The sequence below is a fragment of the Triturus cristatus genome, chromosome 2_2 (assembly GCF_964204655.1).
Source record: "Triturus cristatus chromosome 2_2, aTriCri1.1, whole genome shotgun sequence".
NCBI classification, from domain to species: domain Eukaryota; kingdom Metazoa; phylum Chordata; class Amphibia; order Caudata; family Salamandridae; genus Triturus; species Triturus cristatus.
Genome location: NC_140582.1, coordinates 1070585287 through 1070657375, shown reverse-complemented (window position 1 = coordinate 1070657375; position 72089 = coordinate 1070585287).

The following is a 72089-nucleotide window of genomic DNA, read 5'->3' as shown; positions in this document are numbered from 1 at the left end:
GCAGCTGTCTGACACACCTGTAAACAGCCTCGGGTCACTTGTGCCTTGTGATTCCCACAACAGAGCTACCAAGCAACGGGGCACTCCCAGTACAAAAATACACCTGCAAATGTGCGCCGTATCCTGTCTTTTTCAAGTGCATTTGCAAGCCAGCCTCCGTGAGCCAACCTTGCAAGTTCTAAAAGGCAAATAAAAAAGTCACTACAATATACCTTTTAAGAGATGTATACCATCATGCTATCTTATACGTGCTGATTTGTTCTTCTTGTGAAAAAATATGATGAAGTGTACAAGTAAAGTACCTCTGTGGGGTATCTGAAACGTCCATATTACTTGTTTATATTATGATAGGAAAACACACAAGATGATGGACGGAATGTTGCAAATTGGCAAAACATTCACCCCCAGTCACAGATCTGGGTTTAATCCATCGTTATTTTGTTCACCACGTCACCCCAGTTCAGACATGGCCATATGCAAATCAGTCTTGACCCTGTGCCCCATGGGAACAGTCCAGCCCGAACTGCCAAGCCATGTCTTCCCTGGACCGGAATCAAGCATCCTAGGACCGGTTTCGGGGTTTCACCCCTCTTCAGCCAGGGGTTCAAACTGGAATGGCATGGTGAGCAAAAAAACGATGGATTTAGGCCCAGATCTCTCTACTGGGTTGAATGTATGACATTGTTCTGCATTCTGTCCATCAACTGTTGTTTTTAGATTATGATAGGGCCACTTGGGCCTTTAATTGTTATAATTACGATTGTGCCGGCGAGGGATGCAATATTTATCACTCCCACTAAAATCTGACAATATGCGGTTCAGAATTATTCCTAGTGGCTTTAAATATGACCTAAAAATACGACATAAAATGAGCACGCTGCTGGATTTTGCATCAAAATCTGCATGTTCCGGAATTTACTGGTACTTTTTTCCCATTAACGTTTAGCACATTTGATCTGCTAAATTGTATCCATCCAGGGATTGTAGACTGTACTGCAACAGGTGATTGATTACCAGGTGCAAGAAACTAATATGGACCCCCGTGCAAAGAGGTATTTGTTGACCATAACTTGCATTACCTTGGCATTAGAGGCATTAAAAATAGCAGAAGTCGATTTTTAAAATATTATATAAAATGAAGTTAGCATTATTATGAATTTATAAATGGTAAATGGACTTTTTTTAGCTACGCTACTGAAAAACACAGTTCTGAGCTGAGGGAAACCCACGTTCTAGACGTTTTTGAATCACCTGCATTTCTTTTGCGATTGTGCCCTTCTCATTAACAGGACAAACACACGCAGCCAAGACTAATGTGACGAGAGGCCTAGTTTCTTCTGAAGCCTGCCTGCCCTTTGAAGAATGCCTGCTTTGTCTTTGTAATTCAGGGATCGCATGTGAGATACCTCTGCAATGTGTGTGTGAGAGAGAGAGAGAGTGGGAGAGGCTTTCCAAGACACCCGAGGGCAGTAAATTAACACTGACAACACCCGCAGAGCACATGGCCTGTCCATTGTTGGAGCTGCGCCAGCAAGAGAGGTTGATTTCGCACGCTGCGTTCCTGCGCACAGACGTTCGACGTGAGGGGGGCGCGAGATGAGTGCCACGTCGTCCCTGAGAACTAAATCGGCGTGATAGAAAAAAGGGCTCCACGTGAATGACAATGAAAACTTGTTCTACCGACCCAGACCAGAAAATTGGTAAAGAACAAAAGAATCAGCGTGACCTTCGCTTCCCCTATGCAAATGTTATGGCGCTCCCATATTTAGAGAGGGATACAAATGATTTATCTAAGGAGATGAGCCCCAGACAACGATTCACATGACTAAATGGGATTAGATAGTCTTCATTAGACAGCAGGAAAGAAAAACAAGCATTGGTAATGCATCGTTTCGCCTGTGTTTATTAATAATGATTTACCAACAGTTCCTTGAAACGAATTCAAGTGCGATATGTTTCAGTATATAACATTTTTTAATAAACAAATAATGGCACAATGAGGGTGTAGTAATCAGAGTGGGAATGGATCACTTGTACCTGTAATTCCAGGGTCAGGTGTGGTAACCAACATTAAAACCCTCAATCATGTACAGGAGCGATAGTGAGCAGAAATAGGGTAGAAGAAGTGAGGTGAAAGAAGGTGAAAGTGAGATAAAATTGCTTCACTCTTTTTCCTAAACAAACTTTGGGGCATATTATCAAGCATGGCGTTTAAATTATCGCCGCTTTAGCGGCAGAAAACTGCAGCTAAAGCGGCGATAATGGGCTTGATAATATGCCGCAGAGAATTCCCATAGAAGCCCATGTTGACTCCTGAACATGGGCTTCTAAGGGAATTCTTAAGGGCGTATCATCAAGACCATTATCGCCGCTTTAGCAGTTTTTTGCCGCTAAAGCGGGGATCATTTTAACGCAGTTTCTTGATAATATGCCCCCTTATTTGGAAGGAGTGGAGTGGTGGCAAGGTTAAAAACAAGTTGGTGCTTCTATAGAAATATTAGTATTCTATAGCCCCGTGCTGTTCTAGTGAAGGTCAACGGTCGACATGTTTCAGCTCCGTATTTTTGTCCAGGAGGGGTCGGAGGGCTTTCTTCCGGACCTACGAGAGAATATTGGGTCGCAAATACTATAAGTACCCAGAAAGGGTGGTTTATTGACTCACCCTTCTTCTTGGTCACAGGTCAATGGTACCTGTAATTGACAAAAGTAAACAAAACATAGCATTTCAGATGCATTTTGTACCAAATACATTAGTTATGAGTAAAGTGGTATTGAGCCAGGTGGGAAAGGCCAAAGAAACTATCCTTGACAAAATCACATGGTCGTGATATAGCAAAAAAGGTAGAAGATGTGGTACCAGAACAGTTAACACTAAGTGAAAGAGTGGTAGGTTATACATTGCGATTGCGATTCATGGTGAGTATGGATATACAACAAGGTACATGAAAAATCACTGAAAAGCATGGGGACATCAACATGTTTATGATAACATTGAGGGTTAAGTGCGCCTCTGCTAATTAATTATTTTGTTCACATTTAGCGTAACGCGTGAAGAAACCCTGAAGCGTATGGTGGTAGTATTATTTCTACTGGCGATTTAGAAGTGAAGTGCGCGCTTCTCTGCTAATCAATTATTCAGCGGGATGCCTCTCGTAAATGCAGCTCGAGGACACTCATCTTGTGGTATTTATACATGTGCGGTAAATTGAGGTTCGGAGCTTCGCAAGAAAATAGATAAACACATAATAGTCAAGCCTATTAGCCCTGTATAGCTACCGACCAAAGTACCTTCCCTTCCACGTACCTTAATGTTTCCGAAGTACGGCTTCCTCAGGGGACCGGCGGGCAAAGAGTCCTACATGCCAGCATTAAGAGAGGAAATTTTGCAAGTGAAGTGGCTAAAGATGGAGAGGTCTCCCCTTCTACAGAGGGTCTAAATGCTCACCTTTAGTTGCAGGCCTTCCTTCTTGCCCGCTCCTATGACGTGGCCTCGGTGGCGCGTGCCCATCAAGGGATGGTCTTAAAGGCCATGAGTGCGCATAGTAGAGAGACTAAGCGTCAGGTATTCTGGGCTCTTTTGAGGGCTTATATTATACGAAACCAAAGAATAATATATTTTCAAATTACAGAGACTTCTAAATGTCAAATGGAACAGTGTTGACCACATCCCTAAAAATTAAAATAAATAAGCACAGGTGAGTAGCCAGCCATTTGTGTTGTTGAGTGAAGGCAGTATGGTAGAGAGACTCCCTACTCAATGTATTTCTACGGGCGAGAATTGCAACGAGGAAGGATTGCTTGCCTCTTATTAATTGTTTACAAACAATGCATTTGTCTGTACTATGGAGATGGGGTATATGTTGGTGTGCATGAATTACAGTTAATAGACGTTCCCCAGATGATTGTAGATTAGATAGGCATATACCAATATGTGTTTCTCCAGTTAATATAAAGGGGGTAGTACAGCTAAATCAGATGACTATTAGGTATCACATAGCGATGTGGGACTCTATCTGATCACATCGCACCACGGGCACAGATGGCAATCCAGGTTCTGGTTGTGTGGGGTGTCTCTAGTTATTATGGATGACAGATGAAAGATCTCACTGGGAGAATGAGTGCCAGGGAATATTGTCGTTCAGACCTGTTAGGTGTGTTTTAAGGTGGTGGACCCAGCGCTGTTCTTTTTCATACAAAACGCGTTCCACATTGTGATCCCTGATCAGTAGTGTTTCAAGGATGATCCATTGGAGCTCCTCAATTGTATGGTTTGCTTCGATGAAGTGTTGGCTCATTTTGGTTGTTACTTTCTTACACGTTATATTGCTCCTATGCTCGCAAATCCTTTGTTTGATTTCAATGTACCTCATGCCACAGGGGCAAGTTATAATGTAGATTACATGTGTCGTATTGCAGTTAGTGTGGTGCCAGATTGTCCAGGTCAGGTTTGGTGTTAATTGTAAGGTCTTGGTTGGTTGGGTCAGTTTGCACACCGAGCAGGAGCCACATGGAAAGTGGCCTGTTATGGGGGTCATGTTCCAGGCCGAAGTTACTGTTTCCCTTCTCGGTAGTGGTTTCTGTGGTCGGGTATGGACAAGATTATCTCTGATATTGCGGGTTCTCCTGTTCGCAAATCTGGGTTTATGCCAATTATAGTTTCCAGAAGTGAGAATCCTCTAATTCTTGTTCCCTATCTTTTTGACTGCGTTGGATGCTACACTGTATGTTGTAACACAGGTGAGGGTATCCGTGGGAGTCTTGGGTGTTGGTCCTAGTAGGGGCTCTCTAGGCTGGTTCCTTCCCCTTTTGTGACACTTGCGTATTGTTCTAAGAGGGTAGTCTCTATTTTTCAGTTGAAGGCAGAGATTAGTAGCTTGGACCTTGTAATCTTTCAGTCTGCTACAGCTCCTCCTAAAGCGTAGGAATTGACTGTAAGGCAGGTTGTCTCTGAGAGGTCGTGGGTGGAATCTCTTGTAGGATAGAAGGCTGTTCTTGGATGTTGGTTTGTAGTATCTTTTTGTGTTCAGGGTGTTGTCCTCTCCAAAGATTGTGATGTCTAGGAAGTCTAGTTTGCGGTTGTCAGCTGTGTAAGTGAACTTCAGAAACTCGTCCCTGGAGTTGATCCATGCTTGGAGTTCCGGTAGGCTCTCTTCAGTGTCATTCCATATCCTGATGATATCATCTATGTAGTATATGAATACAAAGGTATGCAGTTCCTCAAAGAGAGCTAGTAGAGAGATGTATGAGTCCACACAGTCATCTTGTGCCCCCCCTCCTTTTTTGTGCTTACAGGACACTGTACTATTCGGTGTCTCCTTCCAGCGCCACCTCGTTGAAATTCGCAGCCTTGCTCTGCAGGGTGAGTTGATTATTCCAATTAACCTTTTGATCCCTTAGTTTTGTTATGATTATTCCCCGTAGTAGGCAAATTGTAGTTTCTACAAGAGCACTCATCACACTATGGGCACGATTAAGTCACTATTAAAGTTGTTCTAACATATCGCTACCACACAGTTGGCCACCACTGTAATATGAATACTCCATGACACCCACTGGTTGCAGTTTTTTTAAAGGCGATTTCTGCGATACCTATGTTATCAAGTTGATTGTTTGATATGTATGTTTGTCCCCCTGTATTTCCTTTGCAGGCGTTTTATCTCCCCTCCATAAGTAACCACTTATTTGGGTGATGTACCAGTGGTAAGTGCCCCACTAGTCGCTACCACTACCAATAAGTGTGTGAAGTACTTGGTCCTGAAGAATTGCGGTTACATTTAACCAATTGCAAGAAACATGTTGACCACACATCACTATAGCGTAAAACAGACATCACAACTGTAGTATTACGCACGTTATTGTTTTTAATTAGGAGTGGGACCCCCTCTATTAAATAAACTTTGTTACTTAGGATTCCCACTACTTACTTTTAACACACTTTTTTCACCACACACTTTTTTCACCTTAGGGCCCTCACCTGCACTCACCTACCGGCAACTAAAAGGAATAAAGATCTCCACTAAAAGGCGCCACTAAGGTCGCCGATCGGGGATTGCAGCGCCGCCCCGATTCGGAGCAGACCTAATGATGAAACTTGACATCTGGGCCACGTGCTGACGATATATGACAGCCAGTCTGCCGGATGTGTGAGGGTCTTTTTCCTAAAAGGAGGATTCTCCTCCTGACTGTGTGGACTCATACATCTCTCTACTAGCTCTCTTTGAGGAACTGCATACCTTTGTATTAATATACTTTCACTTGGGCTTTGTATGCTGGACCTCTTATAAATAGCCCTTGTTCCTTCCTTCTTTGGTTCATATTCAGCACGGGGTTGCCTCGTAGGAACTAGATAGGATACCAAGGACTTTTCACAATTGTGAAGCCTTGGACCATATATACCATATAAGGCGTGAAACTCCACTTGCCTTAGCTATTCTTGGTATTTTCACTTTCTTTCTCCATTTTTGTTTGGATAGATCAACTGCTCCTATCCGCACATTGACCCAATACTCAACCATGGACGACTGTCAAGGTTTGAGTTTTGGTGATGATATCGCCGCAGAAATCCTACGAACACCATCTCTTTTGGGGCCAGATAACAGCTCTGCTTCTGGAGCCCAATCAGACGACTTAATGACTCTTACCGCCCTTAAGTGGGAATGGCTTAGAATCACATTACACGGGGCCATGATGACAGAATATTTGAGGGCTAATATCGCCCCCAATGGGCTAATTGTAAAAAAATGTCCCCACCTTTTTCTTGAAGACATGATCTTCAAAAAGGAATGGTCCATGGTGTCTTGGAAATGCACCAGGGACTGGTTAATACTCATTATTAACACAGCCAAGAGACTAGCCGATGCACTCTTGATTAGAATTCAGTGCTGAGAGGGCTGTTAAAGTCTCTCTCACTACCGCAATTTTTAAAACCAAATTGTCTGAAATCAACAATGAAATAGCGGAGAACAAGGAATTCCTAATGAAACAGAAAATAACGAAGTTGCAAAAAGATATAAGGAAGTTCAATAAGGAGAAGGTGTACCCCTACCTAAAGGCGGATTACACATCAACACTTAACAGCTATTCCTCAGATGAGGAGTCTAATGGCTCCAGACGCAATTCTATTACAAGTAGCGACTCCAGTGGGAGTAGTTTCTCTAATAGTCGGAAGAGACAAGGACAACAGAACTATCCCTTCTACCCAATGGCTCCCTTACAGGGACAATATCAACCGACCCCACCATTCTGGCATTTTCCAAACTTCCAATCTGGTCCCCCTCCACCCCCCTTCTTTCAGCAAGGCCCCCCTTTTTTAGGCAGAGGCTGGGCCAGAGGAAGAGGGCGGAGAAGAGAAGACGACAAGAGAGTACACTGGCAGGAGCAACCCTCAACATCCATGGAGACCAGGAGCCAAACCAAGAACAAGAGACGCTAATTGTTAACCTCTCTCCTCGCACCCTTGGCGATGCAGAGAGACGAGTACTCCAAAAAGGTTTAGGCTTTGTACCCACACCAAAGGTTGATTCCTTTAGAGAAATGTGTGAAATCCAGGCCTTTTTTCGTAAAGTACGTCTCAAGGCATATTTTCATGACGAACTAGGGGCTCAGTGTGAAGACTCTGGCCTCCATAAACCATCTACTTTTACTCCACATAGCGGGATGGTCCCCAATGAGGTGTTAACTTTCGAACAGGCAGTTCTTAAGGATTGGAAACAGATCAGACCCACCTCTGTCTTCCATAATATCTCCAATGAGGAAGAAGCAGCACTACGGTCACTAAACAATGACCCCCTCATCACCATTAAACAAGCAGACAAGGGGGGCGCTACGGTAATCATGTCAACCAGTGATTATCGCACTGAATGTGAACGCCAACTCAGTGATAGGAAATACTACACTCCTATCCAAGAGGACCCCACCAATCGGCTCAAGACACTGATCACGACTATGGTCTTCCATGCAGAAACCCAGGGCTGGATCACGGAAAAAGAGGCTACTTTTTTAGTCACTGATGAACCAAGAATCCCTTACTTCTACTGCCTGCCCAAAATACATAAGGGAACCAATCCGGTTCCAGGGAGACCGATCGTCTCCGGAATTGGATCCCTGCTGGAACCTCTTTCCCAATTCGTTGATCACTTCCTCAAACCACTGGTCCAGGATACTCCCTCATTTCTGAGAGACACTACTGATGTACTCAGGCTTCTAGAGGGTACTCAACACCAGGGAGAAGTTTACTTTCTCATCTCCCTGGATGTTGAGGCCCTTTATACAAACATTCCACAAAGGGCAACTCTTGATGTCATAGAGGATGTGCTGAGCGGGCTAGATTAGGTATCACCCACCCCCCGCCCTTTTATCATTGAGTGTTCATCTCTAGCTCTCACTGAATTTTTTTTCGAGTTTGAGGACCAATTATTCCATCAGATACAGGGCACCTCGATGGGGAGCACCTTTGCCCTGAGTGTGGCCTGTCTCTATTAGGCAGCCTTTGAGGAACGAGCCATTCTCAAAGAATCGAACCCTTATAGAGCCAATATCCTACTATGGAAGAGATTCATTGACGACATCCTGATCATCTGGAAGGGTGACCGGGCCCATTGTGACGAATTTTGCAAATGGATTAACACCTTGAATCCATACCTAAGATTCACAAGCACTATTTCCGACCAACAACTTCCCTTTCTGGACCTCCTGATCCGATTAGATGATCACAAAATGAATACCACACTCCATCGGAAGTCCACTGATAAAAATAGCCTATTACGTTTCGATAGCTATCACCCCCTGGCCCTAAAACAAAATCTACCCTTTGGCCAATTCCTCCGAATCAGGAGGAACTGTAGCTTTGTTACTGACTTTAAAAAGGAATCTAGGGTCCTGACGAACAATCTCCTCCAGAGGGGTTATCAGAGTCGAGATATCAGGAGATCTTACAAGCGTGCCCGCAATAACAACAGGGAAGGGTTACTTGAACCAAGAGAGAAAAAGACTGATGACTGCCTCACGTGTGTGACCACCTACACTCCTAATTCATTCCAACTCAAGAAAATTATCAAAAGACATTGGGGCATCCTTCACACCGGGGAACTCTCTATGTAGAACCCCCGGTTTGCGTTCAAACGCACCACTAATCTAAAGGAGAGACTGGTACACACGAGACCCAAACAATCTAAGAACACCACACAGTCCACTTTATGGGACCTTCCCCCTGTCACGGGTCACTACCCCTGTGGTTCCTGTGTGGTCTGCCCACTAACCAAAGTAACTAAGAACATTGAATTTTCCAACGGGGTCACGTGGGAATGCAGAACACACACCAATTGCAATACCTCTAATTGCATTTATTTAATAACTTGTCCATGCAATCTCCCCTACATAGGGATGACGACAAGACCAGTAAAAACCAGGATCATCGGAGTAACTTCCGGTGTAAGAAAGTGAATACGAAGATGTCTACACATTTCTTTGAGAAAAACCATTCTCCCGATTCTCTACAGTGGACAGTTCTTCAATCCTTCAAAAATATCAAAAAAGCAAAATTATTCACACTGGAACAAAGGTGGGTATTGAGACTATCGTCCCACCATGAAGGCCTGAACGAAGACATCCCCTGGAGTAGTCTTGTAATTATTTGATACTTTACAGTGATAGCGACCAGCTGGATAGTTTTTTCCTCTCCCCCCCTTGGTCTTTACTTTATGGGTGAGATTAAGAGCCTTCTATCACTAGAAACACTTTTTGTTGTAATTACGTCCAGGATGGGCCTGTCTGCCCCGACTTATTACAGTCTCTACTCCACATGATTATACCACCTTCTGCACCATGTGGTTAATATACGGCTGATTCAGGATGTTGTTGCCCAGATATACTCTTAGCCTCCATACTGAATAATTATACCACTCAACACACCATGCGATTGATATACATACACTCCATAACTCGATCGTTCGGGCTCCACACCTCAGCGTCACATCAACAGCTAACACAGAGTGACGCGGGACGCCCACGATTACAATAACGTTGCCATGACAACAAGCGGGTTTACACTATCGTAAGAACTCCTTACTGTTTACCAATCACACCTCTGCGTCAGATCAATAGCTGACACAGAGTGACGCGGGACGCCCACGATTACAATAACGTTGCCATGACAACAAGCGGTTTTACACAATCGTAAGAACCACTCCTTACTGTTTACGAATCACGTGTACCCCCCACGTCACTTCCAGGTAATGATGCGGCACGCTCCACTACACATGAGCGTCTCCAGGCGAACTCCCAAGCTCATCTGACCGGAAGGATACTCTGCTTACTAGTCTTTACCCTTCCGATCAATTAGTTGGTTCTCGTCCCCCATTGGCTCCCCACCGCTATGAATTCGACCCGCCAGGTTCTGACAGTGTCCACCGAGCCGGCGCGGACACAGGGTAGGTGGGAAGGTGTCCCGCATTGCGGACTTGAGTAAGTAATCCTTGAAGTCGTGACACCTTTACTTCCGCGTTCTACTAGATGCGGATTTTGTCCTGGTATTTTTCTGGGATACGCTCTTTTTTAACAACAGATCCCTGCGGCTACATTGTCTTCCTCCTCCATCTTGTGCCCCCCCCCCCCTCCTTTTTTGTGCTTACAGGACACTGTACTATTCGGTGTCTCCTTCCAGCGCCACCTCGTTGAAATTTGCAGCCTTGCTCTGCAGGGTGAGTTGATTATTCCAATTAACCTTTTGATCCCTTAGTTTTGTTATGATTATTCCCCGTAGTAGGCAAATTGTAGTTTCTACAAGAGCACTCATCACACTATGGGCACGATTAAGTCACTATTAAAGTTGTTCTAACATATCGCTACCACACAGTTGGCCACCACTGTAATATGAATACTGCATGACACCCACTGGTTGCAGTTTTTTTAAAGGCGATTTCTGCGATACCTATGTTATCAAGTTGATTGTTTGATATGTATGTTTGTCCCCCTGTATTTCCTTTGCAGGCGTTTTATCTCCCCTCCATAAGTAACCACTTATTTGGGTGATGTACCAGTGGTAAGTGCCCCACTAGTCGCTACCACTACCAATAAGTGTGTGAAGTACTTGGTCCTGAAGAATTGCGGTTACATTTAACCAATTGCAAGAAACATGTTGACCACACATCACTATAGCGTAAAACAGACATCACAACTGTAGTATTACGCACGTTATTGTTTTTAATTAAGAGTGGGACCCCCTCTATTAAATAAACTTTGTTACTTAGGATTCCCACTACTTACTTTTAACACACTTTTTTCACCACACACTTTTTTCACCTTAGGGCCCTCACCTGCACTCACCTACCAGCAACTAAAAGGAATAAAGATCTCCACTAAAAGGCGCCACTAAGGTCGCCGATCGGGGATTGCAGCGCCGCCCCGATTCGGAGCAGACCTAATGACGAAACTTGACATCTGGGCCACGTGCTGACGATATATGACAGCCAGTCTGCCGGATGTGTGAGGGTCTTTTTCCTAAAAGGAGGATTCTCCTCCTGACTGTGTGGACTCATACATCTCTCTACTAGCTCTCTTTGAGGAACTGCATACCTTTGTATTCATATACTTTCACTTGGGCCTTGTATGCTGGACCTCTTATAAATAGCCCTTGTTCCTTCCTTCTTTGGTTCATATTCAGCACGGGGTTGCCTCATAGGAACTAGATAGGATACCAAGGACTTTTCACAATTGTGAAGCCTTGGCCCATATATACCATATAAGGCGTGAAACTCCACTTGCCTTAGCTATTCTTGGTATTTTCACTTTCTTTCTCCCTTTTTTTTTGGATAGATCAACTGCTCCTATCCGCACATTGACCCAATACTCAACCATGGACGACTGTCAAGGTTTGAGTTTTGGTGATGATATCGCCGCAGAAATCCTACGAACACCATCTCTTTTGGGGCCAGATAACAGCTCTGCTTCTGGAGCCCAATCAGACGACTTAATGACTCCTACCGCCCTTAAGCGGGAATGGCTTAAAATCACATTACACGGGGCCATGATGACAGAATATTTGAGGGCTAATATCGCCCCCAATGGGCTAATTGTAAAAAAATTTCCCCGCCTTTTTCTTGAAGACATGATCTTCAAAAAGGAATGGTCCCTGGTGTCTTGGAAATGCACCAGGGACTGGTTAATACTCATTATTAACACAGCCAAGAGATTAGCGGATGCACTCTTGATTAGAATTCAGAGTGCTGAGGGGGCTGTTAAAGTCTCCCTCACTACCGCAATTTTTAAAACCAAATTGTCTGAAATCAACAATGAAATAGCGGAGAACAAGGAATTCCTAATGAAACAGAAAATAACGAAGTTGCAAAAAGATATAAGGAAGTTCGATAAGGAGAAGGTGTACCCCTACCTAAAGGCGGATTACACATCAACACTTAACAGCTATTCCTCAGATGAGGAGTCTAATGGCTCCAGACGCAATTCTAATACAAGTAGCGACTCCAGTGGGAGTAGTTTCTCTAATAGTCGGAAGAGACAAGGACAACAGAACTATCCCTTCTACCCAATGGCTCCCTTCCAGGGACAATATCAACCGACCCCACCATTCTGGCATTTTCCAAACTTCCAATCTGGTCCCCCTCCACCCCCCTTCTTTCAGCAAGGCCCCCTTTTTTAGGCAGAGGCTGGGGCAGAGGAAGAGGGCGGAGAAGAGGAGACGACAAGAGAGTACACTGGCAGGAGCAACCCACAACATCCATGGAGACCAGGAGCCAAACCAAGAACAAGAGACGCTAATTGTTAACCTCTCTCCTCGCACCCTTGGCGATGCAGAGAGACGAGTACTCCAAAAAGGTTTAGGCTTTGTACCCACACCAAAGGTTGATTCCTTTAGAGAAATGTGTGAAATCCAGGCCTTTTTTCGTAAAGTACGTCTCAAGGCATATTTTCATGACGAACCAGGGGCTCAGTGTGAAGACTCTGGCCTCCATAAACCATCTACTTTTACTCCACATAGCGGGATGGTCCCCAATGAGGTGTTAACTTTCGAACAGGCAGTTCTTAAGGATTGGAAACAGATCAGACCCACCTCTGTCTTCCATAATATCTCCAATGAGGAAGAAGCAGCACTACGGTCACTAAACAATGACCCCCTCATCACCATTAAACAAGCAGACAAGGGGGGCGCTACGGTAATCATGTCAACCAGTGATTATCGCACTGAATGTGAACGCCAACTCAGTGATAGGAAATACTACACTCCTATCCAAGAGGACCCCACCAATTGGCTCAAGACACTGATCACGACTATGGTCTTCCATGCAGAAACCCAGGGCTGGATCACGGAAAAAGAGGCTACTTTTTTAGTCACTGATGAACCAAGAATCCCTTACTTCTACTGCCTGCCCAAAATACAGAAGGGAACCAATCCGGTTCCTGGGAGACCGATCATCTCCGGAATTGGTTCCCTGCTGGAACCTCTTTCCCAATTCGTTGATCACTTCCTCAAACCACTGGTCCAGGATACTCCCTCGTTTCTGAGAGACACTACTGATGTACTCAGGCTTCTTGAAGGTACTCAACACCAGGGAGAAGTTGACTTTCTCATCACCCTGGATGTTGAGGCCCTTTATACAAACATTCCACAAAGGGCAACTCTTGATGTCATAGAGGATATGCTGAGCGGGCTAGATTGGGTATCACCCACCCCCGCCCTTTTATCATTGAGTGTTCATCTCTAGCTCTCACTGAAATTTTTATCGAGTTTGAGGGCCAATTATTCCATCAGATACAGGGCACCTCGATGGGGAGCACCTTTGCCCCGAGTGTGGCCTGTCTCTATATGGCAGCCTTTGAGGAACGAGCCATTCTCAATGAATCGAACCCTTATAGATCAAATATCCTACTATGGAAGAGATTCATTGACAACATCCTGATCATCTGGAAGGGTGACCAGGCCCATTGTGACGAATTTTGCAAATGGATTAACACCTTGAATCCATACCTAAGATTCACAAGCACTATTTCTGACCAACAACTTCCCTTTCTGGACCTCCTGATCCGATTAGATGATCACAAAATGAATACCACACTCCATCGGAAGTCCACTGATAGAAATAGTCTATTACGTTTCGATAGCTATCACCCCCTGGCCCTAAAACAAAATCTACCCTTTGGCCAATTCCTCCGAATCAGGAGGAACTGTAGCTTTGTTACTGACTTTAAAAAGGAATCTAGGGTCCTGACAAACAATCTCCTCCAGAGGGGTTATCAGAGTCGAGATATCAGGAGATCTTACAAGCGTGCCCGCAATAACAACAGGGAAGGGTTACTTGAACCAAGAGAGAAAAAGACTGATGACTGCCTCACGTGCGTGACCACCTACACTCCTAATTCATTCCAACTCAAGAAAATTATCAAAAGACATTGGGGCATCCTTCACACCGGGGAACTCTCTATGTCGAACCCCCGGATTGCGTTCAAACGCACCACTAATCTAAAGGAGAGACTGGTACACACGAGACCCAAACAATCTAAGAACACCACACAGTCCACTTTATGGGACCTTCCCCCTGTCACAGGTCACTACCCCTGTGGTTCCTGTGTGGTCTGCCCACTAACCAAAGTAACTAAGAACATTGAATTTTCCAACGGGGTCACGTGGGAATGCAGAACACACACCAATTGCAATACCTCTAATTGCATTTATTTAATAACTTGTCCATGCAATCTCCCCTACATAGGGATGACGACGAGACCAGTAAAAACCAGGATCATCGAGCATCGGAGTAACTTCCGGTGTAAGAAAGTGAATACGAAGATGTCTACACATTTCTTTGAGAAAAAACATTCTCCCGATTCTCTACAGTGGACAGTTCTTCAATCCTTCAAAAATATCAAAAAAGCTAAATTATTCACACTGGAACAAAGGTGGGTAATGAGACTATCGTCCCACCATGAAGGCCTGAACGAAGACATCCCCTGGAGTAGTCTTGTAATTATTTGATACTTTACAGTGATAGCGACCAGCTGGATAGTTTTTTCCTCTCCCCCCCCCTGGTCTTTACTTTATGGGTGAGATTAAGAGCCTTCTATCACTAGAAACACTTTTTGTTGTAATTACGTCCAGGATGGGCCTGTCTGCCCCGACTTATTACAGTCTCTACTCCACATGATTATACCACCTTCCGCACCATGTGGTTAATATACGGCTGATTCAGGATGTTGTTGCCCATATATACTCTTAGCCTCCATACTGAATAATTATACCACTCAACACACCATGCGATTGATATACATACACTCCATAACTCGATCGTTCGGGCTCCACACCTCAGCATCACATCAACAGCTAACACAGAGTGACGCGGGACGCCCGCGATTACAATAACGTTGCCATGACAACAAGCGGGTTTACACTATCGTAAGAACTCCTTACTGTTTACCAATCACACCTCTGCGTCAGATCAATAGCTGACACAGAGTGACGCGGGACGCCCACGATTACAATAACTTTGCCATGACAAAGAGCGGTTTTACACAATCGTAAGAACCACTCCTTACTATTTACGAATCACGTGTACCCCCCACGTCACTTCCAGGTAATGATGCGGCACGCTCCACTACACATGAGCGTCACCAGGCGAACTCCCAAGCTCATGTGACCGGAAGGATACTCTGCTTACTAGTCTTTACCCTTCCGATCAATTAGTTGGTTCTCGTCCCCCATTGGCTCCCCACCGCTATGAATTCGACCCGCCAGGTTCTGACAGTGTCACCCGAGCCGGCGCGGACACAGGGTAGGTGGGAAGGCGTCCCGCATTGTGGACTTGAGTAAGTAATCCTTGAAGTCGTGACACCTTTACTTCCGCGTTCTACTAGATGCGGATTTTGTCCTGGTATTTTTCTGGGATACGCTCTTTTTTAACAACAGATCCCTGCGGCTACATTGTCTTCCTCCTCCATCTTGTGCCCCCCCCCTCCTTTTTTGTGCTTACAGGACACTGTACTATTCGGTGTCTCCTTCCAGCGCCACCTCGTTGAAATTCGCAGCCTTGCTCTGCAGGGTGAGTTGATTATTCCAATTAACCTTTTGATCCCTTAGTTTTGTTATGATTATTCCCCGTAGTAGGCAAATTGTAGTTTCTACAAGAGCACTCATCACACTATGGGCACGATTAAGTCACTATTAAAGTTGTTCTAACATATCGCTACCACACAGTTGGCCACCACTGTAATATGAATACTGCATGACACCCACTGGTTGCAGTTTTTTTAAAGAAGATTTCTGCGATACCTATGTTATCAAGTTGATTGTTTGATATGTATGTTTGTCCCCCTGTATTTCCTTTGCAGGCGTTTTATCTCCCCTCCATAAGTAACCACTTATTTGGGTGATGTACCAGTGGTAAGTGCCCCACTAGTCGCTACCACTACCAATAAGTGTGTGAAATACTTGGTCCTGAAGAATTGCGGTTACATTTAACCAATTGCAAGAAACATGTTGACCACACATCACTATAGCGTAAAACAGACATCACAACTGTAGTATTACGCACATTATTATTTTTAATTAAGAGTGGGACCCCTCTATTAAATAAACATTGTTACTTAGGATTCCCACTACTTACTTTTAACACACTTTTTTCACCACACACTTTTTTCACCTTAGGGCCCTCACCTGCACTCACCTACCGGCAACTAAAAGGAATAAAGATCTCCACTAAAAGGCGCCACTAAGGTTGCCGATCGGGGATTGCAGCGCCGCCCCGATTCGGAGCAGACCTAATGATGAAACTTGACATCTGGGCCACGTGCTGACGATATATGACAGCCAGTCTGCCGGATGTGTGAGGGTCTTTTTCCTAAAAGGAGGATTCTCCTCCTGACTGTGTGGACTCATACATCTCTCTACTAGCTCTCTTTGAGGAACTGCATACCTTTGTATTCATATACTTTCACTTGGGCCTTGTATGCTGGACCTCTTATAAATAGCCCTTGTTCCTTCCTTCTTTGGTTCATCATCTATGTAGTGCCTCCAGAACAGAATCTTCCTGATGAATGGGTTGTTGTTGTTCAGAATATGGGTTTCTCGAAGTTGCTCACATATAATCCTGCTACACTAGGGGTGAACGTGCTGCCCATGGAAGTTCTGTGGCATTGTAGGTAGAGACTCCCCTCATATTCAAAAAAGTTTTCTGTCAAGGCCATGCAACAGCACTCCAGTACAAAGTGCCGTGGTGTTCTGTGTGGCCACTCTTGCAAGAAGAGTATCTCTTCAATGGTCTGCAAGGTTTTTACTTGTGGGAGGCTCGTATACAAACTCTCGATGTCGAGGCCTACAAGGCACATCGAGTCCTCTTGGTATGGTTGGTCTTTTAATACATTCAGCAGGCCTCTAGTGTCCTTGAGGTAGGTGGGGGTTCTTTGCACCAAGGGTTTCAGAAAATAGTCTGCAAACTGGGAAAGGAGCTCTAACACTGAACAACTCTGAATTCTGCAGCCAGACTCATCATAGGCTTACGAAAACATGGCCACATCTCGCCAGATCTAATCCTACTCAACTGGCTTTCCCTTAATGCAAGGATCAGGTACAAGATAGCCAGCTTGATGCACAAAGCACTGCATCAGAACACGCCCACATACGTGGCAAATAAACTTGAGCTATCGGGTGGGAATCGCGCCGTAAGAAGTTCAAACACGCTATTGCTGAAACCACCAAAGTTCAAAAAGAAAAGAATCTACAAACGCGTCTTCTCCGGTCTTGCTCCGAAATTATGGAACCCTCTCTGGACCGAAATCTGAACCAACCCCTCGACTTCTGCATTAAAAAAAGAGGGCAAAAGTTTGCTCCTGAACAGCTACATGCAACATTAGTCCTACAGTCATACAAACTATCTGAAATTACCTTTAAACCTTGCCCTACATTAACTACTATGCAATGTGCATCTTGGGTTAACTACTTATATGCCTTTTTATGTCTGCAATACACAACTGCTGTATCCATGTACCTATCTATTATGTTGAACAATGTGCATCTTGGGTTAACTGCTTATATGCCTATTTATGTCTGCAATACGCATCTGCTGTATCTGCGTATTTATCTATTATGGTTTCCTGTACTGGTTTAACCAGCCGGCTTCCATATAGAGCACTCTGATACCCTGCGTGGTCATGTTTGCGCTTTATAAAACTTTCAAAATAAATAAATTATTATGTTCAAAGGGTATATGATGTCATTTCCTCTACCCCTGGCATTTTGATGAATCAACGTCCATGATTTGCATGCAAAAACAAATTGCACCATTCTGAGTTTCACAGAAGAAGAGAGGAAAATCTGTTTATTAATGTGTTCTCACCCAAACTGAGGTGCTGACTTCACCCAGTCTACACTGCTAAAACTGTTACTCACCAACAATCGATGAAATAACTGAAAAGAAAATTATACTGCTAGCGTGCAAAGCAGCTCTATGGTCTCACAGAGCAGGGCACAGTTCACCACCAGGAGGCACTTACCAGTAGTCATCTGAGTAGAGGAAAGTTATAAATGTCTTGTAGAAACCCAAAAGTTTACATGTTATGTCATGTTGATTAATTTTCTAAAGCACTGGAATACCTAAGGGTGTCCTGGTGCTAGCTTTATTGGCAGTGCAGAGGAACCTAGAGTAACAGAAGTCCTACTTAATATTGAACAACAGCGTGTTCAAAGCTTTCCTGAATGCTAGTTGGTTGGGCAAAGCTTTGATATGCCATGGCTGAGAATTCCAAGCTTTTGTTGCTCCCAACTCAAAGCTTCTGCCTCCCCAAGCTGCCCGTTTGAACCTGGGGACAACTGCGAGTTTGGCTGATGCAGACCTTAGGGTCCTGCCTGGGGTACACCATTTAAAAAAGTTTTTTACAAAATCTTATCCTAGGTCCTGTAACACTTTGTAAGCGATTCAGAGTGCTTTTAAGGTGATTGTCTGTGTTCTGGGGAGCCAGTGCAGTTTCTTAATTGATTTGGAGACCAAGTGATATTTTGGAAACTTCAGTAGAAGTCAGGCTGCGCATTCTGCTGGGTTTGCAGTTTATTCAGTACATATTGGTGTGCATTGAGAAGTAGCCCATTACAATAATCTTACCTAGATATCACCAATGATGTGACAAGCGTTTTTTGAAGATTAGCTGGAATGTAGGGTAAAATCTTCTTTATTTATCTTACAGTAAAAAAGGCTGAAGAGGTCACTGCATTAACATGATCAGTAAAGCTCAGTCTGTCAGCTATTAAAACACCCAGGTTGCAGGTTGTGCTGACCAGTGTGGGGAGTGAGACCAGTTCCTATTTCCACCAAGTCAAGGTAAAACACGTTGGTCTTTCCAGAATTGATTTTTAAATAATTCACATTTATCCGTGTTTTGACCACCTGCATGCATTAATGGAATTTGGGTCCAATGCCACAGGCTTTGCTGGCCAGGGCATTGACAATTTGTGTGTCGTCTGTGTAGGATGCAAAAGAAAAGGTGAAGGATTTTATTGAATCAGCCAGCGAAGTAATGTAAGCATTAGAAAGGGTCAGACTGAGCTGGAACCCCTGAGGGACCCAGCAAGGTAGGGAAGAAGACAGTGAAACAAGATCCCCCAGTCAAATTGACTACTCTCTGCCAAGGAGAAAGGAGTTTAGCAGATCCCAGGCTGCTCCAGTGATCCTGATGTTAGCTAGGTGCTCCATCAGCAGCCCTTGATTAACGGTATCAAAGGACACTGATAGATCGAGCAGGATGAGAGCTGCCCTTCCTCCCTAGTCGAGCATCAGCCTAATCTCCTCTGTAGCTTTAATCAATGCTTTCTCCGTTTCTCCGTACTGTGGCCACTACAGAAGCCAAATTGGGTACAGTACAGGAGATTTTTGATTGGATGTGATCAACAAGTTTTCTCTTCATGATCTTTTGTCAGTCTTCGCTGGTAGAGGTAAGCAGGAGATGAGGCAGTAACTATTGGGATCCAAAGGATCCAAGGTCGATTTTTTGTATTAGGGGAAGCACTGAGGCTTTCTTCCAATAGGAAGGGAAGGAGCAAGTCTTGAATATTAGTTAAAAAATGTCCCTTAGCTTAGAGGCGATAGTCTCAACTGCTCGCTTGGCAAACCTAGGGGTGCAGCGATCTTGCAGGGATCCAGATTTTGTGGATCTGATTAATCTTGTAACTTCCTCAATGGAAAATGGGGCAGACTTGCTCAGAGTTTTAAGCTCAGCTAAAGACTTTGAGAAGGACATATGGGGAACAACCTTTACAACGCAACTTTTACAACGCACTACCATTACAACGCATTTTTTACAACGCATAATCCATTACAACGCATGATATTACAACGCATGACACTACAACGCATTTTTAAAAACTACCTTTACAACGCATTCCATTACAACGCATACTACCATTACAACGCATACCATTACAACGCATAATATTACACTATACTATCCAACACTTACCCTACTGATGCACCCCCTGGAGTTAGAATAGTAATTTTTACCCATATACTATCCAACACTTACCCTACTGATGCACCCCCTGGAGTTAGAATAGTAATTTTTACCCCTATACTATCCAACACTTACCCTACTGATGCACCACCTGGAGTTAGAATAGTAATTTTTACCCCTATACTATCCAACACTTACACTACTGATGCACCCCCTGGAGTTAGAATAGTAATTTTTACCCCTATACTATCCAACACTTACCCTACTGATGCACCCCCTGGAGTTAGAATAGTAATTTTTACCCCTATACTATCCAACACTTACCCTACTGATGCACCCCCTGGAGTTAGAATAGTAATTTTTACCCCTATACTATCCAACACTTACCCTACTGATGCACCCCCTGGAGTTAGAATAGTAATTTTTACCCCTATACTATCCAACACTTACCCTACTGATGCACCCCCTGGAGTTAGAATAGTAATTTTTACCCCTATACTATCCAACACTTACCCTACTGATGCACCCCCTGGAGTTAGAATAGTAATTTTTACCCCTATACTATCCAACACTTACCCTACTGATGCACCCCCTGGAGTTAGAATAGTAATTTTTACCCCTATACTATCCAACACTTACCCTACTGATGCACCCCCTGGAGTTAGAATAGTAATTTTTACCCCTATACTATCCAACACTTTCCCTACTGTTGCACCCCCTGGAGTTAGAATAGTAATTTTTACCCCTACACTATCCAACACTTACCCTACTGTTGCACCCCCTGGAGTTAGAATAGTAATTTTTACCCCTACACTATCCAACACTTACCCTACTGTTGCACCCCCTGGAGTTAGAATAGTAATTTTTACCCCTACACTATCCAACACTTACCCTACTGTAGCACCCCCTGGAGTTAGAATAGTAATTTTTACCCCTATACTATCTAATACTTACCTTAAATGTAATTTAATATTATGCGTTGTAATGGTATGCGTTGTAAAGGTAGTATGCGTTGTAATGGTAGTGCGTTGTAAAGGTATTTTTTAAAAATGCGTTGTAGTGTCATGCGTTGTAATGTCATGCGTTGTAATGGATTATGCGTTGTAAAAAATGCGTTGTAAGTGCATGCGTTGTAATAGTGTGCGTTGTAACGTCATACATCCGGACATATTGCTGGATGATGGAGGGGTCATGGTTGAAAACCTATTGTAAACTGCTTCGACTTGTGGTAAGAAGAAGTTGGTCAAGGAATTGCAGAAGGGTTGACTTATGTTTGTAAGTTTTTTGTTGTGTCTGAGGTCAACTTAATGACTATTTGGAACAGTTCTTTTTGTAGAATGTTTTCCTGCTTCTATTTTTTTGGTAAAATAGGAAGCTTTTTCCTTTACGATTATGGCCTTGCAAGCTGCCAAGCAGATCTTATATTTGGCCCTCTCTCCCTCCTTGTTGCCTTTTTTCCATCTCTTTTCCTGTCTTCTACAACATTTTTTATAGGCTTTTAGCTCTTCTGAGAACCAGGGAGCAGAGATATTGTGCTTGAATAATTTGACCGGTGCCAGGGAGTTAGCAACCGGATCTAGCTAATGAGTGTACTGAGAGACAGCTGTGACTATGTCCTCAGAGTAATCAGGTAGCGAGTCGTCTAGCATTTTGGAAAATAGGTCGGTTGAATTTTATGCCAAGCCCGGGAAGACATCATAGTCGGGTGGGCTTTGGCGACATGGCCAGGTTGACTGTGATTTATGTCTGTCCATTCTAAAGGATGTATGCTTATATTACCTAGTGATGTAATGTTGATGAAAATCCCTTCTAAGGTGTGTCCTGTCTGATGTTTGAGGCCACAACAACTTGAGCGAGACCAAGACCTGCCAAAGTCTGTAAGAGTGCTACTGTGTCCTTGTCTGAGAGCGGCTCTAGGTAGAAATTAAAGTCACCTAGGACCGTATAGTCAGTGGATAAAATGTTGGCCTCAGTTGCAATTGTTACCTTTATCTATAAACCAATTGCTGCTGGTAGTAGGTGGGAGATTGTGCCGCATGTGGCAATGTCTACAAATATAATAGAAGATAACAACATTGTAAGTTGACTATTGAGCACTATAATCAGATTCACTAAAGTCCTCATCACAAATCACTCAGAGCTGTATCCCTTCCTTGGGGTACCGCGCCAGGCAATTCTGAGTATCCTGCTGTTCTTGATCCAGGATTACAGGGCGTGGGAACACCGGCCCCATTTTAACTCAGAGAAGGTGAAACATTTCTCTGGAAGAGGCCCAGAATAGGGAACAACTGCGATGTTTGACCTAATCCCTCCAGACCCCACAGTGGCCTGCCACTCATGATACACTGAAACTGGTTTAGAGATACCAGCCAGAATTATTCCCCCCTCCATTTTGGGCCATCTCTTAATGAAGACTTTGGTCAATTCATTCCCACCCATTTGCGCCAGAAAGAATTTTTGTTGCCGCATTAGACGGTCAGATGCAATGCAGCTGTAGCCTTTATAAATGTATTTTATCAGGGGTGAAAAGAAATTTGCATATACAAAAACTTCCCTAGGGCCTTGAATCGGGGAAGACATGTTTTCACTGGAGTGAAATTGCGCACGATTCCACGAGAGCAAAATGCTGTTTGTTTTATGACCAACGGAGACTGTTTTGAGCGAAAAGTATATTACAGGAACCCTAAAACCGTGGATGAGAGGGAAAAAAAGTCTTCTGTCAGTATCTTGTGGGACTTCTGAACATAAGTTATGCCCTTGTCTTCAGTTTCACAGGGGATACTGTCAAGTACTCTTCACAAAATGTCACGTAATTTCGTGTAATTCCCATAAAATATCACAAACAGTTACCGATTTCGCCTTCCCTTAGGCACATTCCTTTTTTACAAAAATGACTCTTAATGTCTGTAATAACATATTACGCTTGATACAAACATCTTTGCTGCTGCTTGGCACCAGACACAATTTTTACCACCGGGCCCATGGAGCCAGAGTACATGAAATGTCCAGACAGTTGTTTTGTGTTTTTACCTGTGTTAGCTTGCGCGGAATGTTACATATTTGTAAGATGCGTCCGGTTTTACCTCATTCATTTTTGGGCCAGTCAATGCTGTTTTACCACAGCAGAAATCAATGTAGACCAAAATATATATAAATATTGATTTTGCTGTCACAAAATACCACAAAACGTAAAGGCACAACACTGAAAACCACTCAAACATTCGTTAAATGTTGCTAAATAGCACAGTGGGTAAAAGAGTAGATTTTACCATCATTTTGGGGGAGGAGTTAGTGTATTTCTTGAATCACAGCCATTGGGTTTGCATTCAGCCCTTCCAATTACAGTGCTCCCATTTCCAGCAAAGTTACTATTTAGTTGCACAAAACGAATAGCCCTGGGGCAGTTTCAAGGTAGGTAATGTCATGACACGCCAAATTAAACCACACATGGGACAAAAATAAACCCGGCACATACTTCTGCCCCCTTCACTTCATTTTCCTGGCTGCTGGCAGAGTGTAAACTTGTCTGAGAGATATTCAGATGCCCAGAAGGATTTCTGCACTGAAAACCATTAATGAGCCCAGGCCAGATTTCTTTCAAGGACTCTTTCTAAATTAGATTTGCGGTGGCGCGCATTAACGAAGAAATACACTGCTGTTTTCAGGCCTGGCCCTTCATGCTTCTCAACTCTTCACCAGAGATTAAAGTGATACCACAGATAGTGCCAGAACATAATTCCATTCCTAAAAGTAAATTGCATTAGTTGTTTTCAGTTTTGAGCTGTCTGTTTTTGGAGACTGTACTCCTAAGAATACTGTTGTATTTTGCATGCACTCTAAATGAGGAGAATAGTATACTCTTTGTGAAAGAAAGTAAACATAGGTGTTTTCTTTGATTTACCTTTGTGGCCGCAGTGTATTGCTTGTGAATGTGCTCTTTGCTTCATTGAACACAAAGGACTCATTGAAGTCAGCCATTTCGAACACGTAGTCCTTTTGTGACCTTTTTTTGTGGCTTTTGATAGGTATGTCAAACAACTTTTCTGTCAAAGTGTATCTGGCTGCCAGAATGGATTCATATTATTTCACTCAGGCATCTCTCTCTTCATAATGGCCTTGGTATATTGGGCAGCGTTAATGACCGCCGTATACCTCCATTGGAAACAAAGATCAAATTCACTGCAGGAACTAACAGAGAATGTTCATACCAGACTGTTAGGAATTTGATATCTGACTGTCAGAGTATGCACCCTGTACAAGCAGGAACCACAATCCTAGTCAGGGTAAGCTAGCTTGGCATAGAGCAATCAGGCTTATCTAAAGAGGCAATGTGTAAAGTATTTAGTGTCTATGCTACACACACACAGAGTAACACTATGAAAACATCACAATAGGATTCCGTACAGGTTTAGAAAAACAGATTATTATATTCTGAACAAAAAAAGACCAAAACGACAAAAATCCAATAAGTAAAAGTTGAGATATGAATTTTAAAAGAGTAAGTGTAAAAATCGCGCTATGGCGGAGCAAAGTCAACAGTTCAAGCCAACCACAATGGAGCACAGGCCGGGGAAAAGAGCTACACAGGCCTGGTGAACAGAGTACCTTGATCCTAGTTGCAACAGCGAGATGCAGGGTGTACACAAGCGATGTGTCGATGTCAGGCCCACAGTTAAGGTGATGCGTCGATTTTCTTCACGCAGTGATGGCGATGTGTTGGGGTCCACTAAGTGAAGCAGCAGTTCGGAGTGCGATGGTTCCGAAGACGATGTGCCGGGTTAATCCACGCTGGAGGGATGATGCATTGATCTTCACGCAGTGGCGACAATGCGTTAATTCCAAAGCAGTGGTTCCGAATGTGATGCATCAGTTCTGAGAGCGATGTGCCAGGTTCTACTCTCACAGCAGGGTGAATGTGCCAGTTCTGCTACACACAGACTGGAGATGCATCAATTTCCATGATGCAAGTATCTGGGACCACTTCCAGTGAACCAGACACAAGAGTCGATGTAGAGACTTTGATATGCCTGAGTCTCACGCAACAGGAGGCAAGCCAACAAGCCCTTGGAGATCACTTCAGTTGCAACGCGAGATAGGTTATTGTTATCAAAACTCTTGCTATTTGAAGTGTTTCTACCCTTGAGCTACGTAACGCATTATGTTAAGGCCCTGTGTCCCAGTACCCATCCCATAAGCCTCTACATGTACTGCCCACACAACACACACACACACACCCTCACCCTCCCATACGGTCAGATCCATCTGTGCGCGTGGCTGAGGTGCCGCCCAACGTCTGTCCAGCTCTCCCAATGAATCTCCCAAAAAGCGGGAGGGGGGGCATCTACCACTCCCCTCTCGCCCCCAAGAGATCACCCGCCTGTAACTGGCAACTCCCTGCTTTGCAACCTGTCCACACGTCAGCAGTCGTGCTTACCAGGGGCCTGAGAGAAAGGAAGCGGCTGGTCACTTCTTGGCGCTGCATTTTGAGAACCACCCCTCCTCCCCTCTCACACTATCCAGTATTCATTTGGTTCTAAAACAACTTCTTCGTGCCCCAGCAACCTAACATGTTAGAACCTAGGACTTTTTTTCTTATTTTTAAAGGGCCTGTGCATAATTTTAAATGAAATCATCTAGCAGAACTTAAAATTATGTAAATTCCACAAGTGCAACACATTTTGCTGCAGGATTTACCTCCTAATTCATTTGGTGATTGGACTGGTACTCTGGCGCTACGTGCCACCTCTGCCTCGGCTCTCCTCACGAATTTGGCGGCTTCCGCTTGCCGACATCTACAAGCGGCAGGGAAAGCGTTCGCTTTCACTTCCGCTTGGAAAACAAAGAAGCTTGCGAGTGGTGCTTTCAATTATCGCGCCCGTGTCTGGGCACGATAATTGAAACCACATGGCCTGCCTTTGGAGCAATGTGTCCGCCTTTGGCCTATTGCGTGGAGGTTTAGGAACTTCTTCAATGCGGGGATTGTGGGTTTGTGTTACATTTGCAGAAGCATCTAGAAAATGAGTAATAGGTGACCATAAACATTCTCGTTTTATAGCAAGGGATATGGGAATTTAGAGATTTTTTTAAAGTGCTGTGTGTCACCTTTGGTTACTTTGGAAATCAAACATGTCAGAATTCAAGCAAGGTTCTGAATTATATCATTGGAAGGGATCGCACCACACTTAGGGGCCTATAAGAGTGGTTGGCGCTAGACAGGCGGAAAAATGCATGTTACCGCCCGCGAGCAGCGGACCTCACGCCTGCCATATTAGTATGGCCAAACATAGCCCATTTCCTGTGCGACGCGAACCGCCATCAAAGTGCGTCTGCTACCGCGGCGGTATGACGCAATGGAGACTCACCACCGTGCGGAATGACGTCCGTCCCGCTCCACAAATTAGGATGCCCCAAACAAGCAGTCGCACCGCCGCGGAGAAACTGCCCAAACAGACACGGCAGAAGCTAGACAGCAGAGCGCGAAACCTGAGTCCCGGTCCACACCACCCGGACACGACCGCAATTTACCCAGCCCTACACGTTTTTCTGGTGCTGTACCTGATACATCACCAGCAACTCATGGACCGCCGCGGACGCCGCCGCCGCCGCAGGTACGCAATAACACAACCACAACACACAATTCATGGACTGATACAAGGTCCAAATCCACATCAGACACCCTGGTGGGGACAGGAACACATCCACAAGTGTACCCACACATGACCCACCTGCCACAAAGTCACCCCTCCGCATCCAGGACACACATTTTCCACGATCATGCAGCAATGTCCCGGTCACATCACCGCAGCGGTGACGACAAGGGAATACATGCGCACAATGCAGAAGGCAGGCCAGCGCCAGGCATGGGCAGCGCACAAAGAGCACAGGGCTACACCTCCACCCTCCACACACTAGGTTCCCCGAAGGCACATGCCATGTGCCCCTCCTGTGCACCCACATGCACAACAACAAGGCAGGTGAATCCACACCCTGCACCACACACCAAACAACCAGGGTGACAGCCACAGCAGGAGCGGCTGCAGAGGAACACACAGCACAGAAACACAGGCCCAGGGCAACACACAAGCCACAACAACACCACACTCATGGCAATAAAAATGAGTACAAGCACTATATGAACACACACACACATACAAGGAACAAACATCCTACTGGACACACAGCCTGCCAATTCACACAGACATACCCCACACTGACACACAGACACATTCACACACCACATGCCACCAGCAATGGAGCACAACAAATAGGAAAGCCTAAGTGAGGTGCACCCAAATGGAAGGCCATGGAGACAACCAACAAGCATGTGCACATCACATGCAAGATAAGGAACATAGAACAACATCCTCAGCCCATCAAAGCACACATGACTGGCACAGTGAGTGAAATCAAACCACATACAGCTCAGTGCAACAATCCAGGGAGACAGCAAGGCAACCCATGTATAGGCACAAGGATGAAAGGAAGGCCCAGAAGTCAAACTGTGAACAGCCACACATATGTATACACAGGGCCCATTGGCACACTCCATGACTGTCAAACACTAGCAGGAATCTACACACATACCCCCCTCACACCAGCAGCACACAACACCAGCGTCAAACACACTGAAGGGTGGCAATATTTTCCAGTCAAGTTTCAGGCAAACAATCACACACCCTGGGGGTAGCCACAAACATCAAACACACACAGGGGGGATGCCAGAACAAATGTCTGCACAAAAACAACAGACAAACACATAACCCAACTGAAACACACACAGAACCACAACAAGAACAGACATGCCCTGTGCAGCTAAACTGTGGCAAGGCAATGGGAGCACAGACAAAACAGGAGAGCACAACCTCATCAGTCAGGAACAATGCACAGACAACATACCACGACACAGACAAGAAGTGCACCATCACAGAAAACCACAGCCACATCAAACAAACAACAGATGCACAGGCAGAAAAATCACATAGCAAACACAGCATGACATCAGGGGAAGCACACCAGGCAATGACAAGGCAACATACACCCACAGCACTGCATGCACAACAAGCAGTGTGTGCACGCCAAGCATACCAGCCCCACACAGATGTGAGTGACATAACATTAACTCACACAACACGGATCAGCACAGCACAAAGACAACATCACACCAAGGAAGTGAAGCAGTTCCACAGCTAACACACATACATTCAACACAACACCAACAGATGCACAAGTCTGGGACAGAAAGGTGGAAACAACTTGACCAGAGGACTGGGCAGCATACACAGTTGAAGTGCATATGAGCAACCATGACTGCCAAACAGCACAAGAACATCACATATAACCTATTGGGGAAATGTCCTGAGTGACACATTGCTCCTGGCCAAAGAACTGCATCACAAAGCACAGTGTCAAAAATGAAGTGATGGGGAGGCACACACACATGTAAACCAAGGGGACAGCTGACATCGAAGTGAAGTGTTTTGCATGTCAGTAGGGGACATGGCAGGAGTGTACCATACACATATAGAGGGAGTGCAGACTCACAATGGGTAGGCATCTGAAGCACAGATAGGGGATGGTATGACACCACACACAACATGCCAAACTAGAGGCAAAAAGGCTCCATGTGACAGAAATGCATGAGAAAACACAACCACAATGGCAGTGTGGAGCAGCAGGTCTGCACAGTCTCCACAAACAGCATCAAGACACATGGATGATCAACAAAACACAACACTGACTTGCCAGTCACACACTCTGCATACTCACAAGTGACAAAAACAACAAGTTTGAGTCAGCCAGAACTGCAAGTACACACCAACACACTGCACAGTGCACAACATACAACTCACACATGTGCATACAACCACATCCACAGGGCTGAACAATCAAAACAACAGGCACTCAACTCCTGGGTGACACATGTGTGTAGTTGACAATGCAGGGGCACACACACATCAACACTCCTGACAAAGTCATCCCTTCACACTGCATACTTCTTGACCACCCAAGAGCACACATTGAAAGTAGGCCATGGGACTAGGATGACTGGCCATCACAAGATGACCACACACATACACTACTGGGCACCCATAAAGGAAGAACACACATACATGATGACTCTGACCAGCCTGCCTGCAATCCTGTGGATATAATCCCACTCTGTGCTGGCAGTGCCCCCCAACCTGACATGTGTACAATATAGCCAACATGAACAAATTAAGAAAATGACAACTGCTTTCCATTTAAAATCGACATCATTGCCCCCACAAGTATCAGGGTCAGGAAGAACTGAAGTCCCTGTCACCCCTGTAAAAAATAGAATAAGTGAGCCAAGACATTGGCTGTGTTGAAGTGGCACACAGAGCATGTGGCACAGTAAACCATATATACACAGCAAAATAACTGTATTCAGTAAGGACACTGACAAAACAGACAACAGGAGCAATTGTCTTTATTCACATATTGCACAGATAGGCACCAAGAGTAGAGAAGAGCAAGGCACAAAATGCAGAGTAAGTCCATGAGAAGCTGCACAGTCAAGGGCAAAACAGCATGACCAGTGGCCAGTTCAGGGTGCAGAATATGTCCATGAGAAGCTGCACAGGTACGGGCAAAAGAGCAAGACCAGTGGCCAGTTCAGGGTGCAGAGTAAGTCCATGAGATGCTGCACAGGCAAGGGAAAAACAGCAAGGCCAGTGGCCAGTTCAGGGTGCAGAGTATGTCCATGAGAAGCTGCACAGGCAAGGGCAAAACAGCAAGGCCAGCAGCCAGTTCAGGGTGCAGTGTATGTCAATGAGAAGCTGCACAGGCAAGGGCAAAACAGCAAGGCCAGCGGCCAGTTCAGGGTGCAGAGTGGGTCCATAAAAAGCTGCACAGGCAAGGGCAAAACAGCAAGGCCTGTGGCCAAAACTAAGTGCAGAGTATGTCCATGAGAAGCTGCACAGGGAATAGTGGAACACAGCAAAGAGCAACAAGGCCAGTGGCCAAAACGAAGTGCAGAGTATGTCCAAGAGAAGCTGCACAGGGAATAGTTGAACACAGCAAAGAGCAACAAGGCCAGTGGCCAAAACGAAGTGCAGAATATGTCCATGAGAAGCTGCACAGGAAATGTGTGTGACTGTACCTTTCCATGGTCAGCAACACAGTCAGGGGGTAACACTGTGCAGTACAGGCCCACCTGTGTGAGAGACAGGTGTGTGAGGGTGACTACCACTCAGACTTGGCTGTCAGGCGGACTGGGAGCTGGCTGAGTGTCAGTGACTGTTGGAGCACTTGACCGGGGAGAGAGCGGCCCAGCTGAGGTAGAGCTATCAGTGGCTTGGCAAGCCAGAGGGCTGCTTGGACCAGGTGGTGTAGTGGCACGTGGAGGCAGAGTCATGCAGACGTAAGACACAGTGTGGCTGGGAGATTGTGGAGGGGTGCCTTTGCACTTCTTGGGGATCCTAACTGGCTTCCCTGCATTGGGATCAATTAGAAGTGGTGTGGACACAACAGGCACACTCACCACCAAAGCTGCATCAGGTGCAGACGCTGGCACTCCCTCTGGGGATGTGCTGGATCCAGCTGAACGCTTTGCCTGGCTTCGCCTTTGCTCCTCCATCCCCTGTTTACTAAGTGTTACCCCTTTAGTGCCCTCCTACCCCTGCTTCAGTGGGCTTGGAATGGGAGTCGAGGTGGTGGGTGAATCTGCCTTGGAGCCCTTCCTAGGTGTACCCTTGGCATGCACCACCTTCTCAGTGGGCACAGAAACTGTATGCTTCTCTTTGCAAGATGCTTTAGGGACAGGAGAGTCCTTGGCTGGGGATGCCTCTGAGGTATGTGAGCCTGAGGTCTGCTTCTTTGCATTATGGCCCCTTGTGTCGCCTGACGGGCTTTTGTCTTTGCGCTCTGGGGTGGCTTTGGTCTTCTGTGGGGATGGTGTCTGCATCCGGCACCGCTTGGGTTCTTGCTGCTGGGTGCTTTGTGTGCTGTATCATGACTTTGAGGTCTGTGGAGCATGGTCACTATCGTCAGACGTGGCCAATGCCAGGGGTGTGGACAAAGGGACCGGAGCTGGACTGTGAGTATGTGCCTTTTGAAGGGCTGCCGTCACTGTGGAGGACAAAGACTGGACAGTCCGGTGCAGCCCACCCACGTCTCAATGTATGCCCTCCATGAAAGCAACCACCTGTGCCAATTTGTTGTCATGGTCAATGAAGGCATTGAGGAGAGCTGTCTGGCCTACACACAGCTGGTGCAAAAGGTCCACAGACTCAGCATTAATGGCAGCAGGGGGGACAGGGGAAGCGGTGCCCGGGTGAAGGACACTCTTCCCCTCTTACTGGGGCGAACACGGGCAGCACCAGAGGAAGTGGCTGGGAGGGTGGGCACTTGCCGCTGTGTGGTGGAAGATGATGCAGAGTCCCCGTTCCCTGTGCCTGCCAACATGGATGTATCACCGCTGGCATCAGATGATGTGGAACTTTGCGTCTCAGGCTGGGATTCCTCCAGCAGACCCTCTGAGGCGCTGGTGACATCTGTGTCACTGGGCTCCTGTGCAGCTGTTGTGCTTGTTTCACCCCCACTGGTGTCCGTCTCCTGTCCCTCCGTGACCACAGGAGATGCTGCATGAGAGGGAGATGTAGGGTCAGTTCAGTGGCAGCAACATAACAAACATATGCAAGCAAAGTATCACAAAAGATGACTAAATCTACATGTTGCACACCACCCTGTGCAATCACATTGTGCTAACTCACTATATTGACTCAAACAGTGCATGGAAACTGGAAATTCAGGCATAAGTGAGCCATGTGATGACCATACAGCACAACACCCTGCTAGTGGCTCTGTTCAACCAGACACATAAATAGATCTGAGCACACCTAGGGCCATGATGGGGGCACACTACTTGTTGCCACTGACAGATCTGGATGGAGCAGGAACGGACAACACAGACATAGACTACAACATGACATTCCAAAATGGCCATGAGACCATGCCACCCACCATGTTGTACTTTGGGGCACAACGACTGGTGCACATTGGTGTCAGATGTCTAAGCTTCCCAAATCTGAGTGCAGGCAATGGACGCATTGATGAAGGCACACTCAGATCGGGCACACTGCCGTTCCCTCCCATGGGATTCTCCAGACTTCCCCAATGTGGACGATACCTGAAGACCACCACTCAGAATGCAATGGGAATGCACAGTACTCAAATTACCTTAGTAAGTAAAGGTAGGGCAAATGCATAACACCTGCACCCAGCCCAGCAGCCACTTACAAGCCACTGCATCACACTACCAACATCACATAGGCCACTGGCACAGGCTCTGTACACATGCAGCCACTCCCAGCCAAATTCCCCCTTCCCAGAATGCTCACCCCTGGCTTGCTGCTGATGCTCCTTCAAACGTGCATCCAGCTCAGGCTGTGTCACGGCCAAGATGCGGCTCATGAGCGGTGTCATGCTGCGCCGTGCCAACCGCCCAGTGCGAGGAAGCAGCCCCAAGGTCATCTCTGCCATGTTCTTTGCCAGCCGGCTGATGTCGTCCCACCTCTTGTGGCAGTGGGTGCGCCATCAGTTTGAGACACCAAGAGCCCGCACCTTGGCTGCAATGGCCCTCCACACGGCCTTACGCTGGTGTACCTTAAGCTTCAGGCATGGAAGACAAGAGGGGGAAATGATCAGTGACACAGTGTTATGTACCTACATCTCTCAGTACAGTAGCATGATACAGACTCATCACAAATCCACAGATATGTCTAACAGAGACAAGAATACATCTCACATGGTACATCTGCATGGGGAAAGCTGATGTAAATGCATGCAGGTGTGAGGGGGAACACAGTCCCTGCACATCTCACACACATTCAGGATGCCAGCACCTCTGTGTAGCCTGCCCACATCTCCAGTCCATTTTTATGTTGAGCAAGACATACAACACGCATCAACATGTGTATGGGGCTAGACTCAATGTGTCCAAGACTGCACAGCCCTCAATGTCCCTGCCCTGTGAATAGATAACTATGTCATAGATCTCACATTGAGGGACCTGATCTCACAAATCCAAAATCCTTTTCACAAGGCCGGTCGTGTGCAGTGCTAAGATGGCCCATAGCTGGAGTGCAATGAGAAAAGACTGATGTAATACTCTGTAAGTGAAGTGATGTGTCCTTGTCTTTTTGGGCGGGGACTGTGCAGGCCGGCTGGGCTTACACTGAGATGGGCAACAGGGGCACACACAGCCATTCAGCCAAGCAATCACTGTCCTGACTCCTGCATGAACAACTTGCTGCATCACTGTATGGCTGACAACAAAACACAGGTCACTCAAACATACATGTGCAGGCAGGGAAAGCTGTGGCATAGGGTACACACACTTTCTCCCTGGAGACAGCATGTTAGGCAGTGCATGACACAATCCCACATTCTCAGGCACATACTGCATCAGTCCAACTACATGTGTTCCTCCCCTGCACTCCCCTCCACTGTTAAGGACTCACCACGACATTTGGGGCACCATATAGCCTTGGGTACTGTGTGAGCACCCCGTTCACCAGGACCTCCAGCTCCTCGATTGTGGAGGCAGCAGCAGGTGAGGGGTCCCTGGCAGCAGTCCCTGGAGGCAGCAGCAGATGAGGGGTCCCTGGCAGCAGTCCCTGGAGGCAGCAGTAGGTGAGGGGTCTCTGGCAGCAGTCCCTGGAGGCAGCAGCAGATGAGTGGTCTCTGGCAGCAGTCCCTGTGTTGTGTTTCGATTTAGATGCCCGCACATAGGTTTTCCTAAATCATGTCCTTATATAGGCACAATTCGCATTGCCCTTCTTTAGGAATAGAATCCCAGTCCTTATTTAGGCATTAGCCATGCTATCCAAATACAGGCATGTTCACCTACATCCGTCCATCCCCATGTCACAACGAGTTCTTAGAAACCAGACCCTTAAGCCATTGGGACTTTCCCTAGCTAGGATTATTGATTTCTCCAAGAACTCATCTATTATGCATGAACTACTATTTCTTAGGGGTTCACTCATGATGTCTTCCTCTGCCTGACTTTACGTCAATGCTAACATTCCTAAGCACCTTCCAGGTATAAATATACCTTCCTTTACCATGGCAAACCACGGTTTGGCTACACAGTTCGATATGGCTCGCCAAGGCAAGTTCGGAAGAATTTGAGTCCCCGCCTGACGCACTGACCAGACGCTGTCATCCCTGCTCTCAGAGAATCCAGCTTCCAGTGCTCTGACTCCCTTCATGGGGCGTTAGAGTTTGAGACCCGTAAAGAGATTCCCACCTTTCTCATTCTCAGGTATGGAGCTGACTAGAACCTAGAGTGACTCTTGGCATGAAACTTGGCATATGCAATACTATAGCATACAGCACCTGCTTCTTACCTTGCACTACACTTAGGTTAGGTATACTGGGGTAGAACGATTTAGAAGTATCAAACGAGTATCCACTTTTTAGCCTCTGTTATTTATGTATATGTATATGAATATATGTCATAGCTAGAAGACAATGCTACTGCAGTATTATTTCTTCTTACTGCTTACGCTGCGCGTCTTATATCTCGCATACTGTCTTGCTATAGTAAGAGCTTATATCTCTTACACGAAAAACAAGACTGTTCAATAAATTATTTTATTGAAACGCCCGTCTATCTATTTCTGCGTAACTCTGAAGAAACTAAGCATGCACGATTGACTGAGTGAAACTGTTATCTGTTGTTCCCACGATTCTGAAACATGTTCCGATTCTAAGGGAAACAAAGTTATCATGTTTATGCGGTTGCCAGAAACTACTCCCTTCTTGTTTATTCAAGGAGTTTCTAGTGGCCTCTGAATTAGCTGCCACACAATGTAATTAAGTTTAATGTACTCAATAGTGGCATACTGACCTCAGTCCTATGCCACAACTATAGCGTATATTATTCCAATGCGCAGAGCCCAAAAGGGAAATAGGAACTACACTACATGGCGCCCAATGAGTTTGGTAAGGCACTAATTTAACGCTTGATACTGAAGTAACTCAGTCGTGCTTTTCTCAGAAACCCCTACTCATAATACTCCATAAGACGTCTGGAGTGGGTAGGGTTAATATCTGCCATAGCTGAGTAGGACGAAAATCCTATGTATTAGCTGTTTGATTTGTTCAACGTTGAAGGATACAGTGTTCCAAAATATTCTGCACCTTATCTTTGTTTCGTTGAAAGTTGTTCTGCATTTTTCAAAAAACTATGTCCCAAAACGGGGATAATAATACCTTGACCGGTGAAGCTGCGACTAACCAAGTAGTAACAGCTTTTAATCTTACAGGTTTAAATGAATCCGATGAGGGTGTTATAAACATCCATCCAAATTTAAGGAGAGCCATCACTCCAAAACTTATAAAACATGGCCAAGAGGTGGTAGAGCAGTTTTTGTGATAGAGGCACATGAATCTTTTCAGACAGAGGTATTGCTTTCACGGATAGTATTCCCAGAATCAAATCCAGTAACAAAAGTGTTTCAGTTCTATAAAGAAGATGAACCACCTGAGGAATATATTCCTTTTGAGGATGTTGAAATTCCACTCACATACCAGGAGCATAATCTCTGGTTTAAAGGTGCCCTAAAACATTACAATCTCATAACCAGGCTCGGTCCACTAGGTAGACCAGGAGCAACATGGCCAATTTTAGCCGGCTACACACCTCATCCTGACATCGAAGAGATGTCAGACGATAAATTACTCACTCAACTTAAGGAGTTAATACAAATTTACTGACAGTTAGTCCAATATGTCATGCGGACTTTCACAGTCCAACCACCAATAACCATTCCAAATCAAACCCCTCACCAGGGGAATACACTAAAAATTACTCCACCAACTTTACACGTAGTCATGGGTAAAATGCCCACAAAACGTGAACAAATTCCATTCTGGATAGCTAAAAAAATTACTCAAATCGAAGCAGTATTTCCTAATACTAGCCCTTATGAGAAATACAGAATACTAACAATCTGTTTACCAATGGGGATCACACCACATCTGGAAGACTGCACCACTTGGGGAACAGTCTTTGCCGCTATCTATACTAAAACACATGGTGTTCCGTGTATTGCGGTAATACCTGATGTCCTGAAACAAATTCAAAATGAATACGGGGCAGAGCCTGCTCTAAATTTAGGTATGAAATTACTAAAAAACTTTGACCAGGTCTCAACAATAATATTATCTAATATTAAAGGAGAGGCAGCATCAGTGGCGATCCGACAACGCTTAAGGGAATTTGATGTAACAGAACATCAACAAGAACTACCCAGAATAATAGAAAAATCCTATGAAGAATTAGGCAGAGATAGTTTGGGTGGGAAACCAGTTAAACCACAACTGTCTGAAGGTCCTGAGAAGGACTCTATTAAACACAATCCTAAATCTTCTAAAAAGAAGTGGGAAAATAACAAACAACATTCAAAAGAGAAATGTTCTCAATCCCGAGGTAGGTCTACTCAAAAGGAGCCCTTTGAAAGGAGATATAACCTCAGGAATAGGGATAATTTGAGAAAACCTGACAGGTATCAAGATACTGATACAAGTTCCTCTCGTACCTTTCAGATATCGTCACGGAAATCTAAAAGAAGAGGATGGTCAGATCACAAAGAAGAACGCGCGAAGTCCAAAGACAATCAACACGTTCAGAAAAACAAACCAAAGCCTCAATTCACTAAGAAGAAGGTAGCAGGTCTGAAGATCAGACATGCCAAGAATTCTGAGAACACAACTCAAGAATGGAGAATGGGCTCAGACAATGCTGGGCAGTGCAGCAGAAGTAACAATAGCTTGCCAGAACCTGAAGGAACGTCTGGAGATAGTGGACTTGAATGAGTACATCACAGTTGAGACTGTAGACACCAGGGTTAGTACTCCACAAAGGTTATATGAAATAACACTCCGGATGGAGGGAGACATACCAAGAAAAGTGAAAGCACTCTTTTGGGAGAAACTTTCAAGGGGTTATGATATACTTCTAGCAGAACAGGACTGGCCACCAGAATTTGTCAGGGAGTGCCCACATGGCGAAGACATCATTATGCCAGCCTTCTCCAACCATATTCCAATACATTTATAATATACATATGCCAGGAAATGGGCAGTTGCCCAGGCCCCAGCATTATACAAAAATCATGTAGGATGGGACGAGGACTCACATCCCCAACGATACAGTTAAAAAATCAACCTACTGCACAAAGGCAGTACCCAATTAAGCAAGTAGCTAAAAAACAGGTCAGGGAGATCTTACCAAGGGGTGATTGAAACATGCACCTCATCAATGAACAATCCTTCGTTTCCTGTCTCCAAACCAGACAATACATATCGTCTAGTTTTGGATTACAGACACCTGAACACTTGTTCTAAAACATTTGCAGTGCAAAATGCACACAGTACAGCATTAATGAATAACATTGTGCGTAAAAAATATAAAACCACATTAGACATTTCAAATGGTTTCTTTTGTCAAAACATAGCACCTGAAAGTAGGTACTTGACAGCTTTCTCAATAATGCGGACCCAGCGTCACTTTTGTCGACTCCCTCAAGGGTTCAAGAACAGCCCGGGGTTATTCTCAGCAAGAGTAACAGAGTTACTACAAATTTATGATGATGAGGCATTGTCCTATGTCGATGATATCTATCTGATAGACGATGACCTGGATAGGCACTTGAACAGGGTGAATACCATTATACTGGGCTTCGCCTCTGAGGGCTATAAATTCAACTTTAAAAAATCAGAATTGCCCATCTCAATGTCATTTTCCTAGGATATGAGCTTTCAAGTGAAGGCAAAAGCCTGGCAGCTAACTTTTTAGAAAAGTGTGAGCTGCTCTAACCTCCAAAAACGCTGAAAAACTTACAGTCAATTCTAGGTTTCCTGAATTTTGGAAGAACTTACATTCTAAATTACGCAGAAAGGGTTAAACCTCTCTACGAATTAATCAAACCTGATTTCAAAATCAAAAATTGGACACAGGAACACACAAATATCCTGCGTTCACTTCAAGCTGACATGTTAGCAACAAATCACTTACAAACACGGGTAAATACACGCAATTTAGTGATCCGAATAATTTCGGGTCAATGCGGATTCACCTACTTAACTTTTAATGAAGGTGAAAAAGTACCAATTACATACAAATCACATTTGTATACACAAGGGGAAATGTGCTTCACTTCGACAGAAAAAATTCTGACAGCAGTTCAAACCGCTGTAGCAAAAAAAAGAGCTCTAGCTCAGGGGAAACACATTATTGTCGTGACTCCGGTACCAGCCTTAGAGGCAGTTACAAAAGCGAGCAATCCAAATACAAAAGCTTTACATCCAAGATGGATACAATGAGTTAATTCTCTTGCTGCAACAGATTTGAATATGTTTTTGATCCTTATTTAAAAACACAAGCATTCCTGCAATATGAACATGAATGTACTCTGCCTATTGAGTTCTCCCTCTTGATCAGTATGAATTTATAATTTATACTGACGGATTAACACAACCCGCTACGGAAAGTAAGCAAGCTTACGTTAAAGTTCGCATGCGTGATGGTAAATTCCGACCAATGGTCACTAAAACACAATCTCTAGGAGATTGTACAGCTCAGCGAGCTGAACTACAAGCATTCAAATTGGCACTTGAAAATACGGATCGCGAATTCCCCACACTTATAGTGTGCGATTCTTTTTACTGTGTTCAATCATATAATGAATATTTACAGAATTGGCTACAAAATCGTTTCAAAGATGCAAAAGGTGGCACAATCAAGCATAAAACGCTTTGGGAACAAGTAGTTCAGTTGCGAAACGGACTACAAAACACTCACGTGATACACACGCTGAGTCATCAACATGATGGCGTTCACGTTGCAGGGAATTCATTGGCTGACGAAGCCGCGAAGGGGGCTGTGCAAACAGCTTCCGTTGCTGCGATCACTCGTTCAAAAACGAGAATAGACAGTGAGATATTACTGGCTGTCAATGCTTCAAGCAAAGGCAGTGGTGCAGCGTTACCTAAAAAGTTTCCACTCAAATACTCGTATATAATTGATGCGAACAACGTTCCGTTTGCTCAAATCCCTGGAGTGGGGGATAGGGTAATTCCAAACATGGAACGTAGATTAGGATTAATCCTAGCAGCACATGAAGGGATAGCCTCTGCCCATGCAGGTGTTTCTGCCACAGTATGGTTATTAAAACAGAGATATTGGTGGCCCGGCATTAGGAAACAGACCAAAATCTATATTTTGGAATGTGAAATATGCTAACAGATGAAAGTCTCTACAGTGAAACGTCCTGCGCAGACATCCCTGTTAATTTCAGATAAACCATTAGCTTGTGTTTACCTGGATCACTTGCAAAGGGATGGTAACTATGGTAACTATAAATATATCATGGTCGCAGTGGATTTGTGTTCAAGGTTCCTATGGATGTGGCCTCAGAGCTCGGCTGACGCTGGAGCTATAATAAAAGATTTGCGAGTCTTTATCGGCACATACGCAATTGTCACACTATATTCTGACCAGGGCCCTGTGTTTAGCTGTCGAGCTTACAAGGAAGCCATGGCCAGTTTGGCCGTTGCATTGCGGCACTCCTCTCCATTCTATCCTGAGGGAAATTCCGTTGTGGAAAGGAAAAACCGGTACATAAAGCAGTCTATAACAGCTAGGGTATTAGGTTCGGGTGATGGGTGGGTCAAACATCTTTATGGGGTCCAACGCTCATTAAACAATTTGCCAAGAAGTTCTCTAGGGGGGTCACTCCATATGAGGTCCTATTTGGGACAAGAATAAGGGTTCAAGATCTCGAATGTAAAGGCACAGTGGTGGAAAATAAACCTATTGATATCAAAGATCGTTTGGCTGTTTTACAGGACTTAAATGAACTAAGATTGAAACAAAGCAACGTATCCTGAAGCCAACCACCACTGGGGAAAATCCAGCCATCCCAGCAAGGCCTGTCTGGATCCCAAAGCTTGGGGATCTAGTCAGAGAGAAGATCGCGAGCAAGAAGGAATTTGGGCCTTTTTACAGACAACCAGTACCTGTCCTAGTCATCCACGGAACAAGAACAGTACTTCTGCCACCCCTTGCTGGAAAAAAGGAGAAAAGGTTTTTGTCGATCAACCTCATCAAACCCCACTATGTGGCCAATACTAAGCAGTAGGCCTTGTGGACTTCGACCAAGTAGCAGACGCACTCCTCTAGCTACCATTCAAGAGGTTCAAACTGAAAGACTCATCACCATTGAGGAGTCAGTATTATGAAATGAAGGACTAAGCAACAATGCTATGAAACTCATTCCTCTTGAAACCCAAATAACAGTTCGTCCTGATACACCTGTCTACACCAACGTAACACGTGATCAACTGGGGCCAGCGATTTCAACGAATCCTGATGCACATTCAACCATTGACAGAACTGCCTCTAGCTATTTCATTAACTTTGATACGTTTTCTGTGGATCCAAGCAAGACTGAAACGCGCCAGTCGAAAGAACTTTCTAAGAACAAGCACAAGACTTTTTTCATCTCCTGAAAAAGACTTATCTAGTTTCACCATGGATTGAACTATGGATTATTTCTGGAATACTTTTCTTTCTGCTTTGGCTAGGTTTAGGAATGAATCTGAGCATGCAGATAAATGGAAGATATATTCACTTGGACACAGAAAGTAAAAATGTGAATTTACTTTTGAAACTACACAAATCATCCCATCGTGAAGCGAGAGACTTGTCAGCAGTGAACATCACAGCTCTTCCTATCCAAGATGGTATAGTTTCGGACAAAACGGATTATGATATATTCGGCCCGTCGGAACGTTTGAAGATTCCACACTTATTTAAGATTTCATTAAGTGACTTTATTACCTCCAGTACCTATTCAGATGATTGGGACTTTGAGACTGTTAATAACATGATGTCTGATCTAGAAAGGTCTGCTGCATTCTCTAACCATGAATACTTAGAGGGTTCAACAGACTATGAACAGCTTTATTGTTACAACTACTATGGTTATCATTTCTTGCATAGATCTGCAATATCTAGAAATGTATTTATGTATAACCAATGGGAATATTGTCCTATACCACCAAGGGGTAGCTCAAAATCGTTTGCAATGAAGTTTCCATATTTTTCAGAGTACAATACATCCAATCCGGAAACATTTTACTTTAAAAATGTGAACAAAACACGAACAAAAAATATGTTAACTAATACAAAACAGATTTATTCTGCAACGTTTATTGCCCAATTGTCTAGACAGGGTTTTGACTTTTGGAAAGACACAATTGACACAAAATCTGTCTGGGGTACAAATGATTGGCAAGTGCAGGGGATAGAAGCTTTGTTTCGAGCCTGCATCATTCCACAGCAAATAATGTTTTTGAATGACACTGTCCAACAAACGTCTTGCCTTGGGTTAGCCAAGATCAAAGACATGAACACACTGTCCATACCTACACTTGCAAGTAATAGCACTACACAGGGGGAGGTCGACGTACATACAATTTGACAAAACAACAGATCAGATCCTGAATTGGATAAATGGTTGCTCTGGCCCACAGACACAAACATCTGTCAAAAAGATTCCTGAACAGAATACAGAGTTTTACAATCAATAGGACAGACGCAGGTTATTTTAAAAAACAGCATCCAGGGGTAGTAACAACGTACAGTGTAGAGAAATTATGCATTGATTGGCTACAGACATCTACACTAGAGGATGTGAAACAACACTTATCTTTACTTAAAGAAGGCACAGACCTTAGGGATTTCTTGCTAGGTCCAAGAAAACCGTGTCAAAAACGTTTCATATATGCCGGCATCTATGCTGCTTATAATGAAATATGAAAGGTTATCCAAGCAGACGCCGCAGAAAGAATACGAGAAATTGATTGTATTAATTTAGAGAAATCTCTCGCTGTGGTCGACAATGGGTTAACGACTCTGTCATCCAGGATTTATTCACTGGGAAACATTGTATCCTCTGCTATAGACATTGTAGAAAAAGATTTGGTCCTGCTGCGACAAGGCCAGTCTCAATTATGTTCTATTCTGTTATTAGGCTGGACGCTACAAAACTTGCGTGCAGGCTATGTGCCTTGGCGTTTCATCAACACGTCATCTCTGTTTTCAGAATACAATCTCACTGATAAACAGATCAAACTGGCACAAAGGGGAGCCAAGTATACAGTGCTGTGCATTGAAAAATAGGAAAAATTGCCATTTACAGTAGCAGGAAAACCAGCTACCGAATGTATCATTCATGGCAAAATAACTCTGCCTGTTACAACTTTCCATTTTCAGTATTGCCTCAATCAAATGCAAGCAGGCAAATATGAAAGGTTGGGTAAAGACTACATCAAGACATCCTGAGATTTACCTTACACACACAGATGTTGGAGTGGGGGGCGTGTAGTGTTTCTTAGCAGTACACACTGTGAAAATGCACTGAGCGGTTCACTCATATGTCGGGATATTAGTTTACACGGGGCCTGTAGTGGTTCCACTGCAAATGTATCCTGCCACCTGCAAGGTTCCGCAGCCGCTGTGATTAATCCAACGTTTGGCCAACTTCGAAATGGAACTTACCTCATGTTGAATGATCAGAGCTGTTGTGGCATGTTGCCAGGTATCCCATATCTAGTAACGGCTGGCTCCAGGGTCACTTGCTGTATGCAAGTTTTGTTCCCCCAAATAGACACAGTCAGGCAGTCGCCTTTATGTGCTTCACTGAGCATCTCTTCTATACAAATTGATACTTTAAGCAGTATAAAAACCATTCTTTTACAACAGACCGTGCCTTTGACCTCGGCCAAAGAAACCTATGATCTACAGATTGGAAGGACTTCGGCTGAGATACAGGCTCTGTTATGTACAAACTGCCCTACACATTTCACAGAAATGTTGGGACGTATCTTAAACATGTCTGATACGAGCGGTATTGTGCATGTATTTTAGACCATATGTTCGGGACTGTTAACAACTTTTGAAGCAGTCCTCGGAATCATTCCAAACTTCATGCATTCGGTGTTTGGTGGTCTGCCGCTAATTCTAGCACTCGTTACAGGAATCCTGTTTTTATTCCTACTACTACGCTATGGCAAGCTAATCCACCAGCGTCACTCCCAGCACCTTGGAGAAAGCTCTCCTGGAAAGGAAGTGCTGTGAGCGCATAGTACAACTTTTGGGCTTACCTCGTCTACGAGAATTAAATATCACATGGTTTCTGTCATTCAGACCAAGCTGGCAAGATTGCATCTTACCTGTTCTACGCTGCCTGCTTTGCGGTGAAGAATGCATGCTAGACATTTGTCTGACACTCCCATCAGTCATGCCAACGGATATCGATACTCTGCTGGACCTGATAATGGCCCATGCTCTGTGTTGTCCCCAGAGGCTACCAATCTTGATGACGGCATTCGTTGAGATCTCACAGACGCAACATGCTACTGCTGAGGTACGAGATGGATCAACAGGTACACAGGTAACATCGGAAACGAACATTCCTACTGACGATTTCATGTTTTCACCAGTTCCTTACACTGACTTTTCATTCGGCTCGCAGTGTACCGGGAAAGCTATGAATTTGGCCTTCATTTTTCAAAACCAAGGCAAAACCTTGGAACTTTTTCCAAAGATTTTTTTCTCTAAATTTGAGTTTTTCTTTTTACGGCAAAGTAATCTGCTTACAGTAGAACTATTCATAGAGTACAGACTTCTTTGAACACTTCCAGGGACACATTGTCACCCTTATTCACCACAATTTCATTTATATACCATGACATGAAATGGCTTTGACCTTTTCTTCTGTAAGCATGAGCCATTTTATCACTGTATATATTTATATTCATTCATTTAACATTTACTGTAAACATATGCTTAGAATGGAACATTGCTTTGAATATGTACAGCACCTTTGCATTTCATGTCTAGCAAAAGTTTTTAACAAAGACTTATTTTGCTATGCTTTTATAAATGTTTTTAGCAACATGTGGTACTCAATTTGATATGTTTAGCATTTTAATGTTTAGCATTTAGTACTATCGATCATTCGAAAGTGGAGTGGGTGTTGTGTTTCGATTTAGATGTCCGTACATAGGTAATTTAGGCATTAGCCATGCTATCCAAATACAGGCATGGTCACCTACATCTGTCTATCCCCACGCCACAACGAGTTCTTAGAAACCAGACCCTTAAGCCATTGGGACTTTCCCTAGCTAGGATTATTGATTTCTCCAAGAACTCATCGATTATGCATGAACTACTATTCCTTAGGGGTTCATTCATGACGTCTTCCTCTGCCCGACTTTACGTCAATGCTAACATTCCTAAGCACCTTCCAGGTATAAATATACCTTCCCTTAACATGGCAAACCACATTTCGGCTACACAGCTCGATACGGCTCGCCACGGCAAGTTCGGGAGAATTCGAGTCCCCGCCTGATGCACTGACCAGACGCTGTCATCCCTGCTCTCAGAGAATCCAGCTTCCAGTGTTCTGACTCCCTTCGCGGGGTGTTAGAGTTTGAGACCTGGAAAGAGATTCCCACCTCTCTCATTCTAAGGTGTGGAGCTGACTAGAACCTAGAGGGACTCTTGGCATGCAAACTTGGCATATGCAATACTATAGCATACAGCACCTGCTTCTTACCTTGCACTACACTTAGGTTAGGTACACTGGGGTAGAACGATTTAGAAGTATCAAACCAGTATCCACTTATATGAATATATGTTATAGCTAGAAGACAATGCTATTGCATGCACAATTTACTGAGTGAAACTGTTATCTGTTGTTTCCACGATTCTGAGACATGTTCCGATTCTAAGGGAAACAAAGCTGTCATGTTTATGCAGTTGCCAGAAACTACTCCCTTCTTGTTTATTCAAGGAGTTTCTAGTGGCCTCTGAATGAGCTGGCACACAAAGTAATTAATTTTAATGTACTCAATAGAGGCATAATCACCTCAGTCCTATGCCACAACTATAGCGTATATTATTCCAATGCGCAGAGCCTATAAGGGAAATAGGAACTACACTACACCTGGAGGCAGCAGCAGATAAGGGGTCTCTGGTAGCAGGCTCTGAGAGCAGTGGAAATGTGAGGCTCCCTCCCACACATATATAGCCCCTTGGGGTTGTTTCAAAGGTGCAAAGCTGCAGCAATTGGTGTTCCAGGTCTGCCTTTTTCAAATGCATCCAAAGACCGCCTCAGCGGTGGCGGTGCACGCCTACCGCGATTTTAAAAATTGCATCATGCCACCGCAGTTAAGGTTCCCATTGGCTGTAAGGGGATGCTCCATGGCGGTGACACACCGCACGGGCCAGGCGGGTGCTACCGCGTTGGTGAATCTTTTAATTGCATCTAATGACCGGCTCCGCGGCGGCGGAGCACGCCTACCGTGATTTTCAAAATTGCATCATGCTACCGCGATTAAGGTTCCCATTGGATGTAATGGCATGCTCCATGGCGGTGACACATCGCTGGGGCCAGGCGATTGCTACCGCGATTTGTGTGCCATACATTCACATGAGGCACCGCGATTTGGGTGGCGCAGCATGCCATCCGCCATTTGGGCATGTCTCCATGGCTACCAATACCGCACTTGTGTATATGGGGATTGCTGGTGACACACCCCTGGGGCCAGGCGGTAGCTACCGCAATTTGTGTGCCATACATTCACATGAGGCACCGAGATTTGGGTGGCGTAGCATGCCATCTGCCATTTGGGCATGTCACCATGGCTATCACTACCCCACTTGTGTATATGGGGATTGCTGGTGACACACCGCTGGGGCCAGGCATAGCTACCGCGATTTGTGTGCCATACATTCACATGAAGCACCGCGATTTGAATGGCGGAGCATGTCATCCCCCATTTGGGCATGTCTCCATGGCTATCACTACCCCACTTGTGTATATGGGGATTGCTGGTGAAACACCGCTGGGGCCAGGCAGTAGCTACCGCAATTTGTGTGCCATACATTCAAATGAGGCACCGCGATTTGGGTGGAGGACCATGCCATCCGCCATTTGGGCATGTTTCCATGGCTATCACTACCGCACTTGTGTATATGGGGATTGCTGGTGACACACCGCTGGGGCCAGGCGGTAGTTACCGCGATTTGGGTGCCATACATTCACATGAGGCACCGCGATTTGGGTGGCGGAGCATGCCAACCGCCATTTGGTAATACATAGATATCTATCACTACCGCACTTGTGTATTGGGGATTGCTGGTGACACACCGCTGGGGCCAGGCAGTAGCTACCGCAATTTGAGTGCCATACAATCATAATGGCCATCTGGCAAACATCAACAGTGAACAGTGTCCACATGGTAAATGGCACATCATTGTGCACGCAATGCCAATGTTTCATTTACTCCACTGGTGACTACACATGCCATGTTTGTGTATGTGATTTCGAAGATTGGCATGTACTCCCTCACATGTCACTTGTGATATTGATGGTCCTGTACACAGGACAGTGTTGTTATGGACTTTACAATGTGTACACATGACAACTTGTTGAGGTGCAGTGACAATCACAGCAATGTTTGTCTCATTGAATGATGTTCTTTTTTGCATGTCCTCTTATATCTGATCATGCACACAATCGTCATTTCTTCTCAGACTGTGGTCATTGTGTTGTTGATGTGTGCCAGGTTCAAATGACGCATGAAGGTGTGTCAGGTACAGCAGCTAGGTATGAGACAGCGGGGTTGATTTGTTACACATATGCTATACTCCCAGGCGTGCCCATGGTAAATGTTGTCATATCCCTAAGTGCATTCACATTGACTGAGGTGGTGTTTGAGGTACTTGCTTTGTGTAAGTTCACAAGTGTGCCATTTGTGTAGCTGAAGGTGTCCCTGCATGTAAGCTGGTCTGTAACTCAATTTTGACGACAGTCATTGTTGGCGTTGTGTCATCCAGAACGTGAGATGCTGTGCCCATCTCATGATGTATTGCATTGACATGTGTCCACTTTCATCTCAACTAGGAGGAGACCAAATCTGCTTTGTCACTTGACAGTGCTGGAAGACATGGAGAATGAGGCGATCATCCGGAAATGCCGTCTGGATAGACCCACCCTAAAAACCCTTTGTCATATGTTGGAGCCCCACCTGCAGCCTCGCAGAACATATCCAACTGCTTTCACCCCAACGTATAAGGTGAAGGCGGCCCTGCATTTTTTGCCACTGGATCATTCCAGCACACGGTGGCCAGCACAGGAGGGATGTCACAACCTATGTTCAGCATGGTGCTGCGTGATGTACTATACGCCATGATGATCTACAAGGACAGATATATCCATTTCCCCAGGGGGCCTGATTTGGCAGCTGTGAAGGGAGATTTCTATCCCCTCGGACACATCCCCCATTATGTTGGTGCCATTGATTGCACCCATGTTGGGCTTGTGCCACAACAGGCACGTGAGCACATCTACATGTATCGTAAACATCACCACTCCATAAATGTGCAAGTGGTGTGCCAGGCCGATATCATCTCACACGTGTGTGCCAAATTCCCAGGCTCAGCCCATGACTAATACATCCTGCGTAACAGCATAATAGCTGATGGCTAATCTGCTTCCCGAGCATGCATGGATTGTGGGTGAGTATGCCTAGTCATATGGCGTGCTGGGTGTGTGACCTGCTGCCCTCTGCCTCAGCGACATAGCAATGTTTATTTGTGTTTCTCACACCTAGGTGACTGCATATCCTAACCATTCCTGGTTGCTGAACCCACTGCGGAATCCCAGGACCCCGGCTGAAGTCCGCTACAATGATACCCATGGGACAACACGTTGTGTGGTGGAGCGTACTTTTGGTCTGTTTTTGCTGCCTGGACAAGACCAGAGGTGCACTGATGTACTCGCCCGGGAAGGTGTGTCAGATTGTAGTGGCATGCTGCATGCTCCACAACCTATCCATTCGCAAGGAGATTCCCCTGATCCTGTATGATGCTGAGGACCCTAGGCCCCCGCCTGCAAACCAACCCTTGTCCAGTGATGAGGACAGTGGAGAGGAGGAAGGTGTTGACCTGCGTCAACAGCTCATCACCCGCTACTTCACTTGAAGGTGGGTGACAATGTACAACGTACCCATTGTCTGATGATGTTGCTGTTGTTGTGAAGGTGTAAGTGAGATTTATGACAGCAGCCAGTTGTAGACTCAGTGGTGGCTGACAATGTTTCTGGGACAGTTCATTTAGGAACATCTACAGGATGTGTATGTTGACACTTGTTACCCATTGTGATGTGTGCATGTGGGATTCTCTTGTTGTGAAGTGTTGTGTGATGTCTGTGATGCTACACCCAGACTAGTGAATGTTGTTCTGTAGTGTTTTCCTAGGTGCCTTCAACCTCTCTTTGCCTACATACACTCCAGTCTCCTGGTACATTGTAATCATGGTGAAGACTGTACATCCTGGAATAAAGATGGAGCAGGTACTACAACATGTGTGTAATGAGTTGTTTATTTGCAATGGTGACATGTGAGGGGGGTTGAACATTTACAGTGAGGTGATTAGTGCAGCAGTGAGTTGACAGTTATGGTACATGAGATAATCGAGTAGTCACCACATAGATGTGGTGACCCAGTCCAACAGACAGATGCCATTCACAAGGCAGTATGGTGAAGGGCAGTCCAAAAAGTTAATGCAGTGGGGAAGAGGGTTGCCATCATGGCTGGCACCATGACTGGCGTTTGGCAGGTGCTTTGCCAACAGATATTCCCAGGGTTTTCTTTGGACGGCCCCTTCGCCGCTTGGCAGGGGGGGCCTCTGCTGGGGGGCTAGTGGTGTCTGAGGACTCACCCCTCTCTGTGGCCACAGGGGAGGATGGTGAACTGTCATCCTGCGGACCACCAGTGGGAGGGGGAGGTGTTGGTTGTGGCGCAGGCCTGTCCCTCAGTACGGCCACTAGATGGCCCAAGAGGCCCACAATTTGTCCCATGCGGGTGTCCATGGACCTCATCAGCAGGAGGAGCTCACGGGAATCTTAATCTGACCGGCCCGTTTGTCCCTGGGCCCGTTCATATGCCCCAAGAACTCTGTGTATGTGCTCCAGGGATTCGGTCCCAGGCTCTGGTCATCTGCATGGAGGTTGTTGTAGCAGCAGATGTGGTGGGGTGACGATGGGGTCCTGGGGCTTGTTACGCCCTGGAACACCAGATGGACCGGCTTCGGGCTCCTCATCAAAAGAATCCTGGGAGTCAACATCTGAGAGTCGATATTCCGGAGGGGGGAGGGTGGAGACTGGCTCTGCAGGTTGCTGGTGTTGTCCTCTGCCGTCAGTTCTTGGTCACCTGTGGGTCAGATGGGAAATGGTCATCGTAGTGCACCTCACAAGCTTTGTGTTAGCTGTGTGTCATTCACTGTTTGTACAGTTGACTGATCATCACATTGTTTTCTATGTGCACTACTGTGCCTCCTGACAAGATGCTGTGGTACATGCATTACTTGTCCGTGAACTGTTGTTAATACATAACATGCGCCACGTGCATAATTTGTGATTACAGGGACATGTTAACATCTAGGGACTAGCGCAACATATTATTTCAGTGAGGAATCTTTGTTGATTTGTCTGACCTGGCAAATGTCACATCTGGCCATGGACTGACCATTGTCATCTCGTGCATACCTTTGTCTTGTCATGTGCATATCTGGATTTGTACCACCAACCATGCTTTCTTATTTTGAAATGGTCCTTGTTGCTCTGACCCCATGGCACTGCACATGTCAATAGGTGCTGTGCATGATTGTGCACAGACTTTCTTCTACATGTGCATTGGTGTGTCACACTTCGGTTGCTGTGACAGTTTCCTCTGCTTAGCTGTGTGCACACTGTGCGTGCCAATAGGATCGGTGTGCATATTTGTGCAATGAGAGAGCTTGTGTTGTCATATGGCACTATTTATTTTGTGACGAATGGCTAGGTGCACGTACTGTTACCTGTTATGATTTCACATTTGGCTTTCTTTATGTGATACATCTGTGTGTGCATGGTGGAGGCTTACATCCTGCTCAGTGGTGTCACAAGACAGAATGATATGTCTACCTACCAGTTAGTTTGTAGTGATCCATTAGATGCCACATGTATCTGGGTGGTAAAGAGAGCTCCATCTTGCTGTACTGGGGGACAAGGGTGCATGGTGGGAGTAGTGGTGCAGGCCTCCCCACAAACACCCTCCCAGGGGAGATGGCTACCTACCTGTTAAGTAGAGATGAACAATGCAATGGATGCCACATGCTTTCTGGGTGTGAGTGAGTGCTCCATCCTGCTCAGGTGGGGGACAGGGGGCATGGTGGGAGTAGTGGTGCAGGCCTCCCCACAAACACCCTCCCAGGGAAGATGACTACCTACCTGTAAGTTTGTTTGGTGTACTGCAATGGCTTCCAAATGCTTCTGGGTGGGGGAGTGCTACATCCTGATCAGGTGTGGGACAGGGGGCATGGTGGAAGTAGTGGTGCAGGCCTCCCCACAAACACCCTCTCAGGAAAGATGGCTACCTACCTTTACGTTTGTTTGGTGTACTGCAATGGCTTCCAAATGCTTCTGGGTGGGGGAGTGCTCCATCCTGATCAGGTGTGGGACAGGGGGCATGGTGGCAGTAGTGGTGCAGGCCTCCCAACAAACACCCTCCCAGGGAAGATGGCTACCTACCTGTTAGGTGAAGATGAACAATGCAATGGATGTCACATGCTTCTGGGTGTGAGTGAGTGCTCCATTCTGCTCAGGTGTGGGACAAGGGGCATGGTGGGAGTAGTGGTACAGGCCTCCCACCCACGAACACCCTCACTGTGAAGATGGCTACCTACCTGTAAGTTTGTTTGGTGTACTGCAATGGCTTCCAAATGCTTCTGGGTGGGGGAGTGCTCCATCCTGATCAGGTGTGGGACAGGGGGCATGGTGGGAGTAGTGGTACAGGCCTCCCACATACAAACACCCTCACTGTGAAGATGGCTACCTACCTGTAAGTTTGTTTGGTGTACTGCAGTGGCTTCCAACTGCTTCTGGGTGGGAGAGTGCTCCATCCTGCTCAGGTATGGGACAGGGGGCATGGTGAGAGTAGTGGTACAGGCCTCCCACCCACAAACACCCTCCCTGTGAAGATGGTTACCTACCTGCAAGTTTGTTTGGTGTACTGCAATGGCTTCCAAATGCTTCTGGATGCGGGAGTGCTCCAATGGGACAGGGAAGAAAGAGCAACAATTCTCAACAGGTATTATTACGCTAGACAATTAAATTTGTATGTCCAAGACATCAGACCGGAGGGAAAAAGGAAGACTCTTGAAGAATGTTTAAAGAATGTATTTAGGTCAAAACATCATTTAAGCGTCATTCGTAGAAACAAGAGAAAGCAAATTTACAGTTGTATCAGCACTGTAGAAATACATATTTGAAGCAAAAAACAATAACAACCCAAATTGCACTTGGTGCTGGATGTGAAGGTGAAGGTGGCGACACAAGTGACAATTGTGAAAACAGCGACGGCGGCGCAAGAGAAGTGACAAGTAATGTACAGTGAGAGCAAATTGTATAAAATACTGTGGTAGAGGAAATAAATTGATTATTCTTTGTAATTCAAGACAATCATTTTGAAAGGAGAAAACCACAGGAGAAATGTTGCGCGATTAATGGCGCTGAACGGTCGACGGCGTTTCGATCCTCTATGTTAGGATCATCTTCAGGACCGGGTTGTTCGATTTAAAAACGGTGCTGTACAGGGGGCAAGAACAGAAGGGCGTAAGGACAGAGAGGGGGGAAGGTATGAGGAGAGTGAAAAGACCGCAGTGGGCCCGAGTACAAGGCGAGTTGTATTTGAAAACAGCAAGGTGAAAGGGAGAAGAAGAGGAAAAGGCATGGCGGTGTTAGGAAATTAATAATTTGGAATTAACCTGAGGGGGCGTCGGACAAGAACGTAGAGGGGTCCGCATCAGTGGGAGAACGTAGTTTGCTGCAATTAAGGGGACAGAAAGGTAAAATTAGGGTGAAGGAAGGATGAGCGGGGGACAAGGTTCAAAACGAACCGGCGTGAGGGTTACCTGGGGGTGGAAGAGGTTGCGTCAAGTTTAAGTAGAGACGCGGGGCGCGTCTGTGGATGAACGTCGCCGGGCGGTCAAAGGATCTTCGGGGCTTAGCCAGGTCCCGTCAGAGGTACTCCTAAATAAAAAGGCCAATAAGAAGCGATCCGGGGACAGGATGTGGTGAACCAAACTGGAGGCCAAAACAAGTAACTGAGCACTTACTGGGAATGCGGAATGAATCCGAGGCATGTCGGGGGCGTGTGCAGCTTGTCTTCGTGTGGCGATTCGAATGAGGAGGCCTTCGCGGGGAAGTGATTAAGCGAGACCGGGTGGGATCACGTGAGCGCGACTAGGGGGCGGGGCTAACTGGCCGAGTGAGACAGCCCGGTGGAAGACTAGAAGGCGGAAAAAGGGAAGAGGGACGCGCGGGAAGGTAAAGGTACAACTCAGAGAAGACAGACTATGATAGAAAAAATCAATAAAGGATAGTTATGTGGAAAAAACATTTGGAGACAATAATTGAAAGATAGTCATGTGGAAAAACATTTGGAGACAATAATTAATTACACAATGCACTGTATTAATGAAAGTAATTATACATTGTGATTCGGGGTGGGTAAAAGGAGGAGAAAAAAGGGGGGGGGGGAACAGTGAACACGTATCTCAGTAATGGAAGTTAGTAACAGGGGTGTGAAGAGTCACGACAAGGTTCAGAGTAGAATGGTGCTATTCCATTCATCAAGTGTGTTCAGGCCAGCATGGACTGAGTTACAAGTGGAAATCCATTTACATTCGCATTTATTGAGGAGTGCTTTGATGTCGCCCCCTCTCAGCGGTAGTGTGGGTTGCTCTATTACTTGACAAATCATATCAGTTTCGCAGTGGTTTTTGAGAATGTAATGTGCAACCAGGGGCGCAGTAGGGACCTTGCAGTGGATTCTACTTTTATGTTGGATAATCCTTTGTTTGACCATTTGGGTGGTTTGTCCGATGTAAGTGAGGTTGCAAGGGCAGCGGATGGCATAAATCACATTTTGAGATTTGCAGTTGGTGAATGCTTTGAGTTTATAGGTGAGATTGTTGGTTTTAAACTCTTTAGTATTGACTGTAAGGTCGCAGACAATGCAAGACAAACATTTGTAGTGTCCGATGGCAGGAGGTAGGCCCCAAATGGACGTGATGGTGTTTCTTTTGGGGTCTGTAGTGGGCCATGTAATGGCATGTACAGTCAATACTAAAGAGTTTAAAACCAACAATCTCACCTATAAACTCAAAGCATTCACCAACTGCAAATCTCAAAATGTGATTTATGCCATCCGCTGCCCTTGCAACCTCACTTACATCGGACAAACCACCCAAATGGTCAAACAAAGGATTATCCAACATAAAAGTAGAATCCACTGCAAGGTCCCTACTGCGCCCCTGGTTGCACATTACATTCTCAAAAACCACTGCGAAACTGATATGATTTGGCAAGTAATAGAGCAACCCACACTACCGCTGAGAGGGGGCGACATCAAAGCACTCAATAAATGCGAATGTAAATGGATTTCCACTTGTAACTCAGTCCATGCTGGCCTGAACACACTTGATGAATGGAATAGCACCATTCTACTCTGAACCTTGTCGTGACTCTTCACACCCCTGTTACTAACTTCCATTACTGAGATACGTGTTCACTGTTCCCCCCCCCCCTTTTTTCTCCTCCTTTTACCCACCCCGAATCACAATGTATAATTACTTTCATTAATACAGTGCATTGTGTAATTAATTATTGTCTCCAAATGTTTTTCCACATGACTATCTTTCAATTATTGTCTCCAAATGTTTTTTCCACATGACTATCCTTTATTGATTTTTTCTATTATAGTCTGTCTTCTCTGAGTTGTACCTTTACCTTCCCGCGCGTCCCTCTTCCCTTTTTCCGCCTTCTAGTCTTCGACCGGGCTGTCTCACTCGGCCAGTTAGCCCCGCCCCCTAGTCGCGCTCACGTGATCCCACCCGGTCTCGCTTAATCACTTCCCCGCGAAGGCCTCCTCATTCGAATCGCCACACGAAGACACGCCCCCGACATGCCTCGGATTCATTCCGCATTCCCAGTAAGTGCTCCGTTACTTGTTTTGGCCTCCAGTTTGGTTCACCACATCCTGTCCCCGGATCGCTTCTTATTGGCCTTTTTATTTAGGAGTACCTCTGACGGGACCTGGCTAAGCCCCGAAGATCCTTTGACCGCCCGGCGACGTTCATCCACAGACGCGCCCCGCGTCTCTACTTAAACTTGACGCAACCTCTTCCACCCCCAGGTAACCCTCACGCCGGTTCGTTTTGAACCTTGTCCCCCGCTCATCCTTCCTTCACCCTAATTTTACCTTTCTGTCCCCTTAATTGCAGCAAACTACGTTCTCCCACTGATGCGGACCCCTCTACGTTCTTGTCCGACGCCCCCTCAGGTTAATTCCAAATTATTAATTTCCTAACACCGCCATGCCTTTTCCTCTTCTTCTCCCTTTCACCTTGCTGTTTTCAAATACAACTCGCCTTGTACTCGGGCCCACTGCGGTCTTTTCACTCTCCTCATACCTTCCCCCCTCTCTGTCCTTACGCCCTTCTGTTCTTGCCCCCTGTACAGCACCGTTTTTAAATCGAACAACCCGGTCCTGAAGATGATCCTAACATAGAGGATCGAAACGCCGTCGACCGTTCAGCGCCATTAATCGCGCAACATTTCTCCTGTGGTTTTCTCCTTTCAAAATGATTGTCTTGAATTACAAAGAATAATCAATTTATTTCCTCTACCACAGTATTTTATACAATTTGCTCTCACTGTACATTACTTGTCACTTCTCTTGCGCCGCCGTCGCTGTTTTCACAATTGTCACTTGTGTCGCCACCTTCACATCCAGCACCAAGTGCAATTTGGGTTGTTATTGTTTTTTGCTTCAAATATGTATTTCTACAATGCTGATACAACTGTAAATTTGCTTTCTCTTGTTTCTACGAATGACGCTTAAATGATGTTTTGACCTAAATACATTCTTTAAACATTCTTCAAGAGTCTTCCTTTTTCCCTCCGGTCTGATGTCTTGGACATACAAATTTAATTGTCTAGCGTAATAATACCTGTTGAGAATTGTTGCTCTTTCTTTCATACCTACCCACCTCTCAACGTGGTATATGGGTTATACTCCTGTTGTTATATACAAAAACCAATGGGACAGGGGGCATGGTGGGAGTAGTAGTACAGGCCTCCCACCCACAAACACCCTCCCTGTGAAGATGGCTACCTACCTGCAAGTTTGTTTGGTGTACTGCAATGGCTTCCAAATGCTTCTGGGTGGGGGAGTTCTCCACCCTGATCAGGTGTGGGATAGGGGGCATGGTGGGAGTAGTGGTGCAGGCCTCCCTACAAACACCCTCCCAGGGAAGATGGCTACCTACCTGAAAGTTTGATGTGGGTTATGTAATGGCTGACACATGCAAGGGGGCCTGGTGGGAGTTGTAGTGCTGGCTGCCTGTACACATGCCCCCATGGTAATATTGCTAGATACGTTTGGGGTGAATGGGAGTGAGTGAATGTTGGATCTGTGAGACATGTTTTTGGGAGTGTGTGGTGCAGATTAATGGAATTTGTCCTAGGTGGTGTAGCTTTGTAGTAGTGCAAGACAGTACATAGCAGTGTGGTGGTAGTCATTTGCTTGTACCTACCAGCCTCCTCTCCCCCGGGTACTCCCGTGAGACTCTCTGGATGAAGTATGGCAAACACCTTCTCCTCCTATTGAGTGAATGGTTTTGGTGGAATGGGAGGGCCACCGCCAGTCCTGTCAGCCAGCTCACGGTTCTTGCTCCTCTTCTCTTTGACAACCCTCTTCAAGTCATGCCACTGCTTCATGATTTCCTTTTTTGATCGCGTGGTGGTCCCTACTGCATTGACCTTCTCGACTATCGTTGCCCACATTTGTGTTCTTGTGGCTAATGGCGTCTGTTGGACCAGGCTACCAAACAGTTGTGGTCCCACTCTGACTATCTCATCTACCATGACTGTCAACTCACTCTCTGTGAATTTGGGCATTTTATGTGTTGCCATGGTGTATGGTGTGCAAAGTAGTTGTTGATGCAGGGGTGTGAGTGGTGGGTGTGGTACTGATGTGTATGGTGTGTGATGTGCAGGGGGTTAGTAGTGAAGATGTGGAAGTGTTGGTGGTGCTGTGTGTGGTATGTCTAGTGATGTTGTGTTCTTTGCCTCTCCTTTCAGCTGGGGTGTATGTCCCTTCACTTCTAGATTATTGCAAAGGATTCTGGTCAGGGAAGGGGCTGCTTTTATACTTGTCCTGGGATTTGTATTTTTCTTTTTGCCATGTGGTTGTGTCATTGGGGTGTGTTTTGTGTTTTTGGGGGGCATGGCTAGTTTGCTGTGTGCACTTTGTGGCCTTATTGTGGGTTTTTCCATTTGGCCGCCATATTTTTCACGGATCGTCCGCAGCGGTGGCTATGCTGCAGCTCTTCCGCCGGCTCTCCCATTCATCACTGTTTGCGACCGTGGCGGTCGGAAACAGTGGAACGTACCACGGGACCATCGGGGATATCCTAATTTTAATTTCCCGTGCGGTGTCTCCGCTATACTTGCGGCGGGTTGGTGTTTTTCCACCGAGAATCCGACCGCCGCGGATGGATTTTGGCCATCTCCACCCACTACGGACGTTTTTTCTTGGCCCCGCTCCGCTGCGGTTGGTATTTTTTGCGGTTGATCCTAATTTGGCCTCCGGTTTTTCCACGTTACCGGCGAGCGGTTGTTTTCCGCTTCCATGGCAGTCGGGCTGGTTTTCCAACCGCCATCCTAATAGACCCCTTAGTGTTAGACCACAGAATATGTAAGTAAAAAGACAGGGCCGAGACCACTTTTACCATATACACCTGCACATAACCAGACAATTGTCTGGATGGTGTCTTGAAATTTACAGAAAACTGGGTATTGAAAGTTAAGACAATGTACTAGAATACTACTCCATCTGTGAAGTCACTTGCAGTTTTAAGATCAGTTTCCAAAGCCATCAACACAGCCGGAGCATCTGAGCCTGTTGCATTCATGCAGAAGCTGCCCGGCAACTTTCCATTGTATTCTAAGACTTTCTGTTGCCAACCTCTGCACTCAATTATCCATCCCCTCACCTTTCTTTTTTTGTAAATGAATTCCAAAAACTGACAAGTGTCATACACCGAGCATATTTAAATACTCATACTAGTTAATATGGTCTGAATGTGAGCAGTGGTTTAGGACAGCATGAAGATTAGGTCATATTGTTAGTACTTTTGATTCATGAGTTTTTTAAAAAGTCTTTTGACTGGAAATAGCCCAGGAGGTCTAAAGAAAGACAGTTCTCTGGAGATGGTCAAGTGGAAGTGGGACTGGTCCTCAAAGGTTAACAGCAAGTTAAGAACGGCAGCCTAGGACCTGCTTTGAAGACTACAGTTGCTGGCAGAGAGCAAACCAATTTTTAATGGAGAGAGACAGTTCAGTTTATATTGTAGCAGTGTGAAGAATACTTGAATGCTTTGAAATTGATGTCACAAAGCAACAACGACGGACCTCCTATGCCACACCTCGTGTCCAATGATTATATGTGTTCTTGTTACACTTTACATCCCTGAGAAAGTTCCCATCTTGGGAAGGAAACGCGTTGGCTGGATTGTCTTAAACTCAATGAATTTTTAAGGAATTTTTTAAATAAAGACGTTATTTTTCTATTTATATACTGGCTTATTGGCCTTCTTGAGCAGCGCACCCCCATTTGTTCCATTACATGCTTTGAAATTGATATCTATGTCAATGTCAGACAATCGTGTAGTGGAGGAGTCTTGTGAGCAAACTAACACGAAAGTCCAGCTTTCTTTTAACTATTGCATTTCTGAGTTTTCTTCTGGTATCAAAATGAATATAAATTGAGAAGCTGATAAGAAGCAGGTATCACCTTGGAGGAGATAAAGGAATCCTATCTATAGGGAATCAGAAAGTACTAGTAGGTCTCTGTCTGGTAAGGAATGCACAAGGGTGTTCAGCCTAAAGGAAATTAAGGAGGATGGGAATGAGAGGTCGAAGTAAACATTGAATCTCATTCAGACATGTTGTTTCAGTCTTAGAGACTCTGGAGAGGTAGGCCTGATGGGGCATCCAATGAGGAGTGCTTTGTGACTGTTAGAGTTTGGAGTTTGTAATCGAGGGGCAAGAGAAGGAAAAGAGAAGATATGGATTCAACTAGGTATAAGTAATATGAAAGTTGAAGGTGGATATAATCATATGCAAAGAGGAGGTAAGGAATGAGTAGGAAAAGGGACAAAGGGCAGAGCTCTAGCAGATGCCCGAATGTAGAAAGGTGGGCATGGACTGCTCAGAGTTACAAGAAACTGAGAAAAATAATTTAGAGTAAGGGATGAGCTAGGAGGTGAACTACTGGGAAACAGTCCCTGTAATATCAAAAGAGGCAAGTATGTTTAGCAGTATTCAGGATTTAAAAGTGTTGAATGCAGTGAAAGGTCAAAGAGGATGAGAATAAATGACATTTATTTGGGGTGAGCGGAGGTGACGAAGTTGGAGACTTTCCTGTGGAGTGGTCTGTTTACATGCAGAGCAGTTTTGTCAATCGGTGGAGAATAAGCAGTTTGTTGAGTAATAGGCATGCAAGGGTTTTAGAAAAGAAAGGTGGTAAGAACATGTGTTTTATGTAGACAGAGATAAGGGGGGGGGGGTCAAAAATGTTGTCAAAGAGGTAATTTTACCTCTTTGGCAAATCTCACAACCCACCTCGAACTTCACCATCTTCTAGACAAGACTCAATCAGGATTCAGAAAGAACCACAGCCCTCACCGGGTGAACAGACAGAATATCAAGTTTTTAATTTTGAAAAACAAGAATATTGAGTTGTAAATATCGAGGTACAAGAATATCGACAGCAAGAATATTGTGGACCAGAATATGGACAGTAAGGTAAGAAATATTGTTTTTTGTAATATCGAAGACAGTAATATCGTTTGAAAAAATATAGTTGTTAATAATATCAATGTTTATATTAGTGGTATGTATTTTAGTATGTATTTTGAATGTAAGTGTTCTATATTTTTGTTCAAGTATCATATGTATTTTTAAATATATGTATTACATTTTTAGAAGTTATTAATAAAAAAAAGAAGTACATTTAGCATTTTGGTTCCGTAGCGGGTTGTGGGTTTATAGTGGAATAGGGTGGGAAGTACTTTAGTTATAATCAATTAGTTAATAGTATTTATTAATTAATATTTATATATTTAATATGTTATATTGTTAATTGTGCTAATTAATTTTCTTTTGAATTAGCTATTAATTAGTTGTTAATTATTATTAAATATTTGTTAAATACATTAATTATGTTATTTTTTTAGGAGCGGGTTGTGAGTTTATAGGGGAATAGGGTGGGAAGTAATTTAATTATATTTAATTAATTTTAATTATTAATTATTGTTTAAATATTTAATTTTTTATATTGTTAATTGTGGTAATTAATTATTTTATCAATTAGTTATTAATTGGTTGTTAAATATTATTAATTATTTGTTAAATAAATTAAATATGTTACTTTTTCAGGAGCAGGTTGTGGGTTTATAGGGGAATAGGGCGGTAAGTAATTTATTTATAATTAATTAATGAATCATGTTTTATTAATTAATAATTACGTATTTATGTTTTAATATTGCTAAATGTGGTAAATAGTTTATTATTAATTAGTTATTAATTGTTTGTAAATCATTAATCATTAATAATTAATTGGTAAATGTTTAATTGTGTTATTTTTTTAGGAGTGGGTTTTGGATGTATAGGGGAGTAGTGTGGGAAATAATAATTAATTTATTTATATTTTTAATTATTTAATATTTATGTATTTTAAATTTTATATTGAAAATTGTGGTACATATTATAGTGTTAATTATTTAGTAATTTGTTATTAATAATTAATTATTATTAACTAATTATGTTATCTGTGTCATTTTTTTAGAGTGTGTTGTATGTTTATAGGGTAGTAGGCTGGGAAGTAATTTAATTACAATATATATTTTAAATTGTTTTAACATAAAATGTATTTTAAGTTGTTTTATGTTGTTAATTGTGTGAATTAAATTATTATTTATTGTTTTTAATTTGCTGGTTAATTTTAAATAATTAATTAGATAATTATTCATTATGTTAATTGTGTTATGTTTTAGAACATTGGTGGTGTTATTTATAGGGGAATATGGTGGGAGGCAAACACAAATTAATTTATTAATTGTTTGTTTATTAATTTTTATTATGTTGCTTGAGTGTGATTAGAAAATGATTCCCCTATGCAAGCCAACCCTTTCCCTACTGTTGCACTCACTGGAGTGGGAATAGTAATTTTTACCTCTACGCTATCCAACACTTTCCCTACTGTTACACTCACTGAAGTGAGAATAGTAAATTATTCCCCTCCGCTATCCAACACTCTCCCTACTGTTGCACTTGCTGGAGTGGGATCCGTAATAGTTACCCCTCCGCTATCCAACACTTTCCCTACTGTTACAATTGCTGGAGTGGGAATAGTAATTGTTACCCCTCCGTTATCCAACACTTTCCCTACTGCTGCACTCGCTGGATGGGAATAGTAAATTATTCCCCTCCGCTATCCAACACTTTCCGTACTGTTGCTTATGCTGGAGTGGGAATAGTAATTGTTACCCCTCCGCTATCCAACACTTTCTCTACTGTTGCACTTCTTGGAGTGGAAATAGTAAATTATTCCCCGCCGCTATCCATTTTTTGAGGGTATGTAATTCATATTCAGGGTCAATGGATCTGAATAAGGCTTTACTCAAGGCTATGAGGCATATTATCAAGGACGGCGTTAAAATTATCGCTGCTTTAGCGGCAGGAAACTGCGGCTAAAGCGGCGATAATGGACTTGATAATATGCCCTTGAGAATTCCTATAGAAGCCCATGTTCACACCAGAACCTGGGCTTCTATTGGAATTCTCAAGGGCATATTATCAAGCCCATTATCGCTGCTTTAGCCGCAGTTTCCTGCCGCTAAAGTGGCAATAATTTAAACGCCTTTCTTGATAATATGCCCCTATGAACACAATAGAATCAACTATTTCTGGAGGGTCAGGGAATAAACCTGGAGGGATTTTGTAGCAATACTACTGAAACATCTGCCCAGAACATCTTTAGGACCATGTTCCGAAAATACCTCTGAGGTCTGGATGTAGCCGTCATTGTGTGAATGTTCTATACCAGTGGTTCCCAAACCTTTGACTCCTGAGGACCCCCATTGAGTCACTACTGGAAGCCGGGGACCCCCAAGCAATTTGTACGATTTAAATTTCAAACATTTACACAATCATTCGCAAACAAATACACAATGAAATGCACACCAAACAAATACTTGAATTACTAAGGATAGTATTATTTTATATGGAAAATGTTTGCAAAAATCGAAACATTTTAATGGGAAGGTTTGTGCTACATCTTGGCGACTAACTTTTCAATGTTTGGTTTTATTCCGCGGTATGAGGCTCCTACTCCTGCCATGGCCGGACTGGAAACCCAAAGCAGGCCGGGTAAATGTTGTCAGACCAGTCCCCGTACGGTGCATACTAGCTGCAGTGAGTGAGCCTGACCATTACAAAGGGGGCTTTGGAGGCCTCTCCCCCCAAGAACATTAGGGAAAAAAGGTGCATTCTACAACATATTTGTCATTATATATTGAATTGTATTACTTACTGTGCACCAGGATATTACAATCTTTGTTGGGGCTCTTCAATGATTCCCTCACTATCACCCTCCAACGGGGCCTCTTATCTCGTCATAGCCCCTCTGTCAAATGTATTTCATTTGTTTCATAGCACCTCTCACACCAGTGTAGGGTGTTATAGCACTTTTCACCACATACATAAATAAACAATGAATCATATGTGTGTAAATCAGTGTATAGAGAATGTTACATAAGATAAAGAGGACTTCAAGGTGTAGGATTCACATGTCATACATACTGGTAGGCTTTCCTTAAGAGTGCTTGGTCTGGAGAAGCACAAACTCAGGATTCAGAACATAACACAGTGTTTAGCATTGACTTTAATAATAAAAATATATTTATACCCAAACAAGTCTTTTTTTATCAGCATCAGGATAATGAAAGACTGGGAAAAAAACATAACTTGTTAACTTGTACCATACAGTTTGCATGCAGCTCTTTGATGCCAGTTCATAGCACACTATGCTTGATTACGATTGTAACTTATTAACTTCACAGTGCCAACAGAATCTAAATGACAAAAGCAGTTAACCACTGAGCTATGCACATAAAATAATGCTTTTGAAATACATGGTACACGTTCTTTGCAACAGGCATATTCACCCTCTGCGCTACCTTAGATGACTCAAAGCTGCCACTGGACAAAACTCCCATCTCTCTGTGGTAAATAATTTTCCTTTACCGGGACTGAATTTGATACAGAAACATAATAAAATAGCTCAGTAAAATGAGAGGCAGAATCCGTGATATTAGAGGTTCGGAATGGGCTTTATTCCAATACTCGATTATAATCGGATGCTCCAAGTTCCATCACCACGAAGGTTCAGGAAGTGAAGTACATACATTATTGACATGAAATGGCTTTTATAGAACATACATTACAATGAAGCGAATACAGTAGGCGTAACAATTGATAAGGAAAATGACGAATATCATGCGTAACCGAAAATGGGTGTAATAAGGAGTAAAAAGGAACATAATTGGTTGTGATGTCATGTATAGGTGGATCTATAAGATAATACTTGGCATAGATGCGCGCGCAGCATTATGACGTGTGATTGACGTGTAACTAGGGGGTGAAGGGGACTTGACATTTAGCTCTACATGTGGAGACAAAAAGTCTGGGGGGTCAAGTCAACCTAATCCAAATCATATCTAACATCCTATGTTTAAAGAACTATGTTATCCACAAAGGAAGGACTCTCGGACAGAATCTATTCTATACTGACTGTGCGTGAGTGTACAAGCGTCTAAGTGTCTACACTAAATGCGAGGGCAGGAATCTTCCATAGTAACAGGGCTATGAATTACTTGTATTAAGACAGAGAAGCCGGGCCCTTTGCTTGGTAGCTGGAAGAATGTTTACTTAAACTACTAGGCAGGAATGCATCGGCTGAGGGGGAAGCAGATAACTCGAAGGTGAAATACAGTTCTTGGCAGAGAATAGGCTGATGTCAGGCTGTGAGCCGCGCAGAGAATGAGACAAAGTTCATGGTCACAGATGCAGGCTCAGACTGGAGCTTTCAGAGGCAGAAGGCAAGAAGAGTTTGATGACAGAATCAGGGCCTACTTGCCTGGACTGTAAAATGGCATAAGTGAGCCATATAAAGGCGGTGGCCTTTCGTACTTAGGAATGGAATATCCGGCCTATTCATGGCGGATCTGACAGAGGGCATGTTGACGGTGGACGCACATGTATTTGCGTCTTCATAACTGGAACTGGAGGGAACATACATGTACTTGTAACATGTACATAGAACCGTTGGGGTCCAAGATAGGGGACATAACTGACCAGAAAAATCCATATTTCCACATTCCCTCCTTGTCCCCTACTTGCCCGTTAAGAGATATCAATCTTCATTAATCCATCGATTTGTTCATATAGCATCATTTGTTCTTCTTTCTTCTTCCGGGGTCTTGAATGAAATCTTGGTGGTGGAATACACGATGTGGCACACAGACCACAAATCGCTGGTCCACATTGCAGACATAGACAGCAACTGAATAGTATGAGAAGGCCAATACCTAGGAAGGATAGAACTCTCCATCCCCAGGCTGATATCACACTCCAAAACCAATTGGACCAAGTCCAAGTGCCTGGGTTCTGGTGTATCTGGCTTACAATCTTGTGAAGGCGAGTTATAGCTTTATATACAGATGGCGAATTCTCTGGTATGAATACGCAGCAGCTTGATCCGATGACCCTACAAGCTCCGCCCCTATCAGCCAGGATGACGTCAAGGACAAGACGATTTTGAAGCACAACAATCCGCATAGCCGACTGCTCTTCTGTTAAATTGCCTAAGGCGGAAATAGTTTCATTCACTACTGCTTCAAGGGTTCTAGTTAATCTACGTATCAGCTTACTATTGGTAACTGTACCTATATAGGGAAAGATGCCTTTATTGAAATCTGTGTATTTTTCCCATGCTGTTTCAGTGTAATCGACAATCGGGAGATCTCTCCGCTCTCTATTGTGTACTAAATGAATATTTCTGTAATAATCAGGAGGAGCTAGGAAAACAGGTGGCAAAAGGAATGCAATGTAGCAGGTACCATCCCAATCTAGAGGTAGACGCATATATGCAGTCTGACCACATATAAAGTAGGAGTGGCGATAAGCTCTGAACGAGGATTTGCCTTGATCACTGAATTCTACTGTAGTAGTGCATTTACTATGGCCCATATATATGGAACCAACCTTTCTTACACACAATTCACCTTTTGCTGGGAATACTGACATGGTGGGTAAGACTAGTTCAACTTCGGATACGACATTTAGAATCATGAGATTAGGTGTAAAATTACCTAATCCATATACTTCATTTTCTAGATCAGTTCCTGTTCCTTTGGGGCGACCCTCCTTGTCAGGATAGCAGATCTTGAGTAAAACTAGGTTCAGGTTTCCCCATACCCACTGATCTTGGAAAACTGCGGTGTCTGAGTCTATGGAATTGATTAAGCTAAACCATGCTCCACAGGAGCCATTATGTGTAAATGGATGTGGAAAGAAAGGCAAGACTCCTTCATAATTCTGATAGGGAGGGAGTCGGCCACACACCCAACAATTAGTTGCATTACTAGTCTGATGGGAATGATGTAACATACTAATGAAAGTGTTATTGCGCAGCGCAAGTCTATAGGACAATTCATGCGGGGGTAAGTCACTAAAAGAATGTTCTGCAATAACATTGTGAACATTTCTGGCAATAGGGTAATATATGTGCAACAGCATACTAGTAATAATTATTAAAAGACTTAAAGAAAACAAGATTAATAATGTCACTATACAGTGGCTACGCAGTGATTTACAATACGCCTGTCGTTTCATCATTTTTCGTGACTGTCCATGATTCAGGTCTAGAGGATACATGTCAGAGACAGATTCAACCGCTTCACCTAGGAGAGGACTTAAACAATCAAATCGTCTGACGTTCTAGGCCTCAACTTAACTTTGTAGAGTTCGCTTTCAGTTTTTTCCACCAAAGGAAGTTTTGAATCAGTCTGTGAGGGAGTGCAGGGCACAATGTCTATATCCGAGGATTGTCCATGGAATTTCTTGATATGACTTGAATGAATCCAGCCCTTGCGGCCCTCGATCTTCACGGCTGTTCTTGTGGTCAGCAGAACCAACTTGGGTGTCTTCCACCTGGGCTCCAGCTGAGTCTTTCGGTCGAAGTTTCTCACAAATACAATATCACCCGGAACTACGTCATGGGGTTTCACCTCAGTGTTGTCGGGAAATGCTGCAGCAACCTGTGAACGACAAGATTGTAGTGCAGACATCAAGGAAGCCAAGTAATCTGTCAGCATATTACAGTCAATATCAGTTATTTTGCGTGGTACAGGCGTCCCCCACATATTTGGTGGTCTGCCGAAGATCACCTCATACGGGGATAGCCCTGTTCGAGAGTGTGCTACCATTCTCATGTAAAAGAGTGCAACTGGTAATGCTACTATCCAGTCGACACCTTTCTCTCTGCATATTTTGGACAGTCTGATTTTCAGTATCTGATTATGTCTTTCTACGAGACCTGCTGCCTCGGGGTGTCGGACACAGTGGAATTTCCACTGATATCCTAGCAGAAGTGAAACATGTTTCATTAATTCGGATGAGAACGGCTGGCCGTTATCTGAGTAGACAACACGTGGTAAACCGTAGCGTGGGAAGAATTCTCGAACTAACTGTTTGGCAGTAGTCGGGGCAGTGTAATCTGAAACCGGGTATGCCTCCGTCCAACGGGACAGAGCGCAGACAACTACGAGAACATATTTGAATCCTCGACATCGTTCCATCTGGATATAATCCATCTGGAGGACTTCAAAAGGGTGATCAGGAGGATGAAATCCACCCTGTTCTACGGGAACGCTTTTTCCTGGGTTGAACTGACAACAGATCATACAGGTACGGACTTTTTGTTTGGCTGCTGCTCGTAAATGTTTATTGAACCAAATGTGTTGAATGCTGTCTAGCATAGCTTTCTCTCCTAGATGCGCTGGACTATGGATAGCGTTAATAATGACTTGGACCATTGAATCAGGAAGGAACCATACAGACTTTTCCTTCGTCATCCATCCTTGGTCCGTTTGGATCCCTCCTAATTCAGTCCATTTCTTTATTTCGTCTGGTGTAGCATGTGTCTGTATGTCAATTACGTCAAGAGTAGGATCTTTAACTGTCATACAATGTGTCGGCATCGGGACTATTGTCTTTGTCATGTCGGATGTTTGTGTTTGAGCAGTCTGTTTAGCTGTTCTGTCCGCTAAATCATTGCCTTGAGAAATGATATCAGTAACCTTCGTATGGGCCTTACATTTCATAATTGATATTGCAGTAGGTAGATGTATTGCATCTAATAAGGCATGAATGAGGGGTCCGTGCTGAATGTGGGCACCGTGGGAAGTTAAATAACCTCTCTCTCGCCACAGCACGCCGAAGTCATGTACAACTCCGAATGCATATCGTGAATCAGTGTATATGTTGACCCTTTTACTTGTGGCTTGAATACAGGCTTGTGTCAGAGCAATAAGCTCTGCGGCTTGAGCTGACAAAGTATTTATACGATTTGTTTCAATGACTTCAGTATCTGTTGTGACTGAGTAAGCAGCCACCAACTCTCCTGTACTTGTTCTCATACATGAACCATCTACATACAATGTCAGGTCTGGATCTGACAATGGAACATCTGTCAAGTCTTGTCTAGGTTTCGTCGTTATAGTAATAACTTCAATACAGTCATGGGCTAGTGGGTCTGTTCCGATTACTGGCAAAAGTGTGGCAGGATTCAATGTGTTACAGCGTCTGATTTCTATGTGTGGCTGGAACAGTGTAAGTTCGTACCCTGTGAGTCGTGCTATAGTCAAGTGTTGTGTTTGCGTTCTATTTACAAGAACCTCTACTGCATGTGGTACTTGAACTGTCAATGGATGTCCTAACACTATGGCATCGCTTTGTCTAATTGCTAAAGCTGTCGCTGCTACTGATTTTAGGCACGCAGGCAGAGCCTGAGCTACGGGATCTAATGTACTAGAAAAATAAGCACATGGTTTGTGTGCTCCTGCTTGTTCCTGTGTGAGTACTGACAAAGCAGTACCTTCGCGTTCTGTAACAAAGAGTGTAAATTGTTTTCTGTAACAAGGTGTTGCTAAAACGGGTGCTTGACATAAAGCTTTCTTTAAGCTTTCAAAAGCTTGCGTATGTTCCTGGGTCCAAGGGAGAACAGTCGATGTGGCTGCCTCCTGGGTTGTCAACTGAATGAGTGGTTTTGCTAGAAATGCATATTGCGGGATCCACTGTCTACAGTATGAAGTGAGGCCTATGAAAGCCCGCACCTCCTTTTGTGTCTTGGGTATTGGCATGTTAGCTATTAACTGAATGCGGTCTGGTGTAAGCTGCCTTCCCTCCTTGGACAGCGAGTGTCCAAGATAAATAACTCGCTGGACACAGAATTGCAGCTTAGAAGGGGACACCTTGTGCCCCTTTTCGGCTAGAAATTGTAAAACTGTCAGTGATGCTTTTTCACATTCAGGTTCGCTTCGGGCGGTGATCAGCAGATCATCGACGTATTGAAGCAGAGCAGTGTTAACTGGCATGTGGATACTGTCAAGTTCTCGTTTCAGTGCTTGGCTATAGATGCTGGGGCTTTCTGTAAATCCTTGAGGTGCGCGTGAGAATTTAAAGCTACGTCCATTTAAACTAAATCCGAATAAATATTGGCTTTCCGGATCTATTGGGACGCTGAAAAAGGCATTCTTGAGATCGATTACAGTAAAGAATGTTGCTTCGGAATCAATGGCTGTCAGCAATGACGAGATATCTGGGACCACAGGGAATTGTGGCACAATGCATTTGTTTAATTCGCGCAGATCAATAACCAATCGATATACTGGCGGGGCCTTAGGATCTGTTCGTTTAAGAATCGGAATTATCGGGGAATTACATACATTGGAGTCTGTTTCTACAACTACTCCTTGGGTAATGAGCTCGTCAATGATTTGTAGTAAAGCCACTACAGCATCTGGCGGTAACTTGTATTGTCGCATTCGTGGTAGCACCACTCCTGCCTTTAATGTGACTCGATATGGTGTAATATTCATGCAACCAACATCAGTAGGGCCTTGTGCCCATAGATGTGTCGGTAAAGTCTGCAGTCGGGGATCCATGTCTCTAGATACATAGTGACCTTTAAAATCACGTAAAAACAATCTTACTCCTTCCGGAGAACAACATATTATGGCTCCTAGAGCTTTTAACGTTTTTATTCCTAATAGATTTTCTGGACATGATTTAGTAAGCAATAAATCTGTAGTTCGGGTCAGAGGTCCTATCGTAAGTGGCAGAGGTTGTGACACTTCATTAACAATAGGTTTTCCTGAAAAACCAAGGGAAATATTTTGTGAGCCTGAGAGGGGTGCCCCTGGAACTTCACTACGTTTTATGGTTGTTCGACTTGCCCCTGTATCGAGTAAAAATTTTCTATCTTGACCTAATAATTCACTGTGTACATAAGGTCCCTCTTGGTCTACTGGTATCTCGATAAGGGGTAAGTCAACTTCCCTCTCTAGGCTAGTTCATGCGTAACGCTGGTACTCAGGATATTCATACTGTGCGGTCTGATACATTTGTCGTGTTGTTGTCTGTGTGGCAGCAACAGGCAACGCTGGTGCAGCTGGCACGAACTGTATTGGCTGTTGTGCGGCTGGCATGGCCTGGGCATGCTGCAGAGCTCCTTGTTCATTCTGATCTTGTCTAAGTGGCCGTGATCTTTCTTGCGTTTTACCTATGGCGATATTATGTTTTAAAACTGGACAATCGTGTACATAATGACCTGGCTTTTTGCAATAATTGCATGTCCCTTTTACAGGTCCTGCTGAATCAGAATGTGTCATACCCTTTTTATGCCCTTCAGCTGGAACTGTCTGGGAAACTAACATTTTCATTTTCGTGTCTTTCATGCGTCTGTGTTCATGTTCTTGTTCCTCTCTAATTCTATTGTGATGGTACTGTAACATTTGTAACATTTGTGATGGAGTGTTACCTTGCCAGGTACTCTCGAATTTTAATACTCTATTCTTTACTGGGGGCAGGGCATTTTCTACTAATTTTGTTACAAACAGATGTGGGTATGATTCGCTACTTGCTTTTATGCCACTATTTATACCAAAACATTTTTCAAATCGGGCATAGTAATCACTAGTGTCCTCATCTTGCTTCTGTTTACAGGCTGAAATTGTACCCCAATCTTCCTTTTTCGTAGTTAATAAACGTGGCAGTACCTGTACTAGTAAACCTGGTAATGCCTTAGTTTTGTCCCCAAGCCCTGCTCCTGCAGTTCGGGCCTTTTCTTCTGCTTCTAATGCTGACCATTCTATCTTTTGGTCTCCTACCTCCCACTCTTTTTCCTTGAGTTTTTCGTAAATACCAGCAGGCATCAATACCTTCAATATTGTCATAATGTCGGGATAGGTATACTCCCCCATGAGTAACATGTCTTTAATTTCTCGGTGAAAACCCGCTGGGTCTTTGTCATGACTGGGTACCACTTTCTTCATTTGTAACAATTCTATTTTTGATATGGGCGTATATACAAATACGCGTTTGAACTGATTGTCCTCGCCCTTTATTGGGTGCACTTCTCGTAAGGGATTCTGTCTATCCATGTGATACGTGGTTCTTTCCTTGACGGGCAATGAGACATGTTCTGAACATACAAAAAGAATATATTGCTTTCTTGATTCTAGAATTTCTTTAATTAATTTAGTACCTGAACCTCTCCATCTATTCGTGAGTAATTCAGTCAATATGTCGGGTAAGGGACCAGGATCTGAATGTTGACTCCGATATAGTATAATGAGTTGTTGAATCATATAAATCCCAGCTAACCTCTGTTCATCTGGGGTGAGATTCAAAAATGTGCGTACTACTGTATCATCACTATATTTTCCGGGACTGTCCACCCAATGGACAGCTGCCCTGGCTAAATCTTGTTCATCCATAGAATCGAGAAAATGATAACCCCTTCGTTCTCGGAGTAGTTTGTCAGCTGTTTGGAATGAATGCTCGTTAGATCTTATATGGACTATGGGTGTTGGGAAACCCCTGTTATTGTCTGGACATATCGGGCGTATCGGGTCAATAAGACATCTCGTACTATTATAAGATCTTCTTTTACCTACATATGCTATAGTTTCTGACTGTCCTGTGGGCGGTCCTGACCCTTCTTCCTCGCTTTGTTCGAACTCGTCTACCTCTAATCTCTCTTCGTGTAGGCGTTCTATTTCTTTACGGATCTTTCGGCACATGGCTATTATACAATTTTGTTTATCATGTCTCCCTTCTGATATATTCTGGCTCCATCTTGTAAGAATTTGCATTGCTTCCGGGTCTACCCCCGGTCGGTCTTGATTTCTGATCACACAGTTTATGAGGAAACGTAACAGTTCCCCCTGTATCTCTACTTTCTGGTATTCCATAGCTCTGTGAATACATTCTGGATCTCGCCCTGTTTGGACAAAATGGTATATATTATCTAGATGTGCAGTCATTCCTGGTAACTTCCCTAAATACACTGCGGCTCGTCTGATACGTAATGACGCTAGGGTCATTTCGTCCTCTTTACCGGGCACGGGGTCATATCTGCAATCTATAAGAAGTTCCTTCAGCGCACGGGCACTTATGAGTTTGGGTGTACGTGAATGTGCTGACTCTTGAAAAGTAAGTTTATTTATTCTGGGTGGCGTAGAAAAAATATTGGTAGCACCTCCCGTGGCCCCATCTGGGGTGTCGGGTGTGAAAGGATTCGTCGAACGTGACACAGCAACTATAGGTGTGGACACAGCTATAGAAGTAGCTGTAGGAGCGGATGCAGAAACAGATGTGCTTGCCGGAACTTGTGTCAGAACTTGTTGCTGTAACGATACGGGTACTGGATCTTGGCGTTGAACCTCCCTGGTATGCGGTCTGTGCGGGGCGGAATTAGCATACTCGGGAGCTGCGTCATCTAAATATGAGGACAGAAAAACATCTTCTGCGGTTCTAGGATGCCCCCTTGGATGTACCTTTATTGGAAATAATGGGGTTGGCAAGTCTTTCGGTATCTCTGGAGTAGCCTTAGGTAATCCTTCGGCCAGAAGGGGATACATACCATTCATAAGGGCATTTCTTTGTCTGTCTACTTGTTCTGATTTCACTCGGATACCTTCCTCAATTAATAGATTTTCTTGAACTTTATTGGAATTCTCTTTACTCTTCTCTTCCAGTCTACGTGCTTTTTCTGTTCGTCTATGTGATTCTTTACGCCATAATTCAATGGCA